This window comes from Alexandromys fortis, unplaced genomic scaffold (genome assembly GCF_014885135.2).
Source record: "Alexandromys fortis isolate MF-2015 unplaced genomic scaffold, M_Fortis_MF-2015_v1.1 scaffold_27, whole genome shotgun sequence".
Lineage (NCBI taxonomy): Eukaryota > Metazoa > Chordata > Mammalia > Rodentia > Cricetidae > Alexandromys > Alexandromys fortis.
This window is the reverse complement of record NW_026067952.1, coordinates 65,328-129,427: the sequence shown is the minus strand read 5'-3', so window position 1 is coordinate 129,427 and position 64,100 is coordinate 65,328. Positions and strand designations below refer to the sequence as shown.

The 64,100-nt window shown below is 43.7% G+C and overlaps 2 protein-coding genes across 8 annotated transcripts in view; both read left to right on the top strand.

Moving 5' to 3' along the window:
• The first annotated feature begins 5,118 nt into the window (after positions 1 to 5,118).
• Myt1 (myelin transcription factor 1) lies at positions 5,119 to 46,857 on the top strand. Of its 2 annotated transcripts, XM_050151146.1 has the most exons (22): positions 5,119 to 5,214; positions 12,885 to 12,939; positions 14,100 to 14,130; positions 17,304 to 17,366; positions 18,066 to 18,313; positions 19,382 to 20,269; positions 21,740 to 21,874; positions 22,301 to 22,391; positions 23,442 to 23,555; positions 25,408 to 25,622; positions 27,031 to 27,155; positions 27,842 to 28,114; positions 30,198 to 30,352; positions 31,258 to 31,320; positions 31,445 to 31,513; positions 35,034 to 35,096; positions 35,515 to 35,598; positions 41,210 to 41,431; positions 43,064 to 43,155; positions 43,771 to 43,874; positions 46,214 to 46,357; positions 46,717 to 46,857. In XM_050151146.1, the coding sequence occupies exons 2-22, from the start codon at positions 12,885 to 12,887 to the stop codon at positions 46,855 to 46,857; spliced, it is 3,375 nt and encodes a 1,124-aa protein (XP_050007103.1). In that variant the 5' UTR covers positions 5,119 to 5,214. The 2 variants fall into 2 exon arrangements, with proteins under 2 accessions (XP_050007103.1, XP_050007101.1); XM_050151144.1 differs by lacking the exons at positions 5,119 to 5,214; positions 23,442 to 23,555.
• Positions 46,858 to 58,405: 11,548 nt separating this feature from the next.
• Positions 58,406 to 64,100, top strand: part of Pcmtd2 (protein-L-isoaspartate (D-aspartate) O-methyltransferase domain containing 2) — a 17,453-nt gene continuing 11,758 nt past the window's right edge. For 2 of the 6 annotated variants that reach the window (XM_050151019.1, XM_050151020.1), the window contains exons 1-2: positions 62,059 to 62,178; positions 63,210 to 63,540. In XM_050151019.1, coding sequence (XP_050006976.1) covers positions 63,234 to 63,540 — 307 coding nt within the window. In that variant the 5' untranslated portion in view covers positions 62,059 to 62,178; positions 63,210 to 63,233. Of the gene's footprint in view, positions 58,521 to 58,540; positions 59,324 to 60,360; positions 60,426 to 62,058; positions 62,179 to 63,209; positions 63,541 to 64,100 lie in introns of those variants that run through there. The other 4 variants (XM_050151017.1, XM_050151016.1, XM_050151018.1 and 1 more) reach the window with 4 other exon arrangements.

Genomic DNA, 64,100 nt, shown 5'->3' with positions numbered 1-64,100 from the left:
TAGGGATGACTATGAGCTTCCATCTGGGCACTGGGAACTGAACCTGGGTCCTTTGCAAGATCAACAAGTGATCTTAACCACTGAACTGTCTTTCCAGCACACAGAATATTATTTTTTGATGTAAACATCCATTCGATAAATCTATTGAAGTGAATCTAGAATCTTCTCTCTAGGCAGCCTCATACTGAAATTTGAGTCTTTATCTTTTAGCTCACTCTGTAAGCTGCTGGCATGCGTTCTTTTCATATCTTTTATTCTCAGGGGTTTGGGGGCACATAAGACTCTGTAAATGGTTAAATGGTGTCTTCCTCTCCGACCAGGTAGAAAGCCAGTGTTTACTAACCTGTCTCCTGCTGTGGGTCTAGCTCTGGGATTGTTTATGCATGTGCAAGTTCTGCATGGCACTCTTGTATGCACCACTGACTTTTTTAAAAAGCAATTTTATTAGAATATAATTTTGTTTTTGTTTTTCAAGACAGGGGTTCTTTGTGTTGTTCTGACTGTCCTGGAACTTGCTCTGTAGACCAGGCTGAACTCAAATGTGGAGATCTACCTCCCTCTGCCTCCTGAGGGCTGGAATCAAAGGCATGTGCCATCATGTTGGCTTGAAATACAATTTTCATGTAACTTCAGTTCACTTATTAGACTTATTTAAGGCAGTGATATTAACATATTTATAGTGTTATGCATCCATCACCACAATCTAATTTTAGAGCACTTTTATTATTCCAAAGAGAAGCCTTTTATCATAAACAGTTATTCCTGTTTGCATCTCTCCTTTTAATCCAAGGCAACTATGGGCCTATTTTCTTAATCTAAGGACTTGCCTGTTCTGCACATCTGTTTCTTTTGTGTGTGTGTGTGTATGTGTCTGACTTCTTTTACTGATCATTTTTTGAAGATTTGCCCACATGTAGAGTATATGAGCACACTATTATTTTTTATTGACAAATGCCATGTGATCATGTTTTGCATTATTCATGCCTCTTGGGTAGATATTGTGTTTGTCCCTGTTTTGTTGCTGTGAAGAGACACCGTGACCAAGGCAACTCTTAGGAAAGAAAGCATTTAATTTGGGGCTTGCTTGCAGGTGTAGGAGTTAAGCCCATTATCATCAAGGTAAGGAGTAAGGTGACCCGCGGCAGACACTGGAGTAGTAGCTGGGAGCTAAATCCCAATCTGTAGGCAAAGAGGGAGGGCCTAGGCCTGTTTTGGGCTTTTGAAACCTCAAAGCCCACCCCAGTGACATATTTCCTTCAACAATGCCTTATCTCTTAATCTTTCTAGTCACTCCCTGTTGACTAAGCATTCAAACATATGAGCCTATAGTGGCTGTTCTTACTCAAGACACCACAGATATCTAGGAACAGAATTGTCACGTGTCAGGTGGTAACTACATTTTACATCTTTATAATTGGGGTTGGAGAAATGGTGGGTGATTTAGAGCACTTGTTACTCTTGCAAAGGACCTGGGTTAGGCTCCTAGAGCCCACATGGTAGCCCATAGCCATTTCTAACACAAGGTCCAGGGGATCTGACGTTCTCTTCTGAACTCTGTGGGCACCAGGCATGTACATGGTGCACAGACACACATACAGGTAAAACACGCATACACATAAAAAAAATCTTAAAAAAATACACCTTAAAGTTGCCAGAATTTTTTCAAAGTGACTGCTATTTTACATTTCCATCAGCAACAATGGAGATTCCAATCTTACAGATCATAACTTGTATTTGTCTGGCTTTAAATTTGTTCTAACCATCGTAGTGAGAGTGAACTGATACTCTCACAGTTGATCTGCTTTTAACTCATGACAAGATGTTGAGGTCCATTGTAATAATGCATATTATCCATTTATATATTGTCTTTGGAGAAATGTCTTTTCAAATTCTTTGAATTTTTAAGTGATCCATTTGTTTTATTTAAGAGTTGTAAGAGTTTTTTATTCTCAGCATAAATCCTTTATCAAACATGCGATTTGCGAGTATCTTCTTGTAGTCTAGGAGAATTTCATTGACAATATTATTTGAAGACAAATATTTTAAACATTGATGAAACCTGCCTTAGTAAATTTTTATTGTTGTGATAAAACAACATGACTAAAAGCAGCTTGGGAAGTAAAGGGTTTGTTCTATCTTACAACTCTTCAGGTTACATCACATCACTGATAGAAGTCAGGGCAGAAACCCAAACAGGAACCAGGAGGCAAGAACTGAAACAGAGGCCGTGGAAGAGTGCCACTTACTGCCTTGCTCTCCATGGTTTGTTCAGTCTGCTTTTTTATACATCCCAGGACCACCTGCCCAGAAGTGGCCCCATCCACAATGGACTGGGCCCTTCCACACCAATCACTAACTAAGAAGATGCTCCACAGGCTGGCTACAAGCCAGTCTTATGGAGACATCCTCTCAGTTGTGGTTCCCTCCTCTCAGATAACACTAACAAAACTAGCCACGAAAAAGTCTAATATATCTCAATTAAAATTTTGTTTATTTTTATTTTATATGTATGAATGTTTTGTCTGCATGTGTCTGTGTAGCTCATGCCTACAGTGCTTTCAGAGGCCAGAAGAGGACCTTAGATCCTCTGGAACTGGAGTTACATACAGATAGTTGTTAACTGCCACGTGGACACTGGCAATGGAACCCAGACGCTTTGTAAGAATACCAAGCAATCTTAATCCCTGAGCCTTCTCTTCAGACCTATATCTTTTTTTTTTTTTTTGAGATTTGGTTTTCCTTTGTAGCCCAGATGACCTTGAACTTGTGATTCTTCTGCCTCAGCCTTCATAGTCTTGGGATATAAGTATGTGCCACCATGCATGATTTTGGTTTATTACTTTAGTGTTGTATGCAATAAATAAATAGCTGTCTAATCCAAAGTCAAGAGGGTTTTCTCTTAGGGTTTCTAAAAATTTTAGTCTTTTAAGTAGATCTGTGATATATTGTGAGCTGCATTTTTTTTTTCAGTGTATGAGGTCTAGTTTCATTCTTTTGGATGCCATTAGTCTCGGTACATTTGTTAAAAAGATTTTTCTTCCCACTAAACTATTCAAGTGCCATTGTTGAATATTTACTGATAAAAATGCAAAGTTTACTTTTTTACCTTTGAGTCTATCTCACTTATCTACATGTTTATCCCGTGGTTAATTCTAGTCTTATGGTAAGTTTTGAAACAGAGAAGTGTGAGGTCTCCAACTTTGTTCTTTAAAAATTTGTTTTGGTTATTCTATATTCCTTAAATTACCATGTGGATTTTATATTCATTTTGTCAATTTTTACAAACAAACAAAAATAAACACACATAAAATACATTTGGAGAGATCAGAAGCAGTCCCAGTGAGATTCAGAAAGCTTTGTCACATGGGCATCAGCAGATTTTGTGGAAAGAGTGGGAAGGGGAAAGAAAAGGGCTTCTAAGGTCTGCCTGGGAGACCAGGAGAGGTTGACTATGCATGCAGGAGCCCCACACGCCTTTGGAGGCACACAATCTCTGGGAAGGCTGTGACAGGAAGAAGAGTGAAGTGTTTTACATATTCTCCTGCCTCAGCTTGATAAAGAGTGGGAAAAAAAGGTTTGATGCTTTAGAGGACTAGGTGGCATCAATAGTCAGATGGATTTATATTGGGTAGGGTTCTCCTTAGACTGGTTGGTCATGCATGCTGCTCGACTTAGTGTGAGATTTTATACAGTAGACTAAGGATATAGCATGAAAAGTCTATAGGGCAGGACTTGGCCATGTGTAGGTCCTAGGGTGGATAAAGGGACCATAACAGAACCTCACACTGATGACTTATTGCTTCAAAAAACTTTTTGGACAAAGGAAGCAAAATTGTGGGAAAGATTCTGAAACTTCTTTAGGGTCAAGAGAAGCCTGTCCTCAGCATTTCTGTATATGGAACTCAAAGTTCACGGAGAGAAAGGCATATAGTAGGTATATGAATGTAGGATGTGCCAAGTCCTATAGGCTTACTGTTTCTTTGAAGATATTGTACCTTTGGCAGCTACATCTAATTCCTTCTTTGTCTTGGCTCATGAAGGGAACCTGTACTCTTTAATGGGATGAAGCTATTTACAAGGAAGAAGAGGATGCTTTGGTTAAGACACAGAGTTACTAGGGCCAAGAGGTAGAATTCTGGATGAAAACAGCTTTGGGTATGCACCCCACCAAAAATATGGGGTAATGATGGGGAATATAATGTTTATGATAACATGTACTTGATCTGCCTTTAGCAAAATTTAAACATAATTCCAAGGAGAAGGAGATGAGTGTAGAAATATTCATTTCCTGTTTTTACTGTTGGTTACTAATGACCTTCCTTTGAAACTCTGCAGCATAGAAAGCAGGTTGTCATGGAGACAGGGAATGACGTTCAGGGAATAGGTACACAATGTATTTCTTTGTCATGTCCAGCTGATGTGTTCAGTTTCTGCTTAGATGTGTGAATTTATATGAATTATGAGAATTAAATATTAACTACAGTCATTGCCTTGGAGAGAAATAAAAACCAAGAGAAAAGACACCAAAAACAAGCAATGAGGGCTGATGGGGGCCCAGGGCTTATTGTGAGTGGTAGTGTTATCAGAGCTGATCAGGCCACTGGATGGACTTCACTTTCCTCAGTCAGCATACTCTTGAGAAGTTGAATGGTATAATGTGTGTTTATTAAGCAAATGAATCTGAGTTGCACATTCTTTTGGGATAATAATAGATGCAATTATAGTTGAGCAATTATTCAATGGTCATCTAATTTTCAAAATTCCTCAATGTCAGCCTTTTTTTCAAGGTAGGTCTCATATGAGTTACACTAGTGCCCTTGCTTGAAATAGCCTTGTATATGGATGTCTACACTTGGTGACACATGTGTAAAGTAGCCACCAGAGGTGGGATTGTGGTGTAGAACCTCTGCCTTCAAAGTATTTCACCCCAGAACAACCATAAGCCATGAATTTGTCTGTCAGATATATTTCAGAGACTGTATAAATGCTATGTTAAAAAGTATCTTACAAAAAAAAAGTATCTTACATTTTTTCTCTTTTCTCTTCTTGGGTCTGCCTGGCTGATATTTGTCATAGTTCCCTTTTCTGAACCTCTGTTCTTTTAAACCCTCAGAAAATGAATTCCGGGGCAAACTTCTGACCCAGAGGTGGACACAGGAAGACAAGACCAGCAGCTGCAGAACTGAGAAACATTTCCTGTGCAGATACAACAAAGTAAGAGCTTGGCCATGGGTGGTTCAGAGTCTAGATGGGAACCAGGGCCACCTAGTCAGTTTTTTAGTTAGAGGAAAAAGAATGACTAAATATATAAAACTTCATGTGATGGTAGATTCCCACCTTTCAGGCATCTCCCCAACTTTAGTGTTCTACTTGGACTCAGTCATGTATGTTGGCACCTGTTACTCATTTTCCCTGTCTGGGCCCGGGTGAGATCAGAGTCTCCAAGGTTGGGTAGTGAATTCTGATGCAGGGGTCTATGAGGTCTGCTGATATTTTATTTTTATCTTCATAAATGTAGAAGACGATGCCCCTTCCTAGTGCCCGCCCAGAAGGTGTGATAGATGTGACTGCTTCCCAGGGACACTCCTGAGCTTGGGGATAGTGCATACATTTATGATCATGGTTTTGGTCACCAACCTCCTAATTCTACAACTTCCCTCTGAATTGCTTTGTCTGAGACCAGCTCTCCAGAGCAGGTGGCATCAGAGCTGGGAGTCAAGGTAGAGAAACATGGGGCATCCATACCTGGAGGTCAGATGCTAACCTCTTTAAAAATTATTTTAGAGGTACTTATTTTATGTCTATGAATGTTTTGCTTGCATGTAGGCATGTATACCATGTGCATGCCTAGTATTTGCAGAGGTTAGAAGAGGGCATTGAATCCCCTAGAAATGGAGTTACAGATGGTTGGGAGCTACTCAGTGAGTGCTGGAAACTGAACCTGGGTCCTCTGCAAGAGCAAAAAGTACTATTAACCACCTTTCTAGTGTCTAGATATCATCTTCCATTTTATTTTTTATGGTTTTGAGTATTTTATCCTGCATGCATATATATGTGCATCATGTGCATACCTGGTGCCATGGATCCCCTGAAACAGATAGTTGTAACCTACAGCTGCCATGTGGGTGTTGGAATTGAACCTGGGTCCTCTAGAGGAGCAATCAGTACTCTTAACTACTGAGCCATTTTTCTAGTCCCCAGATGTTGACTTCTTATCTGACATGTTGAGGTTTTGCATTGAGTGTCTCAACCAACACCTAGGCATGACAGCCAGTATAGGAACAGTCCAGGTACAGATACCAAAGACTATGCATTTCAAGGCAGGATAGCATCTGAGGGCTCTTATATTTTACAATTAGAATATACTACTTTTCCTTTGTGTCTGGTGGTGGAAATGGACATTTAAAAAGGTCTATTACAGTCTCTTTGCTAAGTACTCCCACTAATTTTGGTTCTGTCATAAGTGTGTTGAAGACCCGTATTAAATATGTATCTTTTCTCTATATTTAATTGTGACATTTTGTCTGTTCTGGATCTTTTATATGATTGGTGTCTTTTTTTTTAAGTATTTTTTTAAATATTTATTTATTTATTATGTATACAATGTTCTGTCTGTGTGTATGCCTGCAGGCCAGAAGAGGGCACCAGACCTCATTACAGATGGTTGTGAGCCACCATGTGGTTGCTGGGAATTGAACTCAGGACCTTTGGAAGAGCAGGCAATGCTCTTAACCACTGAGCCATCTCTCCAGCCCCTATGATTGGTGTCTTAAATATTATGGAAAATATTATTTATCTCCATCACTGAAATTTTGACCTCTCTTACTTCACTCTACTCTTGCCCAAAGGACTCCCCTAGTGACACAGGTGTCAGATCATGTGACCATGAAAGTGGCCCGACCTAGGCTCTGAACAAAGCAGTTTCAGTGATTGCTCTGTCAGAGTAGGGTAGGAGGACTCTGGTTTCCCCACAGCCCAGGCACAACATGCTCAGAGGGTTTGAGCCTGCCATGAACTGTGTGTGACAGGTGCTGGTAATGAGCTTGGGACTGACACTCATGCCTTCAGCAGCACTAAGGCTTCATAACTGTATCATCCTTACTCTGGACACATCTTTGTGAGTTCAAGGCCAGTTAGGTAGAACTACATAGTGAGCTCCAAGATAGCCATTACAGGGTGCGTCTCAAAAAGAAAGAAATAACAACAACAAATTAAGATGAGGAATAGGCCAGTAGAGGAGGGAGGATGGAAAAGGGATGATGGCCCAGAACTAAGGAGACTAAAAGGGATTTTTGAGGCGAGTGATCTAAGATGGGGTGTGAGTTAAAATGAGGAACCAACTGTGAGGACCAAGGAGTGGCCCACATAATAAGACCAGTGGTGTGCTCACCCTGAGTTCAGCATACTTTAGGACCATGTAGGGCTGTCAGAGAAGGCCTGTACTGGCATGTTAGAGGATACCCTGTGTTGGTATATTAGGCACAGATGGTGATCCTTGAACTACTTCTGAATCTGAGAGCAAAACCTGTGGTCTCAAGGCACACACTACTTAGTAGACAGCTATGGAACAAGGGTCTCTGGTAAGGACAATTTAAAAGAAGTACCTTCAGTGAGGGAGGTGTCTTCTTTCTAGCTGTCTGACTTGATGTTGTTGTATTATACCCTGGAGAGATACAAGTTCCATTTATAACTAGGTACCTGTGCAATTCCAGCACTTGGAAGGATAAAGTAGGATGGCTAATATTTCAAGTACAGCTTGGGCTACATAGCAAGACTATGTTTCAAAGAAGAAACAAAAAAATTTCTTTTATGAAATTTGAAAGAGATGTGGCCAGATGTGGATGCTTTGTCAGGTAGCTTAATCGGTGATTATAATTTTTCATTTAGGGGTTGGAGTGAGTCAGATCTCATGTTTAGAACTTCAAAAGGTGTCCCCTCCCGAGCCATTTACTGAATAATGCCCTGGGAGTGGTGACATTTCTATATCACAGGAGGAAACTGGTCTACTGACTTGTTTTTTTTTTAAAGATTTTTTTAATTTAATTTATTTATTTCTTATGTATGCAACATTCTGCCTCCATGTATGCCCGCATGCCAGAAGAGGGTGCCAGATCTCATTACAGATGGTTGTGAGCCACCATGTGGTTGCTTAGAACTCATACACAAAAGGACGGGCAAATATGATGGTGGGCCGTAAATGGGATCTGGACTCTCAGGGTCCCTACTGGAGTTTTTATGGAGGAGGAAGTATGACTGATGCTTGAAGGATGCTTATAAATCCCGAGTGGGGTGCCCCCTTCCCTGCCCCAGTGGTGGATCCAGACTTGGGCCTGCACAGGGAACACTGCTGCCAGGGAACAAGACAGTATCCCTTTTGGCTGCCACAAGGAGAGTAAAAAACAAAGCAAACCACTGTATTTCGTTTTACCCTCAATGGAGTGAATAAGATACTGCCAAGTGACCAGGATGTGAGAGGGCCAATTTATGCTACCTTTTAACCCCTTATCTACTCCAGTCCCTTTATCTGGGCAGGGATGAAGCAGACATTCTCCGCCAGGGCTCCAGAAGAAGTATGTTGTACAAAAACCTTAGTCCTTTATTTTATTTTTGAGTTCACATGATGGACTTAAAAATTGTCCTAAATCTATTCTAATTTTTCAGCTTATCAGAACATATTTTTTTTTCTGATATAGGGCTTCACTAAGTAGCCTTGGCTGGCCTGGAACTTGCTATGTAGACCAGACTAGTCTTGAACTCACAGAAATCTACCTGCTTTCTTCCTCTCTTTAATTCTGCTGGGATGTCACCCACTCATTGCTAGAGTACCTTTTAAGTAAAATAAAACACTAAAATATCTTCTCCCAGTCCGGGGCTAGAATGAATTGTCCATGGTGTCAAGAGGCCCAGAATCTCCTACCAAGGCTCAGCAGCTGTCTGCTCAACTTTCTCTGACATACCCCTCCTCCACCAGCACCAGCTTCTAAGATAGTTTTGAATGCCCCACATACTCACTCTTTCCTCCATCTGCCCTTTGTGCATGATGTGTCCTGGGCAGCTTTCTGTAGAAGACAGTGAATGACCTCACATTTGTGAAGGAAGGAACTCTCCTCAGCATGAGGTAGGGACCTTTTGGGAGATGAGGTAGTTAAGAACAGAGAGATGTGATTGGTGGTCAGACAGATGGAAGAAATCTGACCATTGAATTTAAGTTGGCTATCCAAAGGTGCTCGTGGTTTCTGGGGTTAACTCACTCCAACCCTGAGGTGTCTGTCCCGGACATTATTAGGTATTCGCTTGTTAGCTCACTGTCCCTGTTCCTGCTCATGCTCTCAGTGCTCAGCAGCTCCCTCATCTTTGTGTTCACTCCTGTACATCCTCACCACCTTCCTAGAATTGTATGCAAACCTCCTAAAGCTGGGTCACCTTCATCTAGGGTCAGATTTCAGCATGTATTTTGCCCTTGGATATCGGTGTGGAAAGGCAAAGTGTGGGTAGGGAGACCTGGAGGGTGTGGACAGCTGTCCTCAGAGGTCAAGGTGAAGGTCAACAAAAAGTAATTGGCTTAGGGAATCCCTGCATCTCTAGAAATCTAAACTATATTTATTATTTCCTTTCCTTCTTCTTCTTTTTCTTTTTCTTTTTCTTCTTCTTCTTCTTCTTCTTCTTCTTCTTCTTCTTCTTCTTCTTCTTCTTCTTCTTCTTCTTCTTCTTCTTCTTCTTCTTCCTCCTCTTCCTCTTCCTCCTCCTCCTCCTCCTCTTCTTCTTTTTGAGACAGGGTCTCATTATATATCCCTGGATAGCCTTGGAATTGCTATATAGACCAGGCTGGCCTTGGACTCACAGAGCTCTGCCTGTCTCTCCCTCTCCAGTGCTGGAATTAAAACTGTATGCCTTCATGCCTGGTCCCAATTTTTTTTTTTTTCGAGACAGGGTTTCTCTGTGGCTTTGGAGCCTGTCCTGGAACTAGCTCTGTAGACCAGGCTGGTCTCGAACTCACAGAGATCGCCTGCCTCTGCCTCCCGAGTGCTGGGATTAAAGGCGTGCGCCACCATCGCCCAGCCCAAGATTTCTTTTTAAAGACCAGATATTTGTTGTTGTTGTTTTTTTTTTTTTTCCAGCTGTGTTGAGTTCTGAGTTTATTCCTCTGACAACCAGAACAAAGCCAGAAGTAATGTGTAGGTTTGGAGGCTGCTTGCTACATTTGCTATTTTGGTACTTGACTTTGAAAAGGTTCAACACAGGGAGCTCAGTTTGGCAACTGAGTATGAAAAGGGGCTAGTCATTGTGTTTAAAAAGGACTCGCATGACCGGTTTTGCCTTTATTAAAGCAATACAGAACAGATCAAAACAAAAAACACCCTCCAGTGAGACTGCTTTTAAGAATAGTACCAAGCAATCAAGTTTAGTGCCTGGACGGTGACACAGTTCTCTCAGGCTAATGTAATAGCTATGACTGAATACAATGTGTTTGCATTTGGAAATTATTTTCTCCAATTTTCCTATACAAGGCAAAACTAATAAAATTTCAGAACTAAAATGTAGTATATCAGCAGTATGAAATTGATGTTAGAGAAACAGAGCAGATGTTGCTTGTGGAAAAGATACTAGGTCTCACAGTGAGCAAGATTATCTATCTCAACAAAGGGACCCTTTTACCCTCAAAGCAAGAGTCCATTGAGTTATTTGTGGGTTGTGCAAAAACTGGAGGTCCTGTTTGTTTGTGCTTGGAAGAAATAAAAGGTTTTTTAAAAAATAAAGCATGGGAAAATAGAAGCACCTCACTACCTTCATACCAGTGATTTGCCCCCATAGGCAGGGACCACCCCTGTGTGGAGCAGGCAGGAGGTCTAGGGGTCTGTTGCCAGTCCAAATATCAGTGAGTCTGGCCAGTGCCGGACACAGTGCTTCCCTGAGCATGATAGCCTAATGGGTAAGGGCAAGCCTCTAGGTAAGAGGTTTGTCTTCTGTAGTGCTTTGTAAATGAAAGCATGTGAATTGCCCACATATTTTGCCAGATGCCTCTACAGCAGCTACCACTGTCAGTTTCAAAAAATGAGAGGAAAATCGTCCCTTGGCATTGAGTTCACAAGTCATCCAGAGTCTGTAAACACATTTTCATCATATTAAAGAGCTTGGATTTCTCTCCTACAAGTTCAGGAGTTTCCCTCCTAAAATCAAAACTATGCACACTGAAGAGAACTTCTTATACATTGAATATTTGATGCAAGTAAATTGCAAAGAGAAGGTGCTCAGGACAATGAATGCCACAGCTGTTAGCTTCATCAATGGGAGCTCACAGTTTGCAAGCAATGCCCATTACACATCCCTGTAACCCTCTCTATTCTTTGCCCTTTGAATAATTTATCCGCAGGAAATCCAAATTGCCAAGGCATACTTTAATCTAGCAGAATGCCTGCCAATTTCCTTGGGAAAACTGACACAAAAAGCTATAGATTACATTTCAGCTGAACACAGGCATGGGGCAATCAGATGCATTGTGTGCCCTGCCTCAGAAGGCATTGTGAACAGGCTCAGTGCAATCGACATTTGAGGGCTCCTAGATGTAATGTCGTCCCTTTGACACCTGCTCCTCTCTTTACTTTAAATGTGAGCAATTGGTCCATAGGGAGCCTCTGCTTTAAAAATAGAAATTATAGAAATTGTCTCTGTTCTATGGGAAGGATATAATAAACACATGACTTATAGCATTGTGCTCCACAGCCTGGAGCTGGCAGGTTGCATAGATTACCCTGGTTTTAATTTTTATTCTTCAACAAATTACATAAAACACTGTATGCTAGGCTACTTTATAGAAAAGTTCACTTGTGACTTTCATCTGCCAACTGAGAAATTCTATTTTCTTTCTTTCTAGTTGATAAGGTAGAGGTTTGTCTTTTGCCATTCCCTTCCTTCTGCAATCTCATTGTATGTATCTCATTCACTTGCTTTCCCCCTTTGCCAAACCACTCACACAGAGTTTTGTTATCCTGGTGGTATCTATGGTCTGGGACAGATGTTGATTTGCCTCTTATTTTTCCTGACCATGGGGACAGGTAGAGAAGCCTGGACTGCCACTGTTCTGCTTGGGTACACGCCTGCCCCTCCCAGTCCTGCTCTCTGTGAGAAGATTGTTTCCCAAATCACAGAGCTTGCCAGTATTTTATCTGTTCTTTCAGATACGTTATGGTGACACAGATGAGGGTCACCTGGGGACCTCATCCTCAGTAAGCTCTATCTATGGCTGTCACCTTCATAGTGGCTCTTCCCCGGTTTTCTCAAAGGACCATGTTGTAGGAAGCAGCCCTATAGAGGCTTCTCTAGGTGAGTGAGGGTTTTAATGGACTTGGAAGTTCTTAGCAGGCCAGAGGATGTGTGGACAAGTGTTGCTCAGGCTACCAGTATCTACCCATATGACCCTAGTATATTAGGAACATGAAAACCTATGCCCAGTAAGAAGGAAATGTCCATGGAAGCCAGGCCCTGTATTATGCTAATTTGACCCAGTTCTGTCTCGGTTAACAGCATCCTCTGTACCTCAGTACCTGCCTGACAAGGTGAGCAGTGGATGTTACTCCCTGTGCCAGGAGCCCCTTGTATTATAAAAAAAGCTATATACACGAGGCTGTGGCTTTTGTGGGCAGATAGAAACCTGAAACAGTGTGGATGGAGCACTATGAGGGACTAGGAAATATGATAAGCCTGATGGTCTCTACCCAGCAGAACCACCAATATTATCCCAACTCGCTTCTTTGGTCCCTTTCTTGTCATTCACAGATAATCTTCCTGCCATCATCAAAGCTTGAGCCAGATGTCCCTGGTGGTTCTAGACATGGCAGGTGCCGGCTCTGGCTCTTCTTAACATTGTGGTTGTTTTTTCTTTGCAGATGAGCTTAGAAAGTGATGACAAGCGAGCCCGCACGCGGTCCAAGACCCTCCGAGGTAAGTGCCAACTCAGTCTGGCCTGGTCCCCATCCTTGGCAGCTGCTCTCTCTGAAGCTGTTGATATCATTGTACAACAGTTTTCCTCAGGAGTGCACATCCCACCATAAATGATCAGCTTCCTGGTAGCCTTTGGTCCACTCTGGGCACCTGGGACTTTCGGGCTCTTCAGCTGTTTCCGGTGCAGTATTTAAGGGTTTTCTGAAGTCCCTTTCAGTGCATACAGACTTTCCTCAGGCACAAATGTGAGGACAAGTACAGTTCTATGGGAGTGGGAACAGCAGAGTTTAGTCAAGAGCCTGCTTAGTTTGGAAAGGAAAGGCCTCTGGTCTTTGACCAGTATCCTCTTCCCCAGAGATCACTCACTGTTGGTGCTATTGGGGATTTGAAGGCTGTTGGGTGGACTTAACAGTGGGTGGAGGAGAGGGTCAAGGACTTGTTTATTCTATTAGGACTGAGCCTTGTCAGGTGGTGGTGGTGCATACCTTAATCCCAGCACTGGGAAAGTAGAGGCAGAGGCAGGATCTCTGTGAGTTCAAGGCCAGCCAGGTCTATCAAGAGCTGTTATACAGAGAAACCCTGCCTTGAAAAAAGCTGAAACAAGCCAAAACAGACAACAAACAAACAATAACAACAACAACAACAACAAAAGAGACTGAGCCTTGCTGTTTGGTCATCCTCCCAACCCCCAACTCTCTCACTTGGAACTTTCCTGTTGAGCCCAACAGGATTACATCACAGAGTATATAGAGCTGCCTATTCTGGTTGGATCCATGCACATCTTGTAGCTAGTGCCCATCATTGTGGCCAGCTATGTTTCTAATTGTCCTGGTCTTTATCCAACTTGATCTGGTAGTTAACATATCCCGCTAGAAACTGAAATCTATCTTCAATTAAAGAGCGATAACACCCTGGGTCCGAGGGTGGAGAGACAGAGAGACTATCAGGTCTTCTTTCTCTCTGTGTGTAGGGGTCCTAGAGCAAGCACTTTGCTGAGGGGGCAGCTCTCTCCACTGACTCAGGGCATCTTCTTGTAGGTCGGAAAAGGGTGGGCATCTTGTCCTTGGGAAGATCTCAGTCGTTTCATTCAGTTTATATGTTTAGGAAAACATGCTTCTAAAAATCTCTTACATGTGTGCATTTCTGTTTCTCTTACCCAGGACCCCCAGAAACCACAGGGGCAGACCTCAGGTAAGAAAGTAGTCTGTTTGCAAGATCATTACACACCATCTGCTGGCATGTAACCTTGGAGCTGTTATAAATTTTCCCACAAGCTCTTGTTTTCTCTGAGGAAACAGCTTCTCTCTGTGATATATCTTGTTATCTGCATCCAACTGGGCTCTTCTTCAGCTCCACTTTGGATCTACCACAGGTGACCCTCACATTGTTCTTCACTAGAATTTAGATTATCAACATGGTTCTCAAAACCAGCAACAAGGTGCTTTTGGTGACTTTTGCAGACAGTGTCATTTATTTGTGTATCTACATGTTTTCTGTTCATAGTACCATGGTTTGAGAGAAGAATATCATGTATGTGCAAATCATGTAAAGTCATTTGAATGCAGCCCTACATGTGGGACTTTTCATAGAGGATGTATCTGTGCCTCTTTGGTTCAGAATTCCTAAGCTTGCAGCACTCTCATCCCTGGCCTACCCCGTAGTTTAGGCAGAGTTCTTAGAAGGACATTTGTTGTCTGGGAGACTTAAGGATGGTCGTTACGAGGTTTTCTGAGGAACTTGGACTAGAATGAACAAGATCCAAAGAGGTCTCTTGCCCTCTATAAGTTTTCCTGTGTCCTGAATTTAACACTAGTTCTTAGGATAAGAACTATATTTAAAGGTTTTCCTTCAGCATTCTTGGAGGAAATGACATATACTTCAGCTTGTATTTTCGTGGAGTTCAGCATCCATTACAGGGCATCAGAGAGGTTCTCCTGAGGAGGGAGCTGGAAGAGGGCTGAGATCAATAGCTTAGAGACATATCAGTGGGCTTGTTAGGGTTGTACTAATGTACCCTGCAACTCAACCTTTATTTATGTGGGGTCCTTCCTCTTTGAACCAGTTCTTTCCCAGAGGACAGGTGAGTACAAGGCTCCTAACCCTCATGGTTGGGGAGGGAGTCAATTCCTTTAAAAGGGGAGTAGTTAGAGCATGGTGCTCCAATCTGGGATTTAGATTGTCTTCAAAATTGGGTTCCTAGATGTCTGTGACTTGTGTTTGGACCCTTTAGAGCTGCATCTAAAATACCTATTGAGAGGTAGCCATCAGTCAGCCCTCGGCTCCTCACCTGTTCCATCTCCTTGCATCTCTGATCCTGGTTTTATTTACATAGGATCCAAGACCAGACTTTGGGGTTTAGGGACTTTGCCTTTGAGTGCTTATGAGCACACACAAGCATCTATGTCTGCCTGTGAACTGCTATGATTGTCTAAGAGCACATATGAACACTTATGACTGTGTAAGGACAAATGGGCATTAAGTGTCAGAGGAAGGATCACTTTGACTTTGACTTTTCTCCTGCCTGTGTAGAGGACTCAGGAGGCCTGGAGTCCTTATCAATAACTTAACTTCTGCCCAGCCCTAGGAGTTAAAATGCATTAGTAGATGGTAGTGTACATGAATCCTCAGTGTGCTCTAAGTACTCATCCGTGCTCATAGATGGTCAAAGATTCTCACATATTCTTATAAGGGGCATTGATGCTAATGTGTACTCCTGGGTGCTCTTGCATGCTCACAGATTACCCTAGGAGGCTCAAGACTGATGGATGCTTCCATTACAGTGTCTGGAGGTCCTGGCTGGATCTCATCTGCTTGATGTTTCCTGTTTCTATGCCTAAGGAGTGTCTAGTTCTGTCTAGATGGCCTTGCCAGCTTTATGTACTTGGGCTCAGAGCTGGGTGGGAAGGTGTAGGCCCACCTGGTTGGGGACCTTTTCTGTACTTTCCTGAGTTGGGTACCAGAGTACCTTGGAGCAAGTGGGGCAGGGACAGTGCCAGTGTCCCACAGGCCTACACAGCAGCTGTTGCCTAATTACCTGTTTAACTAAGTGATTAATTGCCTAATTGGGACCTCAGCTTCAGATCCCAGCACAAGAAATTGTTTGTGAAAATTCTTAAAGATAGTTCTTAAGAAAGCAAAGCAGACGTGAGCTGGTTTTTACAATAGGTTGGTCAGGTGCAGCAATAATTTCCCATCTGGAAAATAAAATACCTTCTGCTTTTTCTTCCTGGAAACTATCAGGGCTATCCAGAGAGGTGGACACCCTTCCATAGGTCCCAAGAGCCACTCCCTATCTGCCTCCTTTTGAAGACTTTGGGAAGATGCGCCACATTTTAGGAGAACCAATACTGACTCTAGATAAGAACTCTGGTCCACATTAGCAATTCTGTTAGAAATGTGTAGTCTCCACTTTGGGACAGGTTCTGCTCCCCCACAAAGGGCTGAGGTCTTAAATATTCCCCTACATGGCCTCACGGACCATCTCACTGGTCTACAGTACCATGAATTAGTAGTGGCTTCTTGTACAGAACTCTGAGCTGTGGTGGACCCTCACCTCTCATACCACATAGGGTATTTGCCCTTATAGCTGTTCTAACCTGAGTATTCCTGTGGGCCTCTTGGTTGGGTGGTGTGATCTGTGTTAATGCTCATGTTTAAAAGTTTTCACTGGTTTGGTAATGTGGATGGCTGAAGGTGAGGAACTCCAGAGGTTCTCACTTCTGTCCTCTTGTACTTACCATTCTGGAATGGGGCAGGGCCTGTCCTTCTCAGTACAGACAACAAGTTTTCTACCAGGTAGGATGGGCATCCACTAGAACATTAGCTCCCTGACTTCCTTTCCTATGTGGAGACAGAGACCTACACCAGGCAGTGGGTACTGGAGCAGGGTCACTCCTACAAGCTGTGGTTCTGGTTTGGGCCACACAGTCTCCTTTCTCACTGGCAGCCCCAGTCCTGCTTGGTAAAAAGGGAATACAAACTATAGATCTGGATGCCAAGGCACGAGCACCAGTGATGAACATGGAGAAGTCCAAATTCCGTGCTGTGAACTTGGGTCAGACAAGCCATGAGAGAGGGGTACTTGTATCCCAAGTCTCCTGAATGCTGGTGGAAGTTGGTGGAAGGTCTGTGATGGGAAAATGAAATCATCCAATAGATGCTTGAATCTTATATGTACAGATCTTCAATTAAACACATTCATAAAGTTCTAACTAACTATTCATTTGTTCAAATGGGCTGAGTTATTTCATTAATTTTTACTAAACTGCCATCTTGGGATGAGCCTTTTGGAGAGCTTTTCTTGCTCTTGAGGATGAGACCCAGGTTTTAATACCTAAGGTGATCTCTTCTACTTTTCCCTCCAGCTGTCCTACCCCAGGGTGTACTGGTTCAGGACATGTTCGGGGAAAGTACTCCAGACATCGAAGGTAAGATCCACCAGTAGCCTCAAAGGTCCCCAGGAAGGAGGTTTGGGGTTCTCTTCCTAAATCTGGGTTCTTTTGTGGATTAAAAACTTTCTGTTTTGTCTGTGACTGCTGAGGCCAGGCTGATCTGACCCTTTTAAGCTCTAGTGTCCTCCTACTGGTCTGAGCTCCTCTTGTACCTTCACTGAGGTGAGCCTGGCCAAGTGTGCCATGAGGGGTGGTAGATTACCTGTCCTTGGCACCTTTGTTTTTCCAGAGGGGCTACTTCAGGACTTGGGTATATCTGTATGGCAGAGCTGAAAGCAGGACTTGTGCACATAGAAAGATAGCATAAACAACGTCTGTCACTATAGTCATTCCCTGTGATCAGCTAGGTTTCCAAGGGAACATTCCTGGGTGGGTATAAGTGTGGAGGGCTGAAGGTGGAAGCTTGGGGGTACATGTGGGATGGTGGTTTGGTCTAAGGAATGGAATTGAGAGTAGCAGTCTAGGCTAGTGGGTCCTAAGTCCTCATTCCATTTGTGGACTTGGCTCACTGTAATATAATTTAAAACACAAACACTTTATTAGATGTAAAAATTTATATACATTAGCATTTGAGGCTTCCATCTGAGAATGGCTATAGAAGGAGGGACCCTTAGAATGTTCTGAATGCCTCAGGGAACTGGCCTGGCTCTTGGCATCACCAATTTTCCCTTTCAGCTTACAGAGTTGCCCTCTGGCCAAGAAGAGAAAACTGGAGGATGCTGAGGCTGAGCACCTGGTATCCAAAAGGAAGTCACACCCTCTGAGGCTGGCTCTGGATGAAGGCTACCGAATGGACAGTGATGGCAGTGAGGATGCCGAGGTGAAGGACGCCTCTGTTTCGGATGAATCAGAAGGACCCCTGGAGGAGGCGGAGGCTGAGATGTCAGGACAGGAGGAGATTCATCACCCCCAGCCAGCTGAAGGTACTATGTTGCTCTTTCTCTTTAGAATAAAGGCTGCTTAGTGTGGCCCTGGAGAATTGCAGCCTGCAGCGGGAGGGGGTAGGGGAAGCTCAACTCAGTGCAGAAAGCTGTCTTGAGAACAAGGAATGTCTTGTCCTGACAAGTGCAGCTTCCTGGAAAGGGGGCCTGCCCAGGATGGGTGTGTGGGTGTGGGGCAGTGTAGTGTGTGTGAACGCTGTGAGCAGGGGAGTGATGGGAAGGTGGATCTGGCACTCCCATGAACTCTCAAAAGTTTTATTCTGAGGCATGTCTCCATGTGTGTGAGAAATAAAGACAGATAATATATGCTGTGTCTCTGTCTGTGAGAGGCTCTTAGACAGAGCCCACACTGCCTGGCCCCTGAGAGCTGACTGACTGGGTTAGATTTAGTTTGGATTTACAAGGGCAGGTACTGAGGAAATACTTCAGTTTAAGATAAATCAGGCCTTCGAAGGAGGGTTTGTCTTAGAAGCCAAGAGAGCAAAGGAGCTGCTAGAATCAACTGACTTTGAACCACTGAGACAGAGTATTCCCATATTTTTGAAGCAATCCATAGTAAGCCCTCATTGGCTTCCTTTTTGGGACTCAAGTGAGTGCATGGGCCATGGAATCAAGTGAGTTTGTGTTCCAGGCAAAAAAGACCCCCAGCTCACCTGGCTCCTATTGTTGCTAAGAATACTGGTTCACGAGTTCCACAGGACTGGCACGTAGAGAAGATCTGTTACTCTGTTTAAAAGATTTAAATTAATTTCCTTTAAAAATATGTGATTTTTCAATTATGAAATGACTTTTCATCTGATTTTACTCTTTAAGTTCCATTATATAAAATGAAGATCTATCTGATTTAAGAAAATAAATGATAGAAGAGGAACATGAATTAAAAAAATATTAAAGCAATCTTAAGCTAAATTATTTCCCCCTGATTTTTGGATCCAGGCAGAAGGCTGGCAGGTGGGATAGGTAGAAGGATGACTACTGTTGGGAACAGAAACCTGGAAACATTCCCCCATGCTCTCTTCTGGCCCTCATGGTGTTTCTTGTTTTATGCAGGAAAAAGCCTCATCAAATCCCATTTTGGATCCAACTCCACAAGCAGCTCTTCTGGCTTCTCCAAAGGAAGCTACAGCAGCTACCAGGGAATCATCGCAACTTCCCTTCTAAATCTGGGCCGAATTGCTGAAGAGACCCTTGTGCAGGAGGATTCGGTCCCAGTAGCTAAGTTGGGCCCCACTGTTGTTCATCAGCTTCAGGATGAGGCTTCAATGGGGGCCAGCAATGATGAAGCTGAAAAGGACCTCTTTATACAGCCAGAGGATGTGGAGGAGGTCATTGAAGTCACCAGTGAACGTTCCCAAGAGCCATGCCCTCAGTCTCTGGAGGATATGGTTAGTGAAGAGTCAAACAAGCAGAAAGGTGTCCTAGGTCATGAGGAGGAGGGAGAGGATGAGGAAGAGGATGAAGAAGAAGAGGAGGAGGAAGAGGAGGAAGGAGAAGAGGTAGAGGAGGAAGATGAAGAGGAAGAAGAGGAAGAAGAAGAGGAGGAGGAAGAAGAGGAGGAAGAAGCAACTCCAAATGTGATCTTTGGGGAAAACACTCCCCCTACCTCTGCCCAGAAGCCTTCCTCTGAGTTCCGAGGCCCAGAGCTATCCAGTCCCAAGCCTGAGTATTCAGTCATTGTGGAGGTCCGTTCTGATGATGACAAGGATGAAGACTCACATTCCCAGAAGTCAGCAGTTACAGATGAATCAGAGATGTATGACATGATGACCCGTGGGAATCTGGGCCTTCTGGAGCAGGCCATCGCCCTGAAGGCTGAGCAGGTGCATGCTGTCTGTGAGCCAGGCTGCCTGCCTGCTGAGCAGGGCCATCTGGGCCCAGGAGAGCCAGGGAAGGTGGCAAAGCCCCTGGATGTGGTGAGGAAGAGCTGCTACAGCAAAGGTAGGTTAAAGTGGCCTGCTCTGATCACCTGCCCTGTCATCCCATTATAATGGACATAACTTTGACTGAGGGTGAAGATGAAGGCTTGGGAGAAACATAGCTTGAAGCCCTTATTGGCTAGGGTGGGAGGAAAATTGAAAAATATTTGAGGGCAAATAACCTCAGAACTTGGGTCAAAGACTGAGGATATGGGCTTATACTGTTTCATGTACGGTGACCTGGAGAGACACATGAGCTGAGATGCATGGGAAGGGGCTAAATAGGAGAGAGCAAGGAAGGCAGGAGGGCTGATAACCCAACTACTGTGCCACTCTGATTGTCCGGTGACAGAACCTGATACTTGATGACTTCAAACCTTAAAAGCTGTTGCTTGAACCCATATTTGATCATCCTGATCACCTTCTACACGGAGTTAGGACCTTCATGCTGACTTAAGACACATCTCCCCTGCTCCTCTGAGGTCACAGCCTATTGCTAGTTCTGCACTGTACTTGGATTTCTCTCTGAAGTCTGGGTTTAGGGGCAGAATCACCTAGCTTCTCTGAGTAGTTGATGTTTAGGAGAGGGTATTCCAGGCTGGGCAAGTGGAAGTGATTTTGTCTGGATTGATATAAAAGAGAGGCTGGAACCTGAAATCAGATCTAAGGGCTGGACTTTGACATCTAAGGATGGACTTTGAGCAAGTGGTATAGCATAGTTACAACACAAGTACCAGATCTGTAGGGTGGGATGGCCATGTGCTTCTTGCTACCTACTTATCTCAAGTGCCTCCTTGGCCCAGAGCAGGTGTGTGGAGCTTCTCCCCAGGCACCTTTAGACTATGGAAATATATACATGTTGACATGTGGAGAGATAGACATTAAGATTGTTGGAGTCAGATGGGTATTGGGCACAGGGTTGAGTCCCTCAGGATATCACCACTTCCCTGGATTGGTAGAAATAGGACTTCCTACCCATTTGAACTTGGAGAGACTGAGCAGGCCTTCTTTCTTCTGCTGGATTTCTGAGCTTGGTTCTGGCATTTATCAAAAAGATGCTTCTCTGAGACATCATGAGGACCCTCCATTTCCTTCTGATCTCCACACTTAGTAGCCAACACAGGCCTGTAGGGGTGAGGTTGGCAGCTGAAATCTGGAGTTTAAATTTCTGATCAGATATTTATTAGTGATACAGCTTTGGATAATTTGTGACCTGTGTCATCTTCATCTTGCCAAGCCTCAAGCAGTCCTTTTCTAGGGGGTGTTGATAGATACTTTACCTTCAAGGCTTACACAGGGCCTACATCCAGTTACTGTCTATCCTGCTATATGGGGTGGAAAGGGCACTCCTTGGGCTTTGGAGCAGTTTTTCTAGTGCTGCCTCACTGTCAGCCCCTGTCTTTCTTCAATCAGTAAAAGTGGAGACAGGAATTGTCCCTAACTCTCCTTTTCCAGTTTCTTGGCTTTGCATAATCTGTCCTATGTGTTTTAGATCCTTCCAGGGTGGAGAAGCGTGAGATCAAGTGTCCGACACCTGGCTGTGATGGCACTGGGCATGTTACTGGGTTGTATCCTCATCACCGTAGCCTGTCTGGCTGTCCCCACAAGGATAGAATCCCTCCAGAGAGTGAGTAGCTCCATGCATGGTTATCCCAAGGATTAAAGCTCTGGGTCCTGTGATATAAGACAGGGGACAGTCTGCTCAAGAGTTCACCTTCAGATACCAGCCTGACTCAGAAGACTAAATAAATACATACTGTGGGAGGCATTGTCTGTATTGCTTGAGCTGGGAAGGGGGAGGCTTAGGATGTGGATGTCTGTCCTTATTCTTAGGCTAGAAGTAGAATTATGAAAATTAAGTTCAGAGTTGTGGATCAGAAATTAGAGTCTAGTTTCTTCTATGGGAGGCAGGGTCCAAGTGGGAAGGGCATGCCTGACTGCGCCCTACTTAAACAGCTGCAGTCTTCACATAGAACTTCTGCACCTTCTTTGAGCTGTTCTCTATTACAGTCATGCCTGCTCTCATTATTTGTTCTCCCTGGTTCTCTTACAGTCTTGGCCATGCATGAAAATGTGCTGAAGTGCCCCACGCCTGGCTGCACGGGCCAAGGCCATGTGAACAGCAACCGCAATACCCACAGAAGGTAGTGAATTGAGCTGGGACATGGTAGGGAATTAGAGCTGGGCCTGTAGCATATGTCCCTGCCTGGGCCTCGAGCCCTTATCTGGGATGGCCTCTGGACAGACATATCTCCCTGCTTTGGCAGGTGGCAGCTGAAGGGGTGGCCATTCACTTGTGTTGCTGCAAGTGGCCTGTGAATGGAGGTGATCATATGAGAAGTCTGATACTGTTGTGATGAGAGAAAGTGGAGACCATGTCTTGCCCATTTTCAGAAAACCTGTGCATACCAGCTCTTGCTCATGGGTGAAAGGAAAAACTTGAACATCAATAGGAAGGCCAATGCCCAGAGTTATTTTGAGGGAGTGGTGAGATCAGGTGGACACGGGGCTTCCAGACTACTGTCCAGATCTATTTGTTGTCTTATCTTACTCAGGAGGGGACAGGCCATGCCACACCAAGAGTGTTTTCAGGCTTGGTAAAGTCTGTCTGGGCCCTAGAAGTTATGTGTTTAGTTGGGCGGAATACCTGGGCTTTAGAGACCACTTTGTTGGAAAATAGTCTGTGTTCCTTAGAGATGTGCTGGCCCAGAAGCTGGTAGCTGAGCTCACAGTAGATCCTGGGGAGGGTGAGCATACTCCAGGGCAGTACCTAGGTTGTGGTCTGAGTATAGCCTTTGGTTTCCCTGAGATATGCTACAGAATATGTAGGCATGATTCTAGAATCCAGCCCAGGCACTGGAAAGAGCAGAGGAGAGAGATGAGGAAGAAGAGGGAGAAGAAGGAGAAGAGGGCTGCATTTGCCTACAGTTTGTGGAACTTTAGGGTATATTTCATTTTCTGTGAATTATCCCAAAAGAAATGGCCCCGAGAGTTTGTCCTTTGTGGGGTCAGGACAGACCTGGACAGATAATCTATCCTGTAGAAATGACAGGTGTGTTACTGGCTCTGGGCTTTATGTGCCTAGAGATCTTATATCTGAATGGTGTTGCTCCCAGGATCACATATTTGGCAACCTGGCATAAGCATGTCTTGGAGGGAAAAGGCTCAGATGTCTCTCCTTTTCCTTCCTCTAGTTTGTCTGGGTGTCCCATTGCTGCTGCTGAAAAATTAGCCAAATCTCATGAGAAGCAGCAACTGCAGACAGGAGATCCTCCCAAAAATAACTCCAATTCAGATCGGATCCTCAGGTGGGTGAGATAAGCTACTAAACTGAAGGAGTGTCAGCAGGGACTTCAATGTTAGGGCTTTGTGGTGTGTTGTGTGCCTCTTGGCTCACAGGGCACATCTTTTGCACTTAAAGAGCCTCGTTCAAGGTGCAAACAGCTGCCTGACCTTAGCTATTCTAAGACAGCTGATATAGTCAGTGAAACTATTCAGGGTTAGTATGTGAAGATAGCACAGTGCACCAGTTGAGGGCCTCGCTATAGGGGGAACATCTAGTTGTCCTTATGTCTCCCCACTTCAGAATGGATCCTATCCTAGGACAGAGGGAAGGAGGGCACAGGACTTGCTCCCCTGAGTGCTGCCTCCTGTGGGTACTAAGCATCTGAGACAACAGCAGACATTGGTGCATGTAGGTGTGTGCATGTCTTTATATATGTACACCTGTATGGAAAAGTTTACACATGGATTCAAGTGCATGTGTGTGCATGCTATCATTAGGGGCCTTCTGAGAGAGCAATCAGAACAAATCTGCTTAGTGACTTTCCATATAGTTAACCTTGGAAATAAGGTTACAAATAAGGTCAGAGGCTTGGGGTCATGTCCAAGACACCATTCCTGGATGGCTTGTCTTCAAAGACTTCTTTGAAATCAACTATAGTCCCATGCTGGGGCTGGAGGCTCATTTGAGTCACTGAGAGTACACTGTCGTCTTTGGTCCTCACTAGCAAGATATACAGCTCTCCATTTTCCTTAAAATGTAGAACTCACAACTCATTCTCTCTGTTCCTTGGACTTCTGTTCCATGTTTCTCTTCTCATACATAGTGTGGGAGACAGGACCATGTACTCAGCAAAGTCTGACTTGGTACTATTGCCACCTTGCAGGACCCCTGATCAGAGGCTTCCTTCTTGGCCGCTTTCCTTGGCAGTGCCATACCCTGGTCATTCCCTAGCCCATTCCAGAGGGACCTTCAGTCACAAACTACAGCTTAGGGGGGATAGGGACTTACTTTTCTACTTTGTGGAGTATCTGTGTCCCATCCATAGACACCTTTGACATGGTAGGTTCCAGGTAGCATAGGTGTCTATCTTATTTGTTCTTCCTTCCAGTTTCTTGCCAGTTGCCAGATAATCCTTTCACCAAAGAGTGACACCAATGTAGAGGTCAAATTAAATGTCTCCTTGCTGGTATCAGACGGTCTTGCTCTTGCAACTTCACCAAGAGTTGCTGAGCCTAGTGTCCAGCCTAGGATTCACTCCCTAACAGGGCCCTCCACCAGTGCTCCAATGTGATCACCACAGGAACATAAGAGTGGTCTTACAGTATCAACCTGCTGGTTCTCTCCTTATGCCACATTTAAGTGTTTGAGGTCCTCACCATCATTCCCAAGTACCACAGATCACTGAAATCACTGCTTATTCTCTACAGGAGCAAGGAGAGTTGGGGCACTTGTTGGAGCTCTCGTCCCCCTTCCATTTCCCCTCCATTCTAAGCTTCCTGTTCAGAAACACACTTATTGTGTGGCTGAACTCTTGGATCCTGCTCTTTTACAGTTTGAGGAAAGTTTAGACTTGCTACTTTGACATACTATTAGCATGAAAACACTCTATTTCTTTTGGGTTCTATTGTTCCCTCCTTGTAGGCAACTATTAACACTGATTATAAGCCTATTTCTGGTGCCCTTCACCCTGGGAGGCAGAATTCTAGCCAAAAATTAGGGGCAGGGTTTTGGGTGTGTGTTGTGTATCTCCCTGTGTTTTCCTTATCACCTGGCTGCATGAAGTCCTGGCTTGGGCACTGGAGGGTGGGGGGAGAGGTGGCGTGGGGTCTCTGGGTCTCAACCTCACAGGCTCTGCATCTCTGTCTCACACCCAGGCCCATGTGCTTTGTGAAGGAGCTGGAGGTTCCTCCTTATGGGAGCTACCGACCCAGTGTGGCTCCCGCCACGCCCAGGGCCAACTTGGCCAAGGAGCTGGAGAAGTTCTCCAAAGTCACCTTTGACTACGCAAGTTTTGATGCTCAGGTTTTTGGCAAACGTATGCTTGCCCCAAAGATTCAGACCAACGAAACCTCACCCAAAGCCTTCCAATGTAAGTCGAGGAGAATTGTTTAATGTCTCCCCTCTCACATTGCTCCTGAGGGACAGTGGGGGAGGAATTTTCTTGGGAGTTCGGAGGGACAGGGTGTGGGCCTGAGTTCTCACCACTTCTTTACCTGTCCCAATGGGCCGGTTGTGGCATCCTTAGGGCCTACATCTTACTTTTCCATGTTTACTCTGAACCTTTATGTGTTTCCTAATAATTTATGAAGAAAATCATGGGTCTGTTATGGGTGTGTGTGGCCAGAGGCTTGAGAATTACTTCACTAATGTGATCTGCCCTAGCGTGTCCACTTCCAGCAATACCTCTAAGGAGGATCCAACAGAATAGGGTGGTAATGTGCCAAGAATCTTCTTGGTCGAATAGGGACCATCTTACTGGAAATGGTATTGTCTGTGACATTAGCCACACATTTCAAGGTCAGTTTTATTGAAAAAAGTAATTTCTGGAAATATTCTAGAACAATCATCCCTGCCTTTTCTTGCCACTTACCTCACTTCTTTGTGGTTAACCTTGGAAATGCATGAAAGATAGAAAAGTACCCTGTGCCCTAGAGGGATCTTGACTTTTCCCAGTTGATCTTGTCAAATCCACAGACAGCAGGAACAAGTTTCCAAGTTATTAGGATTACAGTTCTTAGGGTTGGTGGCCCTTGGGATGAGTTTTTTTTCTAGACTCCAGCAGATTCTGCTGGCCATGCTCAAGTGTCTCAAAGAATATTCACTTGCTTAGAAGCTGTGATGGCATTTCTGGGGAGGGACTCAAAAATAGTTTTCCACTTGTCTGAATCTTTCTGGAAATATCAGTGATTTCTTGGTTACTCACAATATCACTTCTGAGAATGATTTTAAAGCTACAGCGTAATTGATTATTAGGAAAGATAACACTATACCTTCATTTATGGTATCCTACTTACGCCTTGTTGCTTTATTAAGGTAGCAAAAATTATTAGGAACATAAAGTCACCGAAAGTGTAGCAGCATCTTATGATACGATGGGACAAAATTTTCTGTGTGTATGGTATTCCAAATACGTATCCTATCTACAGAATTATTTAGCCTCTAAGTATTTGTTGATGGACAAGATATTTGCTTGTTTGAAATTACCAAGTCTGTTGAGTATATTTCTAGAATTTTATTATTTCTGCCCAAACTTTCTTTTATCATATCAGAAATGAGATGCCTCTTTAGTCCTGGAGACAAGAGCAGTAGGAAGAGTGTGTGATGATGTGAGAACACTATGCCTTGACTCCTAGATCTCTCCCCACTTACTGCTGCCTCTGTCTAAGTCTGTGCAGTCTGGGCTGTTCCCTTTTAGCTTTCAACCTTTACCCAAATCACCTCCTTCAGGTGCATTCCCACTTCCCAGTGACTTTATGAGAGTATTTTATCTTCTCCAGGCTTTGATTACTCTCATGATGCTGAGGCTGCACACATGGCTGCCACTGCCATTCTGAACCTCTCCACTCGATGCTGGGAGATGCCAGAGAACCTCAGCACAAAGCCACAGGACCTCCCCAGCAAGGTGAGCACACCCTTCTGAAGCCCTTAGGGGAGAGAAGATTAGGAGCAGTTTATACTGAGAAATTTACAGTAAGGAAAAGGCTGGTGTCAAGAACAACTGGGAACTAGTTGATGTTTATTTTAAAATATTATGCACGTATGTGTGTGCCTGCATGAGTCTATATGCATCATGTGTGTGCAGGTGCTCAGAGCAAGAGGGCATCAAATACCTTTGAACTGCAGTTATAAGCTGTTGTGAGCTGCTTCATATAGATGCTGGGAATTGAACTAAACCTGGTTCTCTGCGAAAGTAATACGTGCTTTTAATCACTGAGACATCTCTCTATCCCTTAGTTGGTATTTTTTTTATTACCTTTAGCCCCTCTGATCATGGCTCAGGTAATCCAAAAAAGTAGATGAGTGACCATGAAAAGAGTTGGAGTGCTGTGCAACTCAAGGTCAGGCTAATGCCATGTCCTGTGTTCTCTTCTGGAAGCTGATAGTAACTGACATATCTTGGAGTAAGAGACCTGTTCTCACTCAAGCTTGTGGTGGTTTCAAGAGGTTGACTTCCTAATCTGCAGAGGAGAGTGGGACTGTAGGGCTTCTTCACGTGAAGTGAGGATGTGGTTCTTTTCTCTCAGCAGATCACATTCTCAGGAAGGGGCTCAGTTCGCCAACCCATATTCTTAACCTTTGTATTTACAGGCTGTGGACATTGAGGTAGATGAAAATGGAACTCTGGACTTGAGCATGCATAAACATCGCAAGCGGGAAAGCAACACTTTCCCCAACAGTGGCAGTTGCGGTAACAGCCCTGGTGTCAAGTCTCCTGATGTCTCTCAGCGCCAGAGCACTACCAGTGCCCCCAGCAGTTCCATGACCTCACCCCAGTCCAGCCAGGCATCCCGCCAGGATGAGTGGGACCGTCCCCTAGACTACACTAAACCCAGCCGCTTTCGCGAGGAAGAGCCTGAGGAGGTTGGTGCCAGGGCCCCGTGTGTAGCCTGAGTGTAGGCTTGCAGTTGCTTTCAGGGCTACTGTGAACACTGTTTTCTTCTTAGATATCTTTTCCTTGCGAGGTTCACATAGAGACCCCTAGATCTGTCTCTTTTCACACAGGATTCTTCATCTTCAGAGCATCTGAAATTCAGGTTACAGTCTCCACCAAAGGTTTCACCTGCACTGTTCAGTCTTGTTCCATAAAGAGGGTGGGTCCTCTCACCTCTGTAGAATTTAGTGGCTAGCAACAATGTAGACTTTACAAAGAGGAGAGGGATGTCTCATATTTCATGGAGATGATTAGGGAAAATCTTGTTTCCTTCATTTTGTGAGCTTTTCATCAAAAGCTTAGCTCTGGTCTCCCCAGGCTTCATTGCTTCCCTTCCCCAGCATATTCCATCAAACACAGTTGCTGTCCAGAGTTGTTTGATGCCTGGTTCCTTGGACTATGCAGTGAGGAATTCCTGACACAGGGGCATTGGGCTTGGGAGTCCTTGTGGTGGGCAATGGCCCGAATCCCCAAAACTCAGGATTGCTCCATTTTGGGTGGGATAGACTGGGCTCCTGGTCTAGTTAACAGCCCCCTTGGGTCTCACTAATGGAGCCCTGGAGTGTGCACTCATGGTAGGGAAGTACACATCTATCTGACTCTGTGGAAACCAAATCATTCTTGCACCCGACAGGAGCCCTAGTAGAAGCAGGGGTGCCCTCTATGTAGTATCTTCACTGTCTTCTCTCTTTCTTGGGCCTAGATCTTTGCAAGATTCATGCTTTACTTCCAGGGTTAAGTTGTTCCCTGGTCTGCTAAACATGACTTCTCAACTTCTTTCTTAGGTTGTGGGTTGGTGGATGTTTTGGTACCCCTACCTGCCTTTTCCTTAGCTCTAGTTCAGCTCTGGTCTTTTTATTATATTACATCAGCATATCCTCTTGAAACATCATTGTCTTCCCTGGAATGAGCTGCCATTTGTAGTGGGATCTCCGAGGTCCTAAGATCCACCTGTTGAGGCCTGTCCCGTGCCCCATCGGCAGCCTTTGCCAATTGTCCACAAACCTTTCCTCACCCAACATTTCCTAGTCATATTTAACCCCCAAAAGCTCTTAGGGTAGGCCTTCCCCATCCCTCTCCCTCTGCCCTGGATTACTTACTTAGACCCTCCTCCTTATTTCAGTCCTGCCCAATGGCTCACCAATTTTGATAGCAACTGTCCTGAGCCCCTTTTGTCCAGGGCCTCTATTTCCTGGCTTCACTGACCTTGAAGACTTGTCTTAGTGTGTCCTTCTGAGGACCTTTGACCAGTTGCTCAGGCAAACAAATCGCTATCCTAGAGCTTTGTTTAGTGACAAGAATCATAATAGCTACTGCAGGTCAGCTTCCCAGAGCTGCTTTGTGGACTGCGGTTTCACAAATTTCACTTATTTGAGGGTTGCCTCATTTTAGATATAGTGCCTGAATAGCCTGTTAAAACCTAAAGTAAGTTGGTACATCCCCAGAACGTGAAATCTGGTGTACTTGTCTTGCTAAAAGAAGTTAGTCTAAGGCTGTAGGACCCCGACTTCCAATGGAAGAGTTGTTGTTTCTCACTCCCTGTGCCACACCCATGAGTCTTTGGGTCAGAAGATACCCACAGGCCCACAGTTGAGTTAGTGGTGTTTGTCAAGTGTCTGATCTGGCCAAGGCATCAGAGCCATCTCAAGCTTATTATGATTATCATTAAGCTACTAGTATGTTATCTAGCTTAGCTTTGGGATACATCAGCAACCTTATTTAGTGTCTGCTGATAGTTGAGCTTTAAAAATACTGCATTCAGGTGTTCATTCAGTGGTAATTTGGTGGAGGTTGACCCAAGTCAAGTGCCCTGGCCTTCCTAGTGTGATCTTCTGTCTTGAGGTAGGAAGGCTTTCCTCCCTCTTTCATAAGGCAAAACATTTTATGGATGCTACTGAAGGGTCCCTCTTTGTTGCCCACTGTGTTGGATTCCTGGCTTCCTTGCCAGTTGTTAAAATATTCCCTGCTGGTTTGTTTTTGTTTTTTTTGTTTTTTTGTTTTTGTTTTTTTCAGTCAGAGCCAGCAGCACATTCTTTTGCTTCTTCTGAAGCAGATGATCAGGAGGTGTCAGAAGAGAACTTTGAGGAGCGGAAGTACCCAGGGGAAGTCACCCTGACCAACTTTAAGCTGAAATTTCTTTCCAAGGACATAAAGAAGGAGCTTCTCACGTAAGTGCTGCTTTGGCAGATTGGCTTCCCAGGAATCTTGGGAAAGCAGGTCTGGTCCCAGAACTCAGCAAGCACCTAGTTCCAGGTAGTTTACAGTGTCGTGTTTTCTGTCAGCTCTGCACTGAGGTGACTATGAACATGAACCTCTGAAAGCAATTAAGAACCAGGAAGCTCCTCTGGCCCTGCCCACAATACAGAACAGAATAGGGCAAGATGAGGATTGTAGTCACAGGCAGAGAGGTCCATAAACACCAGCTCTCAGCTCTGGCAGCTGCTGGACCTCAGACTGGACACAAGCAGAACTTTTTAATTAATCTCCAATGCCACATGTCCTTAAAAGACTATGAAGGGTTGGGGGAGGATTGAAGGGGAGCAGAGAGGCAGGGAGGGGAGCAGAGAAAAATGTAGAGCTCAATAAAAATCAATTAAAAAAAGACTATGAAGTGCTATGCCTAGAACTTTTTCCACTAGTGATCTAACCCTTACCTGTGCTCATAGCTAGTTTTATGGAGGATATAGGGATCCTCCTTTCCTTAAACTGCACCCCACTAAGTTTCTTTCTACCTTGGTATCCTGCCTTTCCAGAGTGGCTGGATCTATGTTCTCACTCTCAGAGAAGATTGTGCTGTTTAGGAGCTGGAGAAGGGAGGAGTGCCCCCCACGTGTTCATGAGTACACATTTGTACACATAACATGCATATGAAAATACAGCACTTATGCTTCAGAGGCATCCTTACTTCAAGTTCCCTTTCCTTCTTGAGTTAAGTCGTGTAGGAGAAATTTCCAGTCCCAGAAGTGAGGGCTGTGATCTGAGGATGTCCACCTGCCCTTAGTTTACTTGTTCTGGGGGAAGGCCTGCAGGTATGTATGGTCCTCTGTCCTGATGCTCTTTTTCTTTTGTTCAGCTGTCCCACCCCTGGCTGTGATGGCAGTGGTCATATCACCGGGAACTATGCCTCCCATCGCAGGTTCGTGCCCTGCTCCTCTGGCCTGACTCCAGTGCTTTGTGTGTGTGAGTTTGGGGGTATCTTTCTCCTCATCTTCTTTGCTCCTCTCTATGGCTCACCCCATATCCCATCTCTTCTCTTTCAGCCTCTCTGGTTGCCCTCTTGCTGACAAGAGCCTCAGAAACCTCATGGCTGCCCACTCTGCTGACCTCAAGTATGTTTGCGCTCCCTGACTGCCTATTTCTTGGGCAGCTCCCTGGCTTTGCTCTCTCTTTTATGAGGCTCCTACCAAGTCAGCCTTCTCTAAGACACCATCCCAGGCTGGTCCTGCTTTCCTGGGATGGGGAAGAGGAGCAGGGCTTGAAAGGGATGACTCTGCTTGGCTGGGCTGTTGTCCTTGCACCTGTGACCCTGCTTTGAGCAGTCTGACCTCTAAGCACTGTCCATCTCACTTCCTGTACCGCTCCAGGTCTTTCCCACTCCAGAGAACTCGGACAGGGCTGCCGGGCCTGCTTTTCCTACTACCATTCTAAATACCGAGAAAAGCTGGAACTTAACCATGGCTTAGTGGCTACAGGCTACGGGGCTCTTGTCAAAAAAAAAAAAAAATCACTAAAGTGCCAGAGAATGCTCCTTGCTTTCCTTCTCCCATGCCTTGGCTGCTGTTTCTCCCTGGTGTCCTCCCAGCCCTACTCAATGTTCTTGCCTTCTCTTTGTTGTTCCTCTCCATGCTTCTGTGCCCCTCTGCCAAACACTTAGGCAGAGCAGGTTCTGTGGAAATCCACAACTGTCAGTTTCCCTGATAGTCCTCAGAAGTGAGGAGCAAGTACCCAGAGCTTTCCAGGCATCTGTTCTCTTGGAGCTGGAGCTGGGGCCTCCATTGTTTTTGGTTTTCATTTTCTCTGTTGACCTGTGACATTATAGCCTCCATGACCCTGAGCTGTGATTACCTTGTCCAGGAGACCAGAGTTGAGGAGAAACCTTGATACTGGGAGATACTGTCCTGTTCTTCTGTTCCTCACAGCAGGACCAGGCCCCTCCCTCTCACAGTCCTTTTGGACAGGTGTTCTGAATCTAGGCCAAAACTCACTGAGTCTGTTTGGGGAACAGACGGGTGATGGATACTGGAGCTAGAATGCTGACAGCAAAAGGGACTTGCGCTGATTTATGGTTGGACAGAAATTTTTGGGTTTCCAGTACCCACTCTGCGTTTCACGCTAACCAGCTCCATTTCTTCTGGAAGTGAATGTCACGTTCATACCTTGTAGACTCATATGCTTTCTCACTTACATACAACACTGAGTCTAGTCCTGAAACTCAAAGTTAGAGAAGAGTCCTGTAGGCTCAGTGAACACCTCCCCACAGTTTTTTATTATCTTTGTATTTATTATATTTGTATTCTTACCTACCCTCACACCTATTTTTATATCCAATTCTGCTTCCTTTTCCAATTATGATTAGGGTTCATGGATTTCCAACACAGGGCCTCGAGAACTCTCTGTTTCAGGATATAACCGAACATTGGATTGAGGGCTAACAGGAGGAAACTTGACTGATACAGCCCTGGGAGGGTCTGCACTATAAATCTGTGAAAAACTTCAACACAAAACTTCTGTGGGCACAGCAGAGGAAAGTCTCCTTGCAAGGGTGGGCGTCTCAGGTGTCCCCACTGCCTCCAAAGCTTTTATTGTCTCAGAGCTCTTTCTGGGTCCATTGCCTCACTGCTCAAGACTCCAGAAGACTCTTAGAAGAAGGTGACCATGACCTATTCCACACATTTCCTGATACCCCAGTGCTCCTGGGATCCTTGTTCTGTCTGGGTGGGCATCAGGCTGGCCAAAATGGTGCAAATGCAGTTCTTTTTGTGGCCTCCGTATAAACGGGAAAACAAAGACAAGCTCAGGCATGTTCTCTGTTTTTAAGCAAGTTCCAGGGTCATTTACTCTCCTTTGTATGAACAGGGGCTGCCTTGAGATGCTCAGTTCACATGGTAGGAGTATACATACTATGTATGTATATGTATATACACACATATACATACTACCCTACACTGTGGAGGCATATCAGGCTATAATGAGGGTGGGCAACACCTCTGCAGCACAGGAATGAGGCACCGAGGGAGATCTGAGATGTCACCATGGCAGAATCATTACTTAGGTGTAAATTGTTCCTTCTTTACAAGCAAGACAGTTAGAAGCAGATGATAGACAGGGTGAAGGCAGTTCTAGCTCTTGTGGCAGCTTCCATAAGGAACATATGGAAAATACCTAGTCCTCTTAGCTTGTGGACGCTGTCCTCTTTGAGCACAACTTACAGGAAAGCCATCAAATAACACATTAGCAAGGAATACAGAGCATTCTCCTGTGTGCTAGGCACCTGCCTGTTCTCTGGGAGCCGTAGACCCTCCCAAGACTCACTGGTGATATTGAGTATATCTGCATCTTACCCTGATGCCACTCATAACTCAGGCCTGGGTTGCTATGTGGTCACTGGGTGACCCCTACTTTTTGTTCTAAACCTCTGATGGATGCTTCCTTGATATGAAGACAAGGAGCAGGAGCTCTGGTCCTCAGACTGAGCTTCTTCCCACTAAAAGGAGAAACAAACTATTTTTATTTCCATGTACTTGGACTTCTGGAAAGGAGGGCCACCATGGTGGTAAAGGTAGCAGCTATACCATTATATGGCCTCATGAAGACTAGAAAGAAAGATTTGGGTGGGTCAACTGCCTGATAAACAAAGAAGCACTGTGAGGGACACAAAAGTCTGGACAGACACACAGAGAAAGATCTGAGGGGTCAGAAAAAAAATCACAAGAACTGGTGTCAGCTGTTCCATCCTCTGGAATGCCAGACTCCTAGCTTTTGTCCTTCTTATAAAAAATACTGCGTTCCAAAGGTCAGAGAATGGATACAGAAAGTCAGACGCTTCCCAAGGCTAGGGTGCCATAGAGCAACACTTTGGATAACCAACACCAAATGCTGTTTCCCACAAGATGGCGCTGTACTTAGGGGCAAGATGCAAAGCAGCCGAGCTATGGGTCCACCTCTAAGTCAATCCCATTCAATCAACACCTGCTGTCTTTTTCCATTTGGAAGAAAATAACTCAAGAAAAGTCCATGTTCATAATACTAAAGTTTAATTTCTACCACTTTATGGAATATGTTCATGAATTTTGTACTTCGTGTTTCCGATTTTGCCCTTGCTGGGGTCCATCAACCAATAAAAATCACTGGCTGAGTTCTACATTCACCAAGCAGGAATCAGTGGCCATACAGTGGGTACTCATGGGTACCTCTCTGAGTTCTTATGATTAGACCTAAAGTTTAGATGTGTTCTGGATAACCAGATGTGACTGGAACCCAATAAAAGTCTAAGCTGGGAGCCCACAACCTCCTTTGGATGCAATGAAAGTAGACCGTACCCTGTGCCCTCTCTTGGTGTCCGGTATAAAGCTGATCTCATTCAGCTGCTCTTCTCTTGACTTTCTGGGCTCCACTAGGAGTGGCTGGGCTTCGTACTGAGTCTGTGAAATGACCTTATTGATACTGAAAACTTGTTGCTGGCAATGGCAGGCTAAGGTATGTGATGCTCTTTTGCAAAGAGGTGCAAAATTGGGGGATGGTTGTTTGAAGGACTTAGAGCTTATAATGATGATGGATTCATTTGAGAGCTGAGTCCAAAGAGGCAAATAATCTTTATGGGCTCTGGTCTCATCTTATGTTTCTCTGCAGGTGCCCCACACCTGGCTGTGATGGCTCTGGCCACATAACAGGGAACTATGCTTCACACCGGAGGTGAGTGGGACCAAGGGTAGTGATGAAAGTTCTGACTTAGACAAAGTTCTAATGTTCTGAATAAGATATTAAAGTTGCCAGCAACTAGAGTCCACTTGCATCTCTTTTGATTTGTTGGTGCTTCCAGAATTGTTAGGTATCCATATGCAGTAAAATCAAAAAACAAAGTATCAGATTAGAAGCTCCTGAAGATGTTTCCCACTTCTGATGGTTCTGTTGCCCTGTTTGAAGGTTGTGTAAGAGCCAGCTCTGTTCCATAAGAAAGCATAACTGACAAGTCAGCTGACTGATTGATCCTTTCTTCCCTCCTTCCCACCCCCACAGGGGGCCACAGAACTTGAGGGAGTAGCGTGAGGCAGACAGTGAGGGAGCTGCTGTTCTGGGACTGAGGTGGCATATTTTCCTCTTTCAAAACCAGTTTGTCAGGCTGCCCACGTGCCAAGAAGAGTGGACTCAAGGTGGCGCCTACCAAGGATGACAAGGAGGACCCCGAGTTGATGAAGTATGTAGGGCTATACTGGCTTCTTCATTGTTTTGAAAAATTGAGGGTTTTTGTATGTTATAACTAAACAACAACAAAAAAATCAAAATAATGCCTTTTGAATACAAATCTGGGACCCCAGAATCTGGGAGGTTAGAAGCAGGATCATTGAGTTTAATCCTTCCTGAGCTAGTGAGAACCTGTCTCAAAACCAAAACAAAATGAAACAACTTATTCCTTACACTTTTCCTCACATCTGGCCATTAAATTGATTGATGATAATATTCATTTTTACGGAAGAACTGGAACCTGACACATTGTTTCCTGGATATTGAACCCAGAGCATGTTATCTGGGTTCAGGTCTGAGGTATTTTGGTGGGACTTTGGGAAGTTAAGCGCCCTACTGCCCTGACATGGTTCTGGGATCCCTTATATTTTGTTTGACAAGAAGGCTCAGGTGTTTTAGAGGGCACTACATTAGGAAGATATTGCATCTTTGAATATCATGGGTCTGATCACCAGCATATCTGTCTAAAGCAGTGGTTCTCAACCTTCCTAATGCCTTGACCCTTTAATATACATTTCATGTTGTGGTGATACCAAATCACAAAATTATTTTTGTTACTACTTCATAACTATAATTTTGCTACTGTTATTAATTATAATGCAAATCTCTGTTTTCTGGTGGTCTTGGGCAAATCTTGTGGGTCATTCAGCTCACAGGTTGAGAGCCCTTTGTCTAGAGCTGGTTAAGCAGGACAGTCTGGAAGAGGTAACACTGGAAACTGGACCCAGCACAGGGACTAAAGAGTATATACTTGGTCTTTATTTTCTCCCCTCTACAAATTGTTTTCTTTTTTCTGAATATCAGTTAGATACAGAGTATAAATTCTCTAGCTTACCAGTGAAAGGTTGTTCAGTGAAGTAAACACTCATAGCTAGTATTTTGTCCTTAGCTTGTGCTAAGGTATGGTCTATCTGATGCTGGGGGAGTTTTGTTTTTTGAGACAGGGTTTCTTTGTGGAGCCTTGCTTGTCCTGGAACTAACTTAACTCTGTAGACCAGACTAGCCTCGAACTCACAGACATCTGCCTGCCCTTGCCTCCCAAGTGCTGGGATTAAAAGTGTGAGCCACCACCATTTACCTGGGGTAATTTTTTAAAAAGTAGTTCTTAAAAGCTGGGCCACTTTTAATCCTAGCACTTTGAAAGCAGAGACAGCAGATTTCTGTCATTTCAAGTCTAACCTAGCCTGGTCTTCAGAATATTTTATATCTCTGTGCTTGAAAATTTGAACTAGATGAGAGGTGATAAGTATGGTTTGGTTGTCAGGAGTAGATATTGGCTTTTAGAAGGACACATGTGTATGTTCATACACATGAAAAAAATCTTTTTGCTGTGGGACAATGATCTTTTATCCTGTCACTTGTATTATTTTTAATAAAATGCTGATTGGCTAGTAGCAAGACAAGAAGTATAGGCAGGGAAAACAGGCAGGAAGTAGAGGAGGGGCGAGGAGAACAGGAGAATTCTGGGAAGATTCAGTTGGCAGTCATTATCCAAACACAGAGGAAGCAAGATGTGACTTCCTCGCTGAAAAAGGTACCAAGCCACGTGACAAGAATTATGGGCTAATATAAGTTATAAGAGTTAATAAGAAGCCTGAGCTAATAGGCCAATTAGTTTATGATTAATGTAGACCTCTGTGTGTTTCTTTGGGACAGAAACCTCTGTCAGCATCTTTTTGGTTGTGAGCCTAACCTTTAACGGCTGAGCCATCCCTCCAGGCCAGCATCTTTTTATTGAGTGAAAATAATAGTCTTCTGATCTAAGACTATGATCTATGATAATACCTCTTGGCTTCATCTTAGTTCTTGGTTTCTTTCCCCATGGAGTGTTATTTTATGACCATCTTTCATGCCCTGGTCAATATAAAAAATATTCTCTCAAACTGCCTTCTTCCCATTGCAGCTTTTGCATCTGTCCTTAGAACTTACCTATTTTCTGTGGCACTGACTTACCATTAACACAGGCAGAGCTTGTGGAACCATTCCCTCTATCAGATAACTCCTTATATGCATTCCAATAATTCCTTTCTTACCACCTTGGTCTAAATGTCTTTTACAAATCCTTTTGCAGAGTCATTTGTTGTTGTTGACCATTCTATAAATCTCCTGAAATTATTGAGAGCCGATGAATAACATTTGTAACTCTCCTTTCTCTCTGTATCTTTCTTCTTAGTCCTCAAAATACATAGAAGATATCCATTGGGGAACTAAAACCATCACCTGCTTTACCCATTTAGATTGCTTATTTTATTAATTTATTATATTAATTATATATATTTCTTATCTTTTCCTATTTATTTTTTTATATTCATTTTATTACCTATTATAATTTTCCCCAATTAGGAATCAGAGACAACTTTTAAGCTTGGAGACTTTGTTTTAACATTTCTTCATTTGGTATTAGGGTAGAACTTCAAGACTACTTTCCTATAATCCGTTTTCATTTTTCCTTGAAGAAAGTAAAAGCCTTCTTTCATGATTTGCTATAGCCAATGCATGGGTTAGAACTTCAATGGGGGGAACAGAAAATAGATCATAGCAATGTACCATTACCTTACCAGGGGTTCCAGAAAGTTCCCATATCTTTTGTGGTTATTTTTTCTTTTTCTTTTATTTTTTTTTAAATTTATTTATTATGTATACAGCATTTTGTCTGCATGCCAGAAGAGGGCATCAGATCTTATTATAGATAGTTATAAGCCACCATGTTATTGCTGGGAATTGAGCTCAGGAGCTCTGGAAAAACAGCCAGTGCTCTCAACCTCTGAGCCATCTCTCCAGCCACCAAGATTTATTTAGTTTATGTATAGGAAAGGTTTGTCTGCCTATCTGTCTGCATATCAGAAGAGGTCACCTGAGACTACAGTTATAGATGGTTGGGAGCAACCAAATGGGTGCTGGGAATTGAACTTGGGACCTCTGAAAGAGCAGCCAGTGCTCTTAACCACTGAACCATCTCTCTGGCTCTTTTTTTTTTTTTTTTTTGTGGGTCTTAAGTGATACAAGTTCCTGAAGCAAAAATATGGTTGACTACTTCTATTCTTCTGTGGCAAGGTGGCCAGGAGTGGGGAACGATATGTCTTCTGGGGGCTTATGGACAAGTGCTTACCATCTGTGATGCAGTCTGTGTGTGCTTGTATCATTGTAAGAGAGCAGGTTTCCTGCAGTACTCACCTGCAGGTGGAGATATGCAATGTCACAGGCTCAAACAGGGATGAGTCCCTAACAAATTTCCCAGGATATGGGAATTTTAGGACTGACCATTAGTAAAGCGTATAGAGGGTTCTCCCAGGAGGTAAACAGTAGAAATGATGGCTCTGGTTTGGGGGGTTGATCAGGATTTAGGTACCTGTTGAGGCTAGACCCAGTGGGTTTTCAAGAAGCATGCCTTCCCTGACTATGTTGTTTGCTGAACCAACAACAGCCAGACACTCACTTAGCAGAAAACAACTTGACCTGGGATTACTTTTCTTCTCAGAGCTTGTTCAAGCTGTGGTCAAAATCTAGTTGGACACAGAAGAGAAGATTACACAGTATTACATCATTCAGAAGGGGTTGCCATCACCAACTGTTTTATTTAGTCTAATAAACTTTATTTTGGGGTGTTAAATCAACAATGCAGAACATGTGCTGGTTAAATCTTTGTGTGAAAAAATTATTTTTCTTCTTGAGAATCCAGGAATTTGCTTGGGATTATATGGATACCTTTATCAAGCATATCAGCAAGGACCTTGTGGGATGTGATACAGTTGGTGAATTTGAAAATGATTAAGGTTGAGATCGGTATTTTTCAAATTAGCTGGGGAAATAGTTTTCCTCTTTCTAAAGTACTGTCAACTTTGCTTTTTAAAAACAAAATTTCTGCAACTAGGAAGAGACTGTGATCTTGATATTATGTAGACTAGATATCATGCAGCACTTACAGGATGAATTTCCTAACGTCATTATGACAAGAGTGGGGTGCCTTCAAGTATTTACATTGTATAGAGCCTCCTCTCACTCAATAAAATATGTATAACTGACCATCATCTTTAAACAAGTGCACACTAAAGCAGAAACTTTAATGAATATAGTAAGTCCTACAGAAGGATGGATTTTGTTATGAGTTGTAGTTTCGCAAGGGTTGTGGTAGAATTCCCACCCTTAACGGGTCATATAAGCACTGGTTGAGACTAAGTCATATCAACACTTTGAGGTCATAGAAGTCAACAGAAGTTCTAATGTGGAGGTTAGGTGATGATGCTTCCCTCACTCTATTTACCACTCCTGGAAGTCCATGTTGCCCCACCAACCCAGCGTCTGGCAGTTATTCCTCTGTTCTATGCTATCTTGGATCCATGTCTCATGTCACAGCACACATGACTTCTGTGTCCCACCGTGCGTTCTTGGAAAGATAAGCTTATCAGAAGATCATGGAAGCCTGCCAGCTCATGCCCTAATTCATGTCTCAATGTGATGTCAAAGTCAATTATTTTTGAAGATTTGACACTATGGTTAAGAAAAAGGAATCATTCCCGAATACTGCTTACATATGAGATTCTAGTGAACAGTAGTGACTCCTCCTTGCAAGGAGGTTAGGAGTTTTTCAAGTGGTTAGAAAATTTCACCTGGGGGCTGGAGAGATGGCTCAGAGGTTAAGAGCATTGCATGCTCTTCCAAAGGTCCTGAGTTCAATTCCCAGCAACCACATGGTGGCTCACAACCATCTGTAATGGGGTCTGGTGCCCTCTTCTGGTCTTCAGGCATAGACACAGACAGAATAATGTATACATAAAAAATCTAAAAAAAATTTTCACCTGTCTGAAGTGGCTGAAGAACTTATTTCAGCTGGGCATTTCAGCTTGTAATAGTGGGGATTCAGTAGGGGTTCTATCCCAACCCTAAGATTGGCTATCTGCATCCAGATTTGAGGAGCTAGACAATTGAATGTGAGCTATCTAGAGCCCATGTGTGTGAATGTGTGTGTGTGTGTGTGTGTGTGTGTGTGTGTATGTACGTACTCTTGGTGTGTCCTTATTTTAGGCTGCAGGCTGAGATCAACTTGTACTGACCTTGTGTACATTCTATTGTCTGAGGTCTACGTGGGCTGGAGGAGCAAGAAGGGAAGGAGAGGCAAGAGAGAGGGCCCTGGAAAAGGTGGATAGGAAACTATCTCCAAGGGTTTCCTGGAGATGAGGTAGGGTTTCACTTTGCTGCCATTGCCTTGTTACTCTCTGACTGGGCATTGTGCCCTGTGCTCCAGGAATAGGATACAGTAGGAGACTATCTGGCAGCAGGAGACTGCTTCTGGTCCTCTATCTTCCTGAAGATGTCCTGCCCCCGACTTCTTTGTATCCAAAGAGAACTCTGTAAAGAAGGGCAACAGTATCCTTGGGCCATAAGTATTTTCCAGGTGCTTAGCATATAGTGAACATGTGGCGAATGATGACTTTAACAGTGTTTCATTTGTTGGAGAGGACTGAAAGTTTTTAGATTGAAGATCTTGTTCTGGGCCCTGGGTTGAAGGATTTGAAAACCCTGCAAAGCCAGGGCCCCTGTGATCACCTCAGTCTTTCTGTGTCTAGGTGCCCAGTTCCAGGCTGTGTGGGGCTCGGCCATATCAGTGGCAAATATGCCTCTCACAGGAGTGCTTCTGGCTGCCCGCTGGCTGCTCGGAGGCAGAAAGAGGGTACTCTCAATGGTTCATCTTTCTCCTGGAAGTCGCTGAAGAATGAGGGCCCTACTTGCCCAACCCCAGGCTGTGACGGCTCTGGCCATGCTAATGGCAGCTTCCTCACCCACCGAAGGTACCTGACCCACATGTCAACAATCAGGGACCTTTTGGCTGGAACATAACCCCTGGGTGGGGGAAGCAATCCAGTACTCAGTGGGACCAGCAGTTCTGCAAGGGAAAGCAAGACCCAAGTAGCTGAATGAGAGAAGTCATGGAAGCTGTTGGTACCAGATGGTGTTTATTTTGCTTTCGGAATGTGTTTGTTCTAATAAGTATTCCTCTGTGCACCAATGTTTATTATCCCTATGAGCAGTGCTATGCTAAACATGGAGACCATAATGAATAGACTCCTGTCTCTGCTCATATTTGACTTCTCGTCTCCTATACCTTGTGTCCTGCCCCTTACATTGGGACCTGTTTTATTGGGGTGGGAGGGAAGGCTCTTGCTTGCTTTGCAAGGGACCTGGTAGCTAGCCCTCTTCTTGCCTAGACAGTGCTCATTCTGTCCACAATACCTACCATGGCTGAGTTGGCTTTGCTTCACCAGACCCCCTTCCACTCTGTTCTAAGAAGTCACTCACCTTATCCAGTAACCTTTGTCTGGAGTGAAAGCCAATATCTACTCCCTTCTTTTTTCCTCCCCCTTTCTTCTTTTTCTTCCTTCTTTTCCTTATTTCTTATTCCACCTACAGAGTCAGTTAATGCATCCATTCAATGAAAACATTTACAGAGTCCACCTAACATCAAGGAGTAGAGACAGAGAAGAAAACAAAAGAACAGCAACCCTTTGCATTTTTGAGTGTGTTTTGGATAGGGTGGGTGGGGGACAGATAACATAAACAAATGAGAGCTATTGTATCTGGTGAATGGTAATCAGGGCTCAGGGGAAAAAGTACTCTGGAGAAAAAACCCAGAAAATTACTCTCCCTGAAATGTATGTAGAACAAGCCCACAGACACCTGGAACTGGAGAGAGCCTGGAACACCTTGGTGAGGTGACAAAAGGGAAGCAGGCAGAACTTTGTGAACAAGTATCTTGCCAATTGCCTCTGAGAGTGAGGTACCTACTTGGGAGCACATAAAAAAAGAGGGTCTCATTTAGGCAGTTAGGATGGCCACAGCATATAGACCATAAGGAAAATGACAAGAAGGCCAAAGAAGAGGCTGCGAGAGCCTGGGCCGTATGGGCCCAGCCGAACTCTGTGCTTCCCAAGTACATTTCACTTTGTCTCCATTTCGATTTATGATGTTGATGAAATCATTGCAAAAACATGTAGTAATGTGTGATAATCCACATGCTTTTATATGCTTTACTATATTCAAGGAATCACCTGTGAATGCTGGTACAATCATATCCTGAAAGATCTCTCAGGGGGTGGGGGCATGCAGGCCTCGACCCTTGTCCAGAGAGAGGACTAACACCTGGAGGCAGCAATGCCCTGGTTCCTTTAGGACCTATGGAGAGCCATGACAGTGCCAAACAGGAAGAGATCTGAGGGGGCACCTTCCCGGGCCCCTTTCCTGGAGTACAGCCTTGCTCACCAGGCAGGGAAGGCAGCTGAGGTGAACAGTGCCACGTTAGGGAGGCATCCAATGTCATCAAGGTGAGGTAGAATATGCTTGGCGTGGCCCTAATGTAGGATCCTGGACCTGCTTTTGTACAATGTCCCTGAACTGGTCAGTGACGTGTGAACTTCTGCTTCTAGTTTGTCTGGCTGTCCCAGAGCAACCTTTGCTGGAAAGAAAGGAAAACTCTCAGGTGATGAGATTCTCAGCCCAAAGTTCAAGACAAGTGATGGTGAGGATGCCCTTCTGGGATGTCCCTTTTTATCATTCTCTCTGTACTGTGGAAAGGGTATGGGATGCTGAGTTCCCCTGAGAATGAACCATGATAGATAGTTCTTTCCCTGAGCCAACTGGCCTATTAACTTAGCCCTGAAGTTCTCAATGCCTGGGCCCAGGACTTCTGGTTTCACTTGACGGTCATGTTCGCTCTGATCTTGGGTTTTGTGACTGTATGGATCAGAGTCTGATAGGAGGGCACCAAAAGCCATGCCCATGAGTTTGTGGACAGCATGGCTCTTCCAATTTAGGCAAGGGGATTCTCTTTGAATACATCTACCTTTGGTCATGGCACTTAATGTCTCTGAAGAGACCATTGCATTCTGCAAAGGTCAAGTCTTGAGGAAAATAATACTGTTCTCAGTTTCCAAGATTTCCCAGTATCTATGCCCAAGAACTAACTTCTGCATAAAGACCTCCTTTTGTCTCCAAAGCAGCAGTTGGACAGAGCTGCATCTGGTTTTCTCTTTTCTTTCTCTTTCCTTCCTTCCTTCCTTCCTTCCTTCCTTCCTTCCTTCCTTCCTTCCTTCCTTCCTTCCTTCCTTCCTTCCTTCCATTTATTTTTTGACAGTGTTGGAGAATGATGAGGAGATCAAGCAGCTAAATCAGGAGATACGAGACCTGAATGAGTCCAACTCAGAGATGGAGGCTGCCATGGTACAGCTGCAGTCCCAGGTAGGTGGACTTGACTCTTCCCTTCATCCAGAACCAGCCTGTAGGTTGCTGTTTCCATCAGTATCACTGGTGATGAGCTGATGGAAGCCCAACTCACAGCACACAGTGCACTGGTTAGCTGCCCACTCACTGCATTGCTTGGGAGTCTTACTTCCAGGTGGCTAATGTTAGTCATCGTCTTGGATCGCTCCACTGGCAAGAGCAATCTGTTAGTGTTCTGACTTTGCTAATACTGGTTGTCCAGTTCGTGTTTCCAGTCTCATTAGCACTAGCAGATCCTCTGTTCTGTTCTTGCCTGGACCCACAGAGCCAAACATCAGCCAATCATAAAGAGCTCCTTGCTTTCCTCAATAGAATTTGGGTTAGATTAGAACCTTTCCACTTCCTTGTTCATGGAGGAACGCTTTTAGTGTTGAGTGCTGGTGAGCATGGCTGTTGCTTGGTAACAGGGCTACTGCTGGCTGCTCAGTGAGTCTAGGGCAGAGCTGGTGTTGTGTGAGTGTCCCCTAATGTGTGGAGAGAGTACAGGAAATGTACACAGAACACATCAAGGGCAGAAAAGACAAACTGGAAAACAGCAGGCCCTTTTCTGGAGGCAGCAGTCATGCTATGTTCCATTCCACATGTCTTGATCTAGTTTCTCCATGGGCTAATGCCATTTCAAGAGCTTGTGTATATATAGCACCAATCATGGGGTCAGGAAGAGCTTGTACTATATGTCCTGTACATAATGGCGTGTTCTCCCCCAGGATCACTGGAAGTGACAACAGGAGGGAAAGAGTCTTTTATCTGGGACCATCACCGTTTTCTACCTGTCTTTGGATGAGACACAGTACAGTGTAGGTCATCTCTCAGAGTCCCCAGAGCCTTCATCCTTGTGATAGCACATCTTATTTCTCTATTTGCCAAAACCCATGTTTTTAGACTTATTTTTGTTAAAGATTTAATTTTTGTTTTTAGTTGCATACATTTGATATGTCTGTATACGGTTTGTGCACATTGCCCAGATGAGAGCTTTGAATCCCCAGGAGCTGAAGTTATAAGAGATTATGAACTGCCTGATATGTGTGCTGGGAACTGAATCTGGATCCTCTCCAAGAGCAATACATACTCTTAACTTCCGAGTCATCTCTCCAGCTCTTTAAATCTATCTATTTATTTATTTATTTATTTATTTATTTATTTTGTGTGTGTGTGTGTGTGTGTGTGTGTGTAAATGCCTATGGAGGTCAGAGATATCAGATATCTCTAGTTACAGGCAGTATTGCGTCACATTATATAGGTGCTAGGATTCAAACTCAGGTCCTCTGAAAGAGTAGTAGCACTCTTTAGCTACTTAGCATCTCTCTTGCCTCAAGACTCATTTTTTAAAGAGCTTGGTGTGGTGGTACTTAGCTACATAGAAAGTTGAGGCAGGAGGACTGTTTGAGCTCATAGGTTTAAGAGCAGCCTGGACAATACAGAAAGATTACCCCACCTTTAAACTACAAAAAAAAAAAAAAAAAAAAAAAAAAAGAAAGCCTATCTTTGAAAGACTGATTACTTTTTTTTACTAGCATTTCTTTGGAAGTTTTAACTTCCAAATTCCAGTGGAATGGCTAAAAGGGAAGGAGTAAGGTCTCTAGAACTAACCTTAGTCACCACTGGCAGAGCAGAGCACTCAAGCCTTGCTCGCTGTCTTGCTCACAGATTGTCTTTCCATGAGTTCAGTCTTTTACTCCTTGAAGACATACAGTTAAAGTTGGGGCTGTCTTTTAACACTAGAAAACCCAGAAATAGCATAATCCTATGTAAGTTCACTGCCAGGGTGTGGAAGATGGAGAAATTTGTTTGTATAAAGCCTGAAGATGTGCCTGGAGCCTAGGCAGTCAGCTCACTGGTCTTTTGTGGGAGGAAAAGACTCAGAGGTAGGGGCAACCTAGCACCCAGAAGTTGAATGCAATTTTTCTTATCATACAAAAAGAAACAAAAGCCTGACAAAGTAAGAGCACAGCTGGAATGGGCAGAGATTGAGCTCAGGGTGCCTTGGAATCTGTGCTTTTCATCCCACCACTAGGAGGGACAAGGCAGAGAAAGCCAGATGTAGACTTAGGTACTTGGCATACCAGCTCCTTTCTCCTTTGGACAGAGGCTACTTCCAGAGGACCTTTTCTCTCTCCATTTAGGGATCAGGGCTCTACCATCTCTTTCCCTTGATGGGGTACCTCACAGCGAGCAGGACCAAGCCTCTTTCCCACTAATGAGCTTTGTCTTTTCCCAGAATATTGTGAGGCATGGCCAGTGGTTTCACAGCAATCCAGGGCCAAGGGAAGGTAGTATTTTCTATGTCTCTACAACAGATCTCTTCCATGGAGAAGAACTTGAAGAACATTGAGGAGGAGAACAAGCTCATTGAGGAGCAGAATGAGGCCCTATTTCTGGAATTGTCCGGGCTGAGCCAGGCCCTCATCCAAAGTCTTGCCAATATCCGCCTTCCACACATGGTAGGCAGCAAATCACCTGTGGGTATTACAGATGAGCTGGCAGCTACCCTAGGGACAGTTCAAGGGTAGGAAGAGTGGGTATACCTCATGGCTCTGTTTATGATTCCTGAGGGAAGGATCCTGTGGGAATAGTGCCATCCCCTTGGTAGTGTTCTCAGTGCTCTGGTAGGGTAGGTGTAGGTCCTGAGTAGCTCATGAATTGGGGTATAATGGGGTTTCAATGATGGTGAGTTATGATTTTTGTTATGATTTTTGGTTTTGGCAGGGGTGTATTAGACCTGGGTTTGAGGCTTTCCAACTAGTTTCTACTATGTGGGGTCCACTCTAGTAAGGCCTGCTAACCTGGTTCTGTTCTCTAGGAGCCAATATGTGAACAGAATTTTGACGCCTATGTGAACACCCTCACTGACATGTACTCCAATCAGGATTGCTACCAGAACCCGGAGAACAAAGGCCTTCTGGAAACGATCAAGCAAGCTGTGAGGGGCATTCAGGTTTAGGCTGCACTGCACAGAGGAGTCTCCACTCTGCTCCTCACAGTGGGACTTCTGACTTATAGCTACTTCTAACTGGCACCGCCTGGGAGGAGCCTTGGGCAGCTTACCCAAAGGGAAGCCTGGAAATCAGTGTCTCCTATGATGTCCTCATTAGGCCCAGGCATGAAGACCTCTCTACATGGATGTCTGGTGACACTGAAGTATTACAAAGTGATTTATTTTTGCTTTTTGAAAGAAATCTGAAGAGCAGCTCAAAGTCTCCAGTGGAAGCTCATGGACAAGGTTCTCAGGGAAGTTTTGGAGTTTGCAGCCACAGTATTCCATTGTCTGTCGAGATGGGGAGGGCAGCCATGGACTTGGTGGGTGTTAGTCTCAGCAGGAGGGCATGCCTAGGCTTCTGGAAATGCTCACTGAGGCCCATGTGGCAAGTATGTTTTGTGTTTTCATTTAATTCAGCTTTGTGTTAAAGGTGCACAATGATCTGCTTCAGAGGTGAATCTAGGGACAGGCCTTCCAGATGGCAGTCTACACAACTGACGGGCATCATAGAAAGTCAGCTGAAGGTATTTTTCACTTAGAGGCCCTGGAAATCAGCCACTTGCCTGGGAAGCAGATGCCTGTAAACCATGCAGACCAGCTGCCTCCTGGCTCCAGTCTTTAAACCCCTGGCCTGGGCTCTAAGTCCAGGACCACTGGGCCAGGCCTCTTCTGTCTGTATTTCCACCCAGGTGCTAGACCAACCATTGTTATTTTTTCCTGTGTAGGCTTGCTCTCTGTATCCAAGGTGACTAAAGTGGGGACACTGAGATCAGAGGTTAATTGTTAATGGGAGACCACCAAGATTTCACTTCTTTTTAGAACCATTCAAGATGTGAAAAGGGTAACTTTTAATTTAATGTGTTAAAAACACAATGTTCTTACTGTGTAAATAGAGTCCAAGTCAATTGTGACTGCAATTCCAAATTAGTATTTAAAAGTAGAGAAATTGCACTTCCTGGAAGACACTGAAAGTAGCTAGTTTATTCTGTAAATTATTTAATTTTGTCATGATATAAGTATTTATATTCATACCCTCTTATGTTAAATGTTTGGTATTTATTATTTTATTTATTAATTTTATACTATTTCAACTAGGCTACACACTTGGGCACCATAAGAGTTACATAAGTTAAATCAAAACAAAAACATTTATTTGACTATAAGATAGGCCACAAAGAATCTTGATATAACTCCTAGTTATAATTTTGATGCAACTGAGTTATTTTATATATATTTTGTTATTTATTCTTTTAATAATGGAATTTTTTAAAAAAGTATTTTGTAACTGAGGAATTTTGATAATTTGGGTTTTCTCACCATTGGTCCAGCAGAGAGAAAGGTGTTCTGGTTTTCTTTCTCCCTTTGAGTTCCTTTTGTCAGGCCAATAACAGCAAATGGAATTCTGTATTTATTATTATTTACGTGTAGTGCAGATGTGTGTGTTCTGGTGTTTCTTGTGTTGCATTTGTGGAGGTTCTTATGGATGATTCATGTTGCTGTGAGGAAGTGCTGGCCATGATCAGTTCTAGGTAGCTGCCTGGACACACTGGCCAAGCTGCCCAGGACCTTGATACCCCAATACTGTGACCCTCCTTCCTCAGGAAACACGTTGGACCCACAGTACTTCGTGGTGTGTTTGGAGGGTGATTTCTAATAAAAGTCTCACTGTGCATAGGTGCTATGGTCTGTGAGGAGGCTACTGCTCTGCTCCCTGTGCTTCAGGGAGTACTGTGTGGGTGGTAAGAAGGCTCTTTTAAGTCTTTCTATGGTACTAATGTGGATCAGCCAACACTTCTGCTGGGCCTGCCTTCCCCGAAGTGTGGTTCTTCAAGGTCTAACTCACTGCATCTTACCTTTTCCCACAAGCCAGGCATGTCCAAATTTTTTTTTTTTTTTTTTTTGCCCCCAGGAGTTTTCTCTTATATTGAGGAAGAAACAGTCACCCTGTCTGAGTTGCTAGATTAGAGGTGTGCAGTGTCCCTGTGTTTTCACACCGTCTTTCTTAGGCATGAGTGGACGAGAGCTTAGACATTCTGGAGGGAGGCAGAGGTAAGAACTGAGTTAGAAGGTGAAGGAAGAGAGCTCTATGATGACCTCAGAGCTATTAGATCTAGCCATGCCTGAACACAGTCTACTCTTGAACTTCCTGTATGTGAGGCAGCGGGTTCCTTTTATTTGTTTTAGCTCATGTGTTTTGACTTTGTTTGCCATTCAGAGTCACTTTTCCACTGTTGCACTACGGTAACAGGTGGATTTCTAGTTTTCCCAAGTTCAGATTTCCATTTAAGGCAAGTCAAATTCAATCAGACTTCTCTAGGAATGTTGCCTAGGGGTCTTATGATATATAGGCAGAACCCATCTTCCCTGACAAATTCTTAGAAACTCTGGGATTTATTTGCAGCTTCTGTTCCAGTCAGGTAAGGTCCTGGGTGCTGGGGCCATACACCAGTGGACCATGCAGAATCTGCATAACTGTGAGGAAGAATTCCTGGAGATTTCTTTTGCCAAGGCTATACCATGGATAGTAGTGGTCTGAGGTTGCAACCCTTCATGTGGACATAGGTGTTATAGCATGGGCCCAGGGTGTGGACAAGCAGAGCATCTCTGATGCAAACTGAGCTCATCCTAGGTTCTGAAAACTGGGGACAGTAATGGTCGTTGATGGAGTAAAAGAGGAGAGGGTGTTGCCAGAACTCCGATATGGCTGCCCACAGAGGTAAGTAGCTGTGACTAGAACCATGGAAGAATGAGATGCCATCAGAGGAAAGGCCCACATCTGCCCTCATGTGAAAACGACAGCCTTGTGTTTGGGTCATTAACCCTGTTCTATCATTGCCCACAGTTTTCTTTCTTTTGATTTTGAAGGATTGTTTAGCCTGTCATACACCATTGAAAAACTGCATGTCAGGGGAACTTCCCACCCCATTACCCAACCTAGAACCTCTTCTTAATCATACACAGCACAAACAACTGGCCCAGGAAACACAAAAGGTTTATTTAAAGATCTTCCAAATAATTCCAAAGAGCTGGAATGCCAAAAATCACCAAAGTGTGTAAAAGCAGTTTGTGAAGGACAAGAGTTCATCCTTAGTGAGTTTTGTTAAGATCTGATGACACATCTATCTGTTTTTGGTCTTTGTGGAGCTTTCAAGCACTATATATAACTAAGAACACAATGTAGGGGGTGGAAGACTCCAGAGGTTACTATCACGGCTGTAATGGGTATGTGTGCATGGGTCACAGAGGACTTTAGAAGTAGGAGACTTGTGAACAACTAAGGAAAGAACAATACCTAGTCTCAGACTCTAAATAGAGTTATGGTCTGTCTGATGCACAACTGCCTTTAGCAGGAGCTCCAGCCCAGGGCTGACCAGTTGGCTGCCATGATAGTATGATCAAATTTTCCTTTGACTTCCCTAAGATGGGTAGTTGTTAAGACTTCTAATGGAGGCCATGTTTGGGATCTGGCTAGTGGTTTGTCATACAGGGAGTTCTTAGAAAGTTCCCAGGGAAGACAACTCTTTCTTTTTAAAGAGGTCCAAGTGTTTGGAGAATTGTTTTGATCCTATAGATCTTTTGGAGTTTTCCACACCCTGTTCTTCTAGTTCCAGGATTTGGAGGAACTGGGAGCCTCATCTAGGGGCTCCCAATCCTTTGTGTTTTTTAAATTAAAGTGCTCAGCTTTGGACACTGCAATATTCTGGGATCTTGATGGTTAAGCCCACTGGACTCAGCAGGCCTGGACCTGGACAGGGTTCTACAGGGCAAACAGGGACCATGGGTATTTCCAGGGTGTTAAAAAGATGCACAACCCCACAGTTGGTAGTGGCATGAGAGGCTCAACACTGGGAGGACGCTGTCTCTTGCTTCGAGGGACTGGCCGGTTCACTAGTCTGCTGGGTGCTGGGAGGGAGTTGTATTGAAGTCACAGCAGATGTCCTCTAGAATTCATTTTGGTGATTTCTTCCCATAGTGAAGCCTTTCCTCCCAACATGTAAATATTCTCTTATTCTTTCAAGAGAATAAACTTTTAGTTTCTCTACAGGGGAGGGATCATTCTGCAGTTGTGGTTGGGGTCTGGGTGTCTGCAACTTCTGAAAGCATTTGCCAATATCTTTGAACACTTGCACATCTCCGGCAAGGCCTAGTCCTGCCAGTTCTTGGTGTGGGGGTGGAGGATTTAAAGGCTAGATTGTGTTGGTTCTGAGCTTCCTCTACCCTAGCTAGAATTCAGCATTTTGAGCCATTTGATTCCCATTGAAAAGTTTTCTTGCCTCTGAATACATTATTGCCTCTTCTCCCACATCCCCATCCCTGAAAATTTATGCCTTAAAATTGTTATTTAAGCTGGGTGATAATGGCATATGCCTTTAATCCAAGCACTTGGGAGGCAGAGGCAGGCGAATTTCAGGCCAACTTGGTCTGCAGGATGAGTTCTAGGGCAAACCAAACAAACAAAGCTGTTATTAGATGAGTTTTGAGAGGGACTGGAAAAAGCACATTTGAACATCTGCACTCTCTGTCTCTCCAACTGGGTGCTGTGCTCAAGGCCACCAGCAGGAGACTGCTCCCTACACAGAGAGAAATCATTTCAGTATGAGATCAGCACCTGCATGACTGACTAGCCTCAGGCTTAGGAGAACTTGCCAATTAACAACTCATAAGTGTCCCATTTAGGGCCGATATAGCACAGGAGTGAAAGGGTTCCTACTAATTGTGGGCCTTATAATGAAGATGGAGTCTACTACACAGGGGTTTCAATCTCCATGCGCTTCCCTTTGCTATGCCTAAAAGGAGGTAGAGTATGGACTTTGTCAATAAGAGCTTCAGAATAAGTTAAAGATAGTAGAACCCATAGGACCCTTTATTCATGATTGTAAATGTCTCAGCCAATTCGAGGCTGCTAACTCTATAGAGCCGTGCTCCAGGCTGTCCTTCCTGGCTTCTGTAGTCCCTGTCACAACTGCTTTCTCTGTGTCTGTAATAAGCAGACAAGCCAGAGTGCTGACTTCTCTGAAGCCTGACTGCTCTTTCTTCCCCACCCATACTCTAGTTGCCCTTTAACACTGCTCCTTGGGGGCTTCCCTTAGCCCACATTTGGGCCTTCTCCTCATTCCTGTGGTTGATGTCTGCAGCTGAGTGGAGAACTCAATACATCTCCCAAGGCTACCTATCTCAGTTCTGACACCTTTTGGAGTTCTACTTGGGTATTTCACACCCCCAGTGACTAGAGCAGCCCACTAGCTGCTCCAAGTCTGAACCTCCCTGGGCTCAACAAGTCACCACTTTATCAGCTCCTAATCCCTACTCATTAAAGATCTCATGGCCAAATCAGAGTTGCCAAAATGGATCATCACTGTGTCTCCTTGAAACACCTGTCTAGTAGCATTGCTATCTATATTGCCAACCATCAAATGGTCCCAAAGAAGGCAAGCATATAGAATGGGAGGAAGAATGGATAGTTATTTGGGCCCTTCGTTAGGCAACACATGAACATGTGTACTAGGGTATGAGCTGTGCCCTGCACACATTGTGGACAGAGTAACCCCCTCCCTATGACAGTTATGACAGTTGGTCAAAGTATCTATTTGTGATGGTTTGGGCTTCTGAAGGCTGGCTGTAGTTGTAGCCCTGCAAACCATTGCAGGTCTCAAAGGATATACCCAGAACCCACAAAGTTGGAGCATGTAGTACAACTTCACTCCCTATGAAGTCACTCCAGAACACCCATTAACATCAAGATAAGAGGCTTTACAGTGGCAGTGGAGTGGGGCATGGGTAGCCTTGCTTTCTTCACAATAGTCCAGGGAGAAAAGACTGAGCATGATAGTGTTACCACATTCCCAGCACCTGCAAATGAGTGTGCCTCATTGTACCTACTCATGCCTGCCCTAAGAGTATCTTCTGCCAATTGGACACATTATTACTTGTTTCTTTAATACCCTGTCAAATACGTTTTCCTTATCTTTAACTCTATCATATCTCCATAGAAGTTCAAACAGAGGCCGGGCGGTGGTGGCGCACGCCTTTAATCCCAGCACTCAGGAGGCAAAGGCAGGCGGATCTCTGAGTTCGAGACCAGCCTGGTCTACAAGAGCTAGTTCCAGGACAGGCTCCAAAGCCACAGAGAAACCCTGTCTCAAAAAACCAAAAAAAAAAAAAAAAAAAGTTCAAACAGAAGAAGGCAATGTGATAATGTTTAGGACTGAAAATGGTGAGGAGAGAAAAGACCAAGCAGAAGTGCTGGAAAGTTCCATGTGGGACCCTCAGCCCCACTGCTTTGGAATCCTTGACCCCCCACAGGCACCAAACCTCAGCCCTGAGAAGAATGGAGAGAACTATAGACTGAGTCTGAACAGAGTCATTTTACCTGCACGGGCCCCTGCCATCTCTCAACTACTTGTGATATAGGCAGTGAGATTGTCCCATTTACAGATGGGGAAATTGTGGCCCAGTAAACTTCTCTGAGTTGTATAGAGACTGGTTGTGTTGACAAGATTTGCCAGTAGGCTTTCACTCTGGGCCTGGTGCCTTAGATGACATGCAGTAATGGACACTAGAGATCATTTATTAAGAGAAGGGATGCTGCCCAATCAGCTGGATCTTCACAGGGTCATCAAACAAAGTTGGTGTCCAAGAGGCCAGAGAAAAGGGGCTTGCAATGGATCCCAGGTTAGAAGAAGACATAGAGCTTACAGGTGACTTTCTCTAGTCTCAGGAAATCTATGCACTGTCTAGATAACCTTCAGGTGCTGAAGGAGTGGACAGGCCGATTCCATTGTTTTTTGGGTCCAAAGCAGATTACCGTTATAGGCAGATAGTACACAGCACTAAGTGAATGGAGGGAGAGAAAGCTTAAGGAACTTCAGTACTAGCCTTAAGTCACTGGAAATATCTGCATGAGTGCTGGGACAAGGATTTGGAAAATGCACATGGTGGTTCATCACACAAATGCTATCCCTGGACTGCTTGTGCAGAGCCAACTTGGAGTTGGTCTCTCAAGACCTGGCAGATACCCAGGTATCTCTTCCTGTGCTTGGGCACCTCTGCCTTTCACAGTCAGTGGCCGCAGGTCACTCGCCATATCTGACATAGAAAGAACAAGCCCAGCTTGTCTTTACTGTCTCTGCACTTACCATCTATGCTTGACTAGAGTACACCTGGTTTTTAATGATACCAGGTATCTGTGACTACAGCTGTCACGTGGGCTTGGAACCACCGCACAAGGCTCTCCTATTTATACCCAAAGACCCGGCTGATACCCATAGGTGTCCACTGTGGGAGTCATATATTGCTGCCACTTCTCCTAACTTTTCTGGGGCTAACATCAGCTCCTGTTTCCAGCAGAGCTTTTTACTTCTGGGGAACCCCCTCTTGAGTTTCTCTCTTGAGTTCGTAAGAGACAATGAGGAGTGAATACTGGCAGAGGCTGGTTCAGGAGAAGCAGAATCTTGAGCTGACAGTATTAGTAATGCCAGAAACCTTGGGTTCCACCTCCTAAGAGTGTCCCTCCTCAGGGTAGTTCCACCCAGGAGTTTTGTAGATGGCGTTTGTAAGGGCCCCATGTCCGCAGGGTTTCAGGTATGAACATATAGTCCTTCTATAGGCCCAGCCACGATGACACCAAACTGACACTTTCAGACATTTCCCAGGGCCCATGTAAGACTAATTATTAGAAAAAAATAGTTTTAGGATGAGAAATTATTTTGAAGTCCTTCTTTTCACAACCATTCCACACATATGTTTCTAGATATGCATCTTCATGTAGTCGCTGTGTAGTGAATAGCAGAGAGACTTTGGTCCTGTCTAAAGACTCTTCATTTCATTTAAAGAAACAAAAAACAAAACAAAACAAAACAAAACCCGAGGAAGAAATGCCTTCCGTCTTCCCCCCAATTCAGCTGTACAATGGTGACACCTTGTGGCAGATTTTGTATCTTGTCATATTTCTGGTCCCAGCTTTGACTCTCCCTCGTAAGACTCTTAGCATTCTGCTACCCATCTCCAGGGTGGCACCGATAAAGCTAAGCAACATTTGATGCGTGTGGGTAAGCGTCCAGAGGACAAAACACTAAGCCTAAGGGAAAAGCACTCAGAAGAGACATCAGAAGGGTAGGTAGGGAAGAGGCTGAGGACAGAGGGGTTGCCACAGGATAAGACTTTAGGCAGTATGAGACATATCACCTATTGGGTTTCCTGTAGTCAGCACCAAAACTGCCTCCTCATTACCGAGTACTGAGAAGGGCAAAACCATACAGATACTGACTGATGTTCAGATACAGAACACCTCAATAGCAGGGTTTCTGGTTGTGAAACTCCCATTGGATCAAAACCGTTAACCAATATTGTAATTGCTAAAGCAATACTTGACCATTATAAAAACAACCACAACAGAGATAAATAAGTAAGAAGTAGTATCCCTAGCTAGTTCTGAGTTGCAAGAAAAGAACTGTCTGTCAGGTTTAACCTTGAGGTTCCTATATCTGTCCTTCTTTTGTGTACATCTTTAGTTTCATCTGGATCAGTGGGTTTCATGCTTGAAAAAAACCTTTATTTCATATTTTATAGATCTGCTATGAGTTCTTTTTATGTCTTTTAATGAGTTTTCTATTCTAACAGGTATATATTTATGTATTATGAGATTTTAGATGTTTAGAAATTTTCTAATTAAAAAGCAATAAATTTCAAATTTGAGAGTTTTATATTTATAGATAATTTAAGCAGAAAATAGTTCCATGGACCCCCCACCTTCTGTACAGATTCTTTTGATCTTAATAGCTTACATTATTATGCAATGTTAAAATTGATATCAATATATATTACTATGAACTAAAGCTTATAGTTTACCCCCAGTGTCACTCTTGAGACTGAACATTATGTGTTTTTTTGTGGTGCTGGGGCCTTGATTAAGTTAGGTAAGTACTTGCTCTACCACTGAGATGCATCCATAATCTCCTGGGTTTTGACAAATGCTAATTACATGTTCCTACTATTACAATATAAAACAGCATCATTCACAGTCCTAAAAGTCTTTCATGCTCTACCTTGTCCCTTGCAATCACTGAACTTTGTAGTATTTCTACAATTTTTACTTTTTCACAGTGTCATATCATTGGGATCCTATCATACATAATATAGCTTTTCCATAAGGTTTTCTTTCATTTAGAAGTAAGCACTTGGGAGTTGGACATATAGCTCAGTTGATAAAGTGCCTGCCATGTAAACATGAGGACCTCAGGTCAGATTTCCCAGCATTCATATAGAAAATTTGGCATGGTACAGAGCTGGGAATCAGAGGCAGGAGGATCCCTGGGGCTTGCTAGGTTATGCCCCAGGTTTAGGGGGAAATACTTATCTAAAAAAATAAGGTAGAGAGAAATAAAATAAGACATTAGACATTGACCTCTTGTCTCTACATGTATGTAGACATATGCTCATGTGTACCTATTTACATATATGTGGACACACACAAGCACATAAACATGAAAACACCACACACACACACATACACACGCACTAAATTAAAAAAAAGTAAAAATATATTTGGTTACTTCCAACGTTTGGGGATTACACATGAGGCTGTTATACTTCCTACATGCTGGTTTTTTGTGTACAGTGGTAAGTATCTAGGAACTTAAATGCTGATTTTTTAAAAGTCTTATGTAGTCTTGAATAGTCTTATATAGTTCTAGCTAGTCTTCAATTTATTACATAGCCAAAGTATGACCTTGAACTCCCGATCCTCTTTTCTCTACCACCAAGTGCTGGAATTACAGTTATGTACCATCACATAAGACTTTGTTTAGTTCAGTAAGAAACTGTCAAAGTATTCTCCAAATTTGCTTTATTATTGTTCATTCCCACCAGCAATGAAGGAGATGTGCTGTTGCTCTATGTCTTCACCAGCAGCTGGTGAATTTAAGTTTTATAAAGTTTGGCTTTTCTAATAGGCGTGTATTGATATCACATTATTTTATAAGTCTGCAATTACAGAATTACACATGATGTTGAGGAGCTATTCATAATGCTCATTTGTTATCTGTATATTTTCTTTGCTGTTCATAGTTTTCACCTATTTCTGTTTGTGCTGTTTGTTTTCTTATTGTTGATTTTTAAGGATTCTTTAAAATCCTTTATCAATCCCAGCACTCAGGAGGCAGAGGCAGGCGGATCTCTGAGTTCGAGACCAGCCTGGTCTACAAGAGCTAGTTCCAGGACAGGCTCCAAAGCCACAGAGAAACCCTGTCTCGAAAAATCAAAAAACAAAACAAAACAAAAAAAAAACATAAAATCCTTTATCAGACATGTGTTTTGAGACTATTGTTTTCAGTCTGTGTCTTATCTTCTTATTCCCTTAACAGTGTATTTTACATAGAAATGATGCCAGTTTTTAAAACATTTTTTAAGTGTGTGTGTATGTGTGTGCACACCTGACTGCAGGTGATGGCAGAGGCCAGATGCATTAGATCCCTGTTGAGGTGGTGTTACAAGCTGACTTGGGTGCTGGGAGCCAAAGTAGGGTGAGAGCTGTCTCTGCTAGCTTTATATGTGGATGTGTAATAATTCCACCATCTTTTGTTGAAAAGACCATTCTTCCTCCATTAAATTGTGTTTGTTCTTTTATCAAGGGTGAGTTTACTAGATTTGTGTGGGTCTATCCTGGGCTTTGTATTTAATACCATTAATTTACTTGGGCCCCATATGACATTTGATTACTGTAATTTTAATAGTAAGTCATGAAACCAGACGGTGTCTGGTCTATGCTTTTGTTCTTTTCCCTTATTATTGTGTTATCTATTTTGGAACTTTTGTCTTTCTACACAACCTTTAAAAAATAGTATAATCATTTATTTTTCATTCGTAACACAACCCATGGCAGATTGAGTGACTCTCTTACAGATGCTGACTTAAAAATCCACGCTCCTTCTGTCTTGACGCCACTTTCTTCAACATGTGCCCTTCAAGCTGTGCAGAGGAGGTGTGCAATCATGATGATACAGAACAGGTTTCTGCTTCTCACTCAAAACTGGAAGAACAAGACTCACAACAATCTTGACAGGTAGCCTTCAAGGGTCACTTAGACTGTGGTCTATTTTGTATGTTTCTCTGAAGTGGTCAGGAGAACTGCTCAAGGATTGCAAAGCGCAAGTGTGCAGGTGGCCCCTTGGCTCAGTGGTCTGGCAGCAGCAGGGCCGACAGTCATTTGTGTTGTAATGCTTGCAGACGTGGGCACCCAATCTATCACTGTTTCTTTACTCCGGCCTTTTCTGCTGTGGGGGAGGTGTCCTTGAGTGGTCATAAGCAGACAAAAGACTTTCCCCACCGCCAACACGCCTGCATCCCCTCATATCACCAGGCCAGGGACCTACTCTGAGACTACGTAGTAGCCACTGACGCAGGGACCCACTAAGGAATTCAAACCAGGGAGTGAGAAAAAGATGGGTTCTGGGGCAGCGCTGTTACCCCTTTAAGAGCTCCTCCAACTGCACATGCTCAGTTCCGCTATAGCGCGCGCAGGCGCAGAGGCAGCAGCGGATGTTTACAGCGGCCGAGGTTGGTGCGAAAGCGAAAGAAGCGTCCAAAGAACTGCTGTCGGAGTCTAAACCCGAGAGTCGCTAAGCGCCGAGGTAGAGCTGTTGCTGCCCCTCGGCCCTTCCCTCTGTACTGGTTCTCCACCTCTGGTTACCGGTTCACTAGCGTCTGCGTCTCTTAGCATCTTCTGAGAGTTTCTAGCCCCAGCGCCTGCCCCCCCCCCCTCTCCCTCCCAGCCCCCCCCCCCCACCAAATCTTCCTCCAGCACCTCCCCTCCAGCGTATCCCCCCCTCCCCCCACTGCCTGTTGCTAACTCTAGGATATGTTTGCTCTAGATCTACAGCCTGTTTCTGATTAAGTAGAAAACGTTTGCAATTAGTTCAAGGGCAAGTCGGGCATTGCCAAGGTTTGAAACAAATTCCACCTTGGTTATTTGAAAGAAGGCAGAGTGTCCTGCAAAGGAGAAAAGAATGGACCCGACTGGGGAAAGGTCTAAAATAGCTGGAGAAAATTTGCAGGGGCCTGGTTCCTTTGTTTGGTTTTTATTAGGCCTGTGCCTCAGTCACCAACTCAGTCATCTGCCTGCACTGTTCTCTGTTCTCGTTAGCGAAGACATGGCTAAAGTAGGCTCCATTCCGGTGTTTGTAGGCTGTCTTTCTAGGTGTTTAAAGAGGCGCAGCACTGATTGTATGTGGAGAGAATTGAAGTGGTGGGGTTTGGCCTCTCCCTTGGACCTGGCTTTTCTCCATCCTTCACTGAGACCTTGCTGGTAGTGCCAAGGCTTTTTTAATGCATAATACAGTAGGAATTGTCCCCAGTCTATTCAAGCTTTGCTTCAGAATCAGACAGCAAATCGTATGCACTTAATGCATACCCTCCAAGAGTTCTGGGTTTCAAGGTAAGAAGCCTCAGTTATTCCCATCATTCTCCTGGCAGGGTGATGGTTTGGGACTCATTTGCTCAGCAAGATAGCCGCTTAAGAAGTGACATCCTGCTAGGTGGTGGTGGTGCATGCCTTTAATCTTAGTACTAGGGCGGCAGTGGCACAGAGGTAGGTGGATCTCTGTGAGTTTGAGGCCAGCCTGGTCTACAGAGCGAGTTCCAGGACAGCCAAGGCTACACTGAGAAACCCTGTCTTGAAAAACAAAACAAAAAACAAAAACAAGCAAAAGAAGTGACACAGAACCCCCTTAGTCCACCTTCTCTTGTATTGTGCCTATCCATTTTGAATCCTTCTGTGCTGCTGCTGCTCAGTGTTTCCCTGATTTTCTGTTCTGTTGGCCTTCGCTAATCGCTTCTGAGTAAGAAGCATTACAGCAAGTCTTAAAGTATGTAGTGTAGTGAGGGAAGGACAGCCTCCTAAAAATGATTCTTCACCTTCAATGTATTACATTCTGTTGCAACAATACTATTTGGTTTGGTGAGGATGTGTCAAAGTTGTTTTTGTTTTTTTGAAATTGATGTTTCCATGCAAAGCAACTTTAGATTGTCAGACAAAGATAATATTAAGTATCAGACATCAGACTCTTATCATTGTTTACCTGCTCCCCAACAATAGCGACAGATAGGGCTACCTTGGTGTTCTGTGTAGTCTAGATAATTATCTGATCTGGAACATGGTCTACAATAGCTCCAGCCAGCTTTCTGTTTTAAATGAGTAAATTTAATAAGTATATAGCAAGCAAAAGTAAGAGAAGTAGTGAGTAGTGATAGCAGTAGACTATAGATAGCAAAAATCATCAGATTTGGTACTCATATTTAATAGCGATGACTCGAGTAGCCATTGAGGGAACAAACAAAAGATAGTGACAGAAATCATCTGGAAAAGTCCTAATTGAAGCAGCCATTTGGCATTCTTGATTGAGAGACCCAGGTGAGGCTTTCTAGTTGTTGTTTTTTTGTTTGTTTTTTGTTTTTTTTTTTTAAAGAATAGCAAGAAGCAGATGACTGGAGAAGTTGAAGCGGTCATCTGGATTCTCAAGCCAACTTTCGCTCAGTGGGTGAGGTTTCCATGGCTGAATTTCTGGCTTCCTATTCTACTGAGGCGTTTTTATACCATCTGATAAACAATAGTCTTGGAAATGGTTAGCGTTTTAATCATTATCAAGGACACAGTATTTTATTCCTGGGCTGTTTTGCTCTTTCTTTCCTCCATTCATAGAATTAGGTGCCCACCCAGCCCTAGAAAAAGGTATTTTGGAGAACATTTGGAGACTACTGGAAACAAATATGCTAGAGTTGGTACAAGAGAGACCTTGCTTTCATCATCCGTTTTGAACAAGCTTAAACAGCACAGAACAGTTTACCAGTAAAATGCACATTATACTTGATTATGAAAATATTAACAAGAAATTAACAAAGAATGTTGTTCTCTCGTGAGTCTTTAACATCTGTACCCTTGATGTGCACAAAACAAAAACCTTTGGCTAAACAGTGCTGGGTTTCACCACACTCCTCTTGCAGTCTGTGACTGAGCAGCAGTAACTAAGACCAGCTAGCTTACTCCACCTTTAGATGTTTAGTGTAGTGCTGACTGGATGGTGGTAACTGTTAGAAAGATGGCTGCTATTCTTACTGAAATTGTTTGTTTATTTTGTTTGTTTTTTTGGAGACAGTTTCTCTGTAACTTTGGAGTCTGTCCTAAAACTCACTCTATAGACCAGACTGGTTTCTGCCTCCCAAGTGCTGGGATTAAAGGCATGCATCACCACACCACTGCCTGGTGAAATTCTGTTCTTTTAATATGGAATAAGCTTTCATGTGAGGAAAAGTTCAGTAAGATAAACATCTAGTACTAAATGAAACATATCTAACATGGTTTGTGGTACCTGCTAGAAACTGTTAAATATTGGAACTGTGGCAGAGTGACATATTCAGGGTGAAGAGGATGGCTTTCTTGATTCAGTAGCTATGTGGTTTTTAAAGGTTCTTTCTTAGATTGGCTTGTAAGCATATAAATACGTTACTCTATTTTCAACTAGTGTCCCAATTTTAAGGTGACCCTGTTAGATTGATAGTGTAGCAGTAGAACTAAGTGACTTATCCAAGATTAAGCCCAGCCGTATTAGTATTAAGGACTAGTTACAGCTGGGGGAAAGAGCTCCGAATCTACTTTAGAAGTAGATGAAATTTCAATAGTTGAATCATGATTTGAAAAATATTGTCTTGATTATGAAGATGGACTATTTTGTCATAAAATAGAAACAAATATGTATCAAGACATAGTTTTTCACCTGTTTTAAAATGTCAGAGTGGTATCTTCATTTCTAGGCTTAGTTTTCCAGGCAGCGCTGTTACCATTTGTGCACATGGATGTGTAGAGTGGTTGTCTCTAGTGTTGCAGAAAGAAGACTGAGAGGGGAGGGGAACCATAGTAGTTTTGTTATTATTGAGGTTCTTCTTTTTTTTTTATTTTCCTTTTTCTTTTTCTAGACAGGGCTTCTCTGTGTAGCCTTGGCTGTCCTGGAACTCACTCTGTAGACCAGACTGGCCTCAAACTCACAAAGCTCCTCCTCTCTCTGCCTCTTGAGTGATGTGACTAAAGGCATGTGCCACCACCTGGTCTGAGACAGGTTCTTAAGTAGTCCATGCTTGCCTGGAACTCACTGAAGATGACCTTGAACTCCTGAACAGGAGGCTGTTTTGACTCAGAAAGTCTACAGATCTTCCTCTGACTCCATAGTCTTCAGCAGTTTATACCAGCATCACCACCTTGTAAGAAATAAAGTCATTAGTTTGGAAAAGTCACCCAAGGTCAGTATAAAACTGGGGAGGATATTATTTTTCTACGAAGAAAAAGACTTCTTCAGGGTAAAAAATATTCTCTGTGTACTTACCAGGGCATATTGTATATTAGTAATTGGACCTAAAAGGAATGCTTTCTTCAGCAAGACACTGTGGGAAAAGATAAGAGGTATATTTCTTAGAGGCGAGGGGAAGCTGTGTTAGGGATGTAGGACACACAGTGCTGGCAGGGACAACTTCTCTGCTAAACGTTAGCCTTGAAACTGATTTTATGTTTGTTACAATAAGGTATTTGTCACAGTGTGTTCTATTTGGAAAGAAAGTTTTGTGGATATTTTTAACTACAGTTTAAACATCAGAGTAACCAAGTCAGGTTGGATGGATTGCTTGTTGTGGATGAGTTTGTGTATACGTTGAGATGTAATGCCCTAGTTAACATTGGGATACCATTAAATTTGAATTTCTGGATGGCTCAAAGGGTAAAGGTACCATAGGATCCCTAGAGATCACTCCTGCAAATTGTTCTCTGACCTCCTCTTGTGTTTTGTGGTGCACATAGACTACTATACATATCCTCCAAATAATAAATGTAATTTTTTTTTTAAAAATTGAGTCAGTCAAACATCAAATGGCTTATTTGCTGTTGACTTAACTTTCTAGTGGTACTAGGATTTTTTTTTCCTAATTAAAAAAATTATGGTGTGTGTGGGCTCACACATGCCATTATGTGGATGAGGAGATCAGAGGACAACCCAGTGGTATTGGATTCTTTCCTCTCATCTTTATGTAGGTTCTGGGGAATGCACTAATGTTATTGGCTCTGTGTCAAGTACTTTACCCACTGAACCATTCCTTTGGCCCTGTAATCCCCGCTCTTAATACCAGCATCCTTGGAGGGTGAAGCAGTTATTGACAAAAGATACTTCTGTCTTTTTTACATTCATATTTATTATTATATTCGTGAAAATAACATGTGTTTAGAGGTTTTATTGTTTTGCTCTTGACTTTAATGTAAATAGTTATTAATGTTTTAATTGTAGTCTTGCTTGATTGTAATCTTGAACATGGGCGGTGCTGTGAGTGCTGGTGAGGACAACGATGAGCTCATTGACAATTTGAAGGAAGCCCAGTACATCCGGACGGACTTAGTAGAGCAGGCTTTCCGAGCTATCGATCGAGCAGATTATTACCTTGAAGATTTTAAAGAAAATGCGTACAAAGACTTGGCATGGAAGCATGGAAACATTCATCTCTCAGCCCCTTGCATCTACTCAGAGGTGATGGAGGCTCTGGATCTGCAGCCTGGGCTCTCATTTCTCAATTTGGGCAGTGGTACTGGCTACCTCAGCTCCATGGTGGGCCTCATTCTAGGTGAGTGTGGATACGGAGCTTGAGTCCTCTCTGTGTTAGAACAATGTCTATCGTTTGAGATAGAAAATTTAGTGGGCTGGTTGCATCCCCTGGTGAAGACCATGAACCTCCTATCAGTTGTCTGAAGCTTAGCTACAGGTGGTGGATGACTGATGAGTTGTAAGTGGGGGGTTTCCATTTCTTTGTCTCCTCTTACCTGTGCTGCTGCATTCTGCTATGAATGATGGAAAACAGCAAAAGTGTATAAATCTTGACTTTATGTGATTTCTTAATTTAATCTAATCATTCTTTTGCTCTTTTTTCCACTATCATTAAAATCCTTTGGTAGTTGAAGTTCATTTTAGCTGTTTCTGTTTTGTTGTTTGCTGCTAAAGGAGTAATAAGTTTATGTATTTTTAAGGCATTTTCAGAGATGGAAGGGATTTCTTAGGTTATCATGTTTGGAGTCATTTAGGCTGTATTCTCTACAAGTTGTAGAATGTATGTATGAATATGGCCATTTCTGATATTATTATCAGGATTATCAACCAAAGAGCTATTGAATTCCTGCCTTGTGTAAA

Coding starts and splice junctions, on each gene's coding strand:
- Myt1 (XM_050151146.1), top strand. CDS start 12,885: ATGAGCTTAGAAAGTGATGACAAGCGAGCCCGCACGCGGTCCAAGACC. Junction 25,623..27,030: donor CTCACCCAAAGCCTTCCAAT/GTAAGTCGAGGA, acceptor TATCTTCTCCAG/GCTTTGATTACTCTCATGAT. Junction 31,321..31,444: donor AACTATGCCTCCCATCGCAG/GTTCGTGCCCTG, acceptor CTTCTCTTTCAG/CCTCTCTGGTTGCCCTCTTG.